General features: G+C 33.1%; 3 protein-coding genes and 1 pseudogene across 22 annotated transcripts; 1 reads left to right on the top strand and 3 right to left on the bottom strand.

Moving 5' to 3' along the window:
• Positions 1-17,850: 17,850 nt before the first annotated feature.
• On the top strand, positions 17,851-23,676 carry LOC145124292 (protein HESO1-like). 9 transcript variants are annotated; one of them, XM_079059569.1, is made up of 13 exons: positions 17,851-18,139; positions 19,039-19,061; positions 19,158-19,184; positions 19,999-20,031; positions 20,185-20,373; positions 20,680-20,865; positions 20,972-21,156; positions 21,281-21,376; positions 21,470-21,515; positions 21,831-21,937; positions 22,611-22,712; positions 22,905-23,524; positions 23,571-23,676. In XM_079059569.1, exons 3-12 carry the CDS (start codon positions 19,166-19,168, stop codon positions 23,481-23,483), a joined length of 1,542 nt encoding a protein of 513 aa, XP_078915695.1. In that variant the 5' UTR covers positions 17,851-18,139; positions 19,039-19,061; positions 19,158-19,165; the 3' UTR covers positions 23,484-23,524; positions 23,571-23,676. The 9 variants fall into 9 exon arrangements, with proteins under 9 accessions (XP_078915695.1, XP_078915694.1, XP_078915701.1 ...); XM_079059574.1 differs by having other exon boundaries at positions 17,854-17,944; positions 18,023-18,139; positions 22,905-23,676; XM_079059568.1 differs by having other exon boundaries at positions 22,905-23,676.
• Positions 23,677-36,121: 12,445 nt separating this feature from the next.
• LOC145125543 (uncharacterized) lies at positions 36,122-40,414 on the bottom strand. The gene is made up of 6 exons (XM_079060987.1): positions 40,304-40,414; positions 40,076-40,195; positions 36,820-36,898; positions 36,647-36,733; positions 36,493-36,552; positions 36,122-36,259 (listed from the first exon to the last, which is right to left on the bottom strand). Exons 1-6 carry the CDS (start codon positions 40,357-40,359, stop codon positions 36,182-36,184), a joined length of 480 nt encoding a protein of 159 aa, XP_078917113.1. The 5' UTR covers positions 40,360-40,414; the 3' UTR covers positions 36,122-36,181.
• A 7,892-nt stretch (positions 40,415-48,306) lies between these two features.
• LOC145127076 (subtilisin-like protease SBT2.6 pseudogene) lies at positions 48,307-48,792 on the bottom strand (annotated as a pseudogene).
• Positions 48,793-49,173: 381 nt separating this feature from the next.
• Positions 49,174-52,436, bottom strand: LOC145124693 (uncharacterized). 12 transcript variants are annotated; one of them, XM_079060131.1, is made up of 11 exons: positions 52,307-52,436; positions 51,980-52,096; positions 51,779-51,873; positions 51,660-51,703; positions 50,650-50,771; positions 50,422-50,541; positions 50,247-50,325; positions 50,073-50,159; positions 49,919-49,978; positions 49,572-49,685; positions 49,174-49,459 (listed from the first exon to the last, which is right to left on the bottom strand). In XM_079060131.1, the coding sequence occupies exons 5-10, from the start codon at positions 50,703-50,705 to the stop codon at positions 49,608-49,610; spliced, it is 480 nt and encodes a 159-aa protein (XP_078916257.1). In that variant the 5' UTR covers positions 50,706-50,771; positions 51,660-51,703; positions 51,779-51,873; positions 51,980-52,096; positions 52,307-52,436; the 3' UTR covers positions 49,174-49,459; positions 49,572-49,607. The 12 variants fall into 12 exon arrangements, with proteins under 12 accessions (XP_078916257.1, XP_078916255.1, XP_078916258.1 ...); XM_079060129.1 differs by lacking the exon at positions 51,660-51,703; XM_079060132.1 differs by lacking the exon at positions 51,660-51,703 and having other exon boundaries at positions 51,779-51,833.
• Between the last annotated feature and the right edge of the window lie 19,653 nt (positions 52,437-72,089).

Raw genomic sequence — 72,089 nt, 5'->3', positions numbered from 1 at the left:
CAAAGTCGTTATACTGTTTAAAGTGGGATTTCAAAACAGCCTCTGATATGATCCTACCTGATTGTTCCTTACTTGATAGATCATGAAGTAGACTCTGAGTTAATGATGAATCTAGACTAATAATTAGTCACAATAAATATTAGACTAAAATCTAGTGGTAATAATACTAGGTTTTGTCGAAGGAAATCATATTGTTAAGAAGCGAAGCGCTGCTCAAATTTTGAGTCGTCACTGTAACAAGTGAGTGCATAGTCACTTTCATCTTATACATAGATATGAAGTATTTTATATTAATTACGTGCTATGTGTGCATATTATCTGTTTACTTAATATGTATGCTGGATGAACATTTTTATACATGTTTTAAATGATTTAAACTGTATATGTATTTTATATCTACAAAAATGTTGGGGGTAAAACATGGGTAGTTGAAATAGACGATGTGCGATAAAATGATGAGATGTCTCGATGTTGATGTTGATCCAGTCATCTAGCAGAGTATAGATGACGACCACATACTTTTCTAAACAGTCCAGTGGAACGCTAACAGGCTCGCAACCTGTAGGTGTTTATTTGAACTTAGTGTTCACCAGCAATACTCCATCCCCCACATGGTTGCCTTATTTGACATAAATTGTTGAGGAACCCCCAAAGCAGTGTTGCCACCCCAATGAAAATCCTTAGGATAGGTCCCTTATGTTAGATGTTTAGGGACGTAAAGTGAGGATAACGGGAACGGGTAATGGGTTTGTTTGGTTTGATGAAGTTAATAAATTTATTTATTGTGGGTTGAAAACCCTATGTGCTCACCAGGCTCCCAAGCCTGACCCACTCGTTTTATTGTATTACATGTAGTGACACAAGAGTATAGTTGGATGACTCGATGATGGATTTTGGATTATAGGCCAGTAGATGTAAATAAATGTTGTAAGGCCTATATTGTTCTGTTTATGCTTTTGATCTGTATCGAACATGACATCCCGAGGTTTTAATATAATGAAATACATTTCATAGGAAATGTTTTGATAAATATTTATCATATCTTCTTTTGGGAACAAATTCCACAATACTTTTCTTTAAAATGTTACTCTGATTTTCAAAACAAAGCATAAACAAATCTGTCTTTTCTGGCCGTGAAAATGGGGATGTCACACATACATCGCAAGTTCGTGAGCGCATGGTAAACCAAAACATATTCGTAGTTGATAGCCACAATTCTCAGGAGTTTGTATAATTCCTTTTAACCGATGAAGCTCTTCTAAGATTTTATCCAAAGCATGCTCTGAAACATGATGTCGCAGTGAATTGAATATCTCATCCTTAAACATGATGTCGCAGTGAATTGAATATCTCCAAATGTTTTTTTAGTTAGTGTGCTGACTCTCAACTCTATTTGTTGTTGAATTTCCAAAATTGGTACTTTTGTCAGTCCAAGGCAAGATTCTAAAAAGCTCGCCATGGCGTGTCATGGCTCCAAGGATTGTGTCTGCCGCCAAGCTTTCCAAAACGCCACCTTAACTAATATATGTGTATAGAATAGAATAATAGTTGAAAATACACATAAAAATATTAATTATATACAAAATTGTCGCCTTAAGTCACACCTTACAAACGACGTGGTTCACCAAGGCTCGGAAAAGCTTGAGGCTTGACATTGCCGCCAAGTCACGCCTTATGTTATTTAGAACCTTGGTCCAAGGTGCCGCCTCATCGGATCGCTGCATATATTATTACTATGCAAACTATTTAATCTATTTAATAAAAAAAATTATATGATTGGCAAGGTGGTCCACAATGGTTTTTTTAACCATAAAACCCATATTAACAAATTAATTTGCAATGTATTTTCTACTTTAAAAAATAAATACAATAAATATATCATTTTCAGAATATATATTTACGAGTAACTTATCTAAGATGATTTTTATATATGTAATTAGAAAATAATTTAAGAAAATAAATAAGGGAATATAGAAAGTCAAAAAGGTTTAAAATTTAGGGTGTTTAAAATGAAATATCTCCAAATTTTGGAATGTTAATATAAAATTATAATATATAAAGGCTTACTTTGTTTAAGCCCTAGCAAACAAATTTCAGCCGCCAAGAGTGGGAATGGGAGATGCCAGATGCGATTTTTCAGGCGATGAAGCTATTTCTGTCGACGACGCGATTTTCAGCTGAGGTTTCGACGTCGGTCTTTCTCACGGTGCAACGTTCATAGCCACTGGTCCGATGCTTCGACGACGGACTTTCTCACGGTGCTATTTCTTTCGTTCTGTCTTTCTGGCGATCTATTGTTTTGTCTCCGACGTAAATGATGATTGTCTCGCATTTCTCGATCTGGTCTAGGTGGTTCACGATGGTTTAAGGTATTCAGAAGATGTTAAACGGTGGTTGGCAATGGTAAATGGTGGTTCCGGTGGTCTTTCTCACGATCTCGCTTTCTCTCGTTTTGTCTCCGGCGTTATTTGGTTACCGCTGGTTAGATGTTGCTGGCGGCAGTTCTTTGGTTGAAGCTGGTTCCGATGGTGATTTTTTTAATGATTATTGTTAATATACTGTTTAAATAGTTTATTTTCTGTTTATATAAAATGTTGTGGTTTATTGGAAGTTTAAATGGATTAATGATTTTTAGTGTTCAATATAACTATATTTTGTATTTTGTTCATATTCTGATAATTTAGTGTTTTTAGAAATAAAATATAGTCTTCAAAACATAAATATTTGCCATATACAATAAAAAGCTGAATAAATCTGAATTGAATGGTTTCTATTTAATACTTGCCGATCATTGGATACAAATCCTTAAAATAAGAAAAAGCTGCCAAAAAAAATCAGATAAAAGTCAAACTACTAGGGATGTCAATGGGGGCAAACGGGACGGGGAGTGGATCCCCCACCCCCGCCCCCAAAATTTCACAGTTCCCCTGTCCCCGCCCCCGCCCCCGAAATGTTTAGCCTTCCTACCCCCGCCCCCAACCCCGAATCCCCATTATTACCCCCGCCCCCGCCCCCGTTCCCCGCCCCCGATTGATTTTGGGCTCTCTTTTTTTGGTCTAAAAGAAGTTGTTATTTAAGCTAAAAGAAACTATTTTTAAGTAACAAATAATTATTTATAGCAGAATTTTACATGTTAAAAATAAAAAAGTTATGGCATCTTAAAAATATTTTACTAACAACTTAAAAACGTATTTTTTGATGAATTTTGGAAGCTCAAAATCATGTTATTGTTTATTATATTTATATAATTAATATATGTAAATATATGTGGAATTTATTAACGGGTTCCCCATGGGGGTTTCGGGACGGGATTGCCTACCCCCTCCCCCGCCCTCGAAATTAAAACTGGGGTTAACCTTGCCCCCGCCCCCGATTTTTTTTTAAAAATTCCCCCAAACGGGACGGGGCCCCCACGGGAGCGGGGTCCCACGGGACTTTTTGACATCCCTACAAACTACCAGAAAAGTAATTATGGAAGGGGTAGGTTCAATTGATGTGTATAAAAAAGTTGCATATATATATATATATATATATATATATATATATATATATATATATATATATATATATATATACACACACACACACACAAGGTGTAAGACCCATTTATTAAATGGGTTAATTAAAAAAATTTAAATATAAAAGTTTAAATATTTAAAAATTTTGGATTTATATGAAAATAAGAAAAATAGTGAATTATTAAAATTGAATTTTTTATTTTTTAAATTTAAATAAATAAACAAAATAAACTAATGAGTTTTAATTTGAAAATTTTGAAATAAGAAGGTAAGTCCATTAATAAAATTGATATTTATTTATTATTACATTTATTGTAATTATAATATTAAAGTATTATGTGAAATTTATCAAAATAGAAAAACCCATAAAATGACATGTGAAAAATAAATTAATTCAAAATAACCACAAAATGACATTTGGCAAATTGAATGAGAGTGTGACATGTGGCAAAAAAATGTTCATTTAGTAGAGTATATATATATATATATATATATATATATATATATATATATATATATATATATATATAGGGCTAGGTTATTTTGTTTCTTACATTTATTGTGTGCTGGATTGCACCAATAGGAATTTAGAAAATTAAATAATTATTTAATTAAATAAATATAGATATTAAATGATTTCCATAATTATATGGATATTAAATAATATTTATAATTATAATTCTCTTTTTATGGAAACTAATTAAATCTGTCATTAATGTCAGCAATAACATTCTTTCAGAATGAATTCGCATCTAGGTTTTTATATATGAGTTCGTATTTTGTTTCAGGACTCACTCACTTAAAATACAATAAATTTGCATGGAATATGAAGAACGAGAGTGTATTCTACTAGAATACACTCTCATTCTGCTAGAATACACTCTCCTTCTTCTAGATAAGAGTTCATTCTGAAAGAATATTATTGTTGACATTAATGACGAATTTAATTAGTTTCCATGAAAATGAGTTATAAGTATAGATAACATTTAATATACATATAATTAATACTAAATTCCTATTGGTGCATTCTAGCACACAATAGATGTGAGAAACATTTGAACCTACCCCTATATATATATATATATATATATATATATATATATATATATACTTAGGTTATTTTGTTTTTTACTAACTATTGTGTGGCAGAATGCACATATCTGGACCAACGGATGAAATTAATCAATGGACATGGTTTGAGGGTGTATGATACTACAATGAGATAACATATACCATATAATCACACAAATTTCAGCAAAAGGGTATTTTGGTCAATTAACCTATTTTAAAAAAGGAAATTTTCAGATTTTAAGGGATCGTTAATTCCCTTATTTTTTAAAAAACTAAATTTTTTAAATTAATTCTAATTAAATTTTAATATTATTTTTAATAATAACCGATTTTATTCTGTCAGAATGACAAAAAGTCAACAATAAACTAGTAAATATATTTGCGGTTTTATTCTTGCAGAATATTGTTTCATTCAAGATACTTTTTATATTAAACATGCTTAAAGAATTATACAACATATTATCAAGAATACCATTTTCTAAAGAATACGGATTACATTTATTCTTAAAAAATAAAACTAAAAATGGTTAAAAAAAGAAAAAAAAACATCAAAATCTAACAAAAACACTAAACCATTCCAAAAGAATATTATTTTTAAGAAACACTTTATACATTTTAGCATAATACATTTGGCAAGAATACATTCTACTTTTGCATGTTTTTTCTCCTTTTCCACATCAATGTCAATCTCTTCAAAACCTAAATCCACAAAAAAATAACATAATCAACTTTCAAATATTAAAAAATCTGGAACATTCTAAAAGAATAACAACTATAAATTCTGATAGAATGTAGTGGACATCAAACAATTGTAGTTTATTCTAACAACATGCATTACTAGTTATTCTGCTAGAATATACTATCACTATTCTAATAACTTATGGGTTTTAAGCAAAACATCAATCCTATGGTAGACATGCAAACCCTAATAGCTTTTGGATCTAGTTTGTCTAATGAACATGCAATTGAATATCCAAAGCTATAAACCCTAGATCTAACATATAATAAACTGAATTAGGGTTTAGAGAATTACCTTTGATTGTTATATAGCAATAACAATCAATTCCTTGCTTTGATTTGCTTCAGAAAGCTTAGTGCCTCAAGTGTTGCACCTCTAATGGAGTCACAAACACCACTAAGCAACTAGGTGAAGAAGGAGAAGAGAGGAGGCACCCAAAACCGTCTAGAAACCCTAAGTATTCAGTTACACATGTTTTTGGGGGGGTCCTTTATATACTTGTGTGGGCTGCTAGGGTTTCAGTCAAAACCCTAATGGACAGCTTAAACTCTAAGCAGCCCATGGAACCTTCTGGATAAGGCCATGGACGAAAATATGATGGGCTCGCATCATAATTTCGTTCACCCCTTGTTCCTTTAGCATTTCTTAGCCCAATAACTCAATTATCCAATAATTGCAGTCTAGTCCCCTACATTTAATTAATCTCTTTTAGCCATAGAATTAATTATCAATTAACTCTTGACTAATATTAATTAAACAATATGATTTCTCCTTTAATATATTATTCTTATAATATATTAATAAATCATAATTAAACCTTTCTCTCCTTAATTCATCCTACATATTGCTATGGTGAAGGCAACCCAAAAGGACCATGCTTATAATCGGGTCAAGTACATACCAAAATAGTGATGGACTTAGACACTAATCCAACAGTCTCCCACTTGGATAAGTCTAATAACTATTTTCCGTATGACTTCAGAACCTGATCAGCAATCGTAGCTTTCAAAAGTCGCTGTCAACTCTGATCTTATCAGATAGCGTGTCCTTTAGATAAGGGATCATATATTCCTCTATTCTCAAGATATCGTATAGACATAAGACATGAATTTCAATCATTCTCTCTATACTGTTTCCCGACTTCCGATTTATGACGACTGACAACAGACTACAATTGAACACATCAACTTAGTCCCGGCTTGGCCAAGCGCTTAGGTGTCATCACTAAATCATCGAGGGGACCACAGATATCGCTTTTATCCCACTTTGGTTAAAAGGAATGGATAAACTTTGACTCATATGCTTGCTTGCATTCACTAATCGAATCACACACAACAATAAGTTTTATAACACCAAGTTACTGGTGCGTTTACTTATTATCAATGTGCAACCGACCAACAAATAACAACTTACACGTCTCGGTTTCAAGAATATACAATATTATCGACTCACAATCATTCGTGATAAAATTCATGAAGTGATTCTTGTGAGCGTGGGTTTAATCTAATACTCTAATCTTATCAAAGCACTCATGAACCCTGCATCAAACTTGTGCTATGTCTAAACTCTTCAGACAATCTACAGACTCTTCATGACAGTCTTCCTTCATACTTACTTCCAACGTATGACCGACTGTGGAGGTTCGAATAACCCAGTTATTCTGGAATTCAAAACATGCAAACTGAAACACAACAATAATACTTAATCCTATATGGCCCCAAACTTGTGGGAGTAAATAAAACACTTTTGTTTAAACACCATATTGATTACTCATTATTCATTGTTTACTGTTTCATAAAATCAACTTATTACTTAAATTACAACAATAGCTGTCCCATGCACAGAGCATGCACACTATGTTTCCTATGGTCCTTACTTTGTGAAATAGATCAATTGAAAAACTTTTCCAATGATGCTCATTTCACAATTCCCAATCCTTGTCATTAGTGTTAGAACACAAGGTTCTTGCCACTATTAGAATATGCTAAATTCTAACATTTTATGCAACGATCCTTTCGCAAAGTCATAGCACAAAAGTCACCAAGACTTGGCCAATGAAATTACAAAGTACTCTTATCAAAAAATTGTTACAAGACAATTCCACAGACGCGAAGTCTCACATTCAAAGTACATTCCTTTGAACATCCTTATTGTATAAAAGTTTCTAATCTAGACATAGACTCTAAATATCCAACTCCCAATATGGAAACATTTCCACATTTGCCATATGACAACTCATTCTTAATAGAATCTTATCTATTCATAATAATGTCGATATGGTCCTTCAAATACCATACTTCCAACTACTCACAAGCGACCAATCCTCAGCGAACTTTTGATCGTCCTTTGATAGTTGTTTAATTATTTTAGTCAAAACCGATTCTAGTCATTTTTTCCTCTTAATGCGCTAGACATTTGGAAAATTTTAGAATGGTCAAATATTATATCATTTGCAATCGATCCTATACCTGAAGCGTATGGGACACGATGCATAATGTCTTACATAAAGATATGATACTTTATCAATCTTCTGCCATAATATTTTATGTGTCACGTTCTCAAATTTCGAACTATGAAGAGGGATGCCGTAATCATAATCGAAATTTGAGAACACACTATGTATCCTTTGACTAAATTTATTAAAATTTCTCAATCTAAGCTTTAGATTTTGAAACGAAGTATAATATTCTCTCCCTTAATTATAGCAAAATAACTTTTCAAACCATGCAACTTTGCAAATTGAATCTTTGTTTTTCTATAATTAATATTGCTAACTTGCAATACTTTCCATAATAATCATACAAGCATAACACTTATGCTCCTACTATCATGATGATTATTATCATATAAGCATAACACTTATGCTCCCACTAGCTTTGACATGTATTCAGAAAACAACTGAACTTCCAGAAAACAATGCTAATTAAATTCCACAAAATTCATATTTCTAATACCAGATGCTTCGATAATCCTTTATCTAAGCTTCTCAAACTTATACACATTTGCCTTAGACAGTTCATATGTGTGTCTAAACAATTCAAAATTTATGTTACTAAGTTCCAAATGTTCAAACTAATTGCCAAATCTCATAATTTTAACTATGGAAAGGGATGCTGTAACCATAATCGAATTTGAGAATACAAATTTCACAATTGCTATCTTCTTAAAATCTCTCTTAGTGAAAGCATTTCCTCACAGTCATTTTCATGAAGGAGTGAATCTTATGACACTTAGATTTTATGGTGTATGAGTTCCTATCCATGTGAATTTGCCAAAACCAAAGTTGGCGACAAATCCAAACTCATATGGACTGAACTTTCTTAATCTTGATTTCTTGCCTTATGGTAACACGAGTGCCCACCATGTCTTCCAAGTAGTTTAGAAACTTATCCTTACATATCAATGTACTTTCCATTGATCAAGGTGCTTTGTCTTTATGTATTCAAATAAGAACTCATAGAACTCACATGCATAATTAACTCAATTGGAATGACACAGAAACAAAATAATGTCAACACGATAGGTTGTAAACCTCAAGTCGTGTGCTAGTGATGATCGATAAGGTTTATTCTTGATTTGTTCTTGAAACCTTTTCAAAAACATTAAAACTCCCACTGACTCCTTGACATATAAGGTTCTCTTATCAAGAAACATTTCTTGACAAACAAATATTCAAGAGTTAGTGTAGCTTTTATCAAGACAAAACACTTCACAAATTGGTCCTAGTTGGTCTTTGTCTTATCCAAGACATCACAACTTACCAATTTCAAATGTGCAAGAATAAGAAAACTTTTCCAAATTCCACATTTGATGAGTGTTATAAACCTTCTTGAGACTTGTCACTCAATTCACAATCTTGGAGTATAACTCTAAGACTTGATGTTGGAACGAAGTATGATTGACTTCTTGATTTTAACCATTTCCACAATTCTCGATTCCTCTTCTAAGACATGCAAATGCACCAAGACTCACTTAGAGGATCAATTGAGATATGGTTCTTAATCAATAAGACTTATCATAAAACACAATAAAAGGTACTCTCCCTTCTTCTTAGAATAGAGAAACTTTTATCTTTCTGCCTACTTGATTCTTCTTATTCGTTCTGCTATTTATTGAAACCTTTTCAATCAACTCAGAATTATACTCAATCTTATAAGTATAATCATATTTACTAAACTTTAGTAAATCATGACGAATATCTTTGTCACTCTTGTGGTGGACTTGATCAACACACTACCTAGCGTACTCGATCTCTTAGTCCTTCACTTGACACTTTGTCAAATAATTAGTCTAATTTCCAAATATGAAGTCTCTCATTCATCACGCAACCAAGTTGTATGATTCCAAGTTTCTGTCCAATTGAAACTTGGGCGATGAGAAACTCTCCCTATTTGGTAAATTCTCGACATTTCCTCAAAGAACATAATTGAGAATCAAATCCTTTATTGCTAATAATAGAAACCTTCAAACATCAATTTTTCATACATGCCATTGCAAGGATAAATAAATAAGATAAAATCAAAATTCATTTTATTGCGGAAAACATTTGTCCTTACAATGCAATTCAATTGAAAAACTATGTTATTACATATTTCTTAACAATCTATTCTAACTCCAAGTAGTAGCTCAAGAATCCAATCTTTAAGTGATGCGATCGAAATCCATTTCTTCATGATTAGATTCAGCTCACTTCTTCCCTTAAGCTTCCTCTCTTTTCTTCGATCCTACAAAACATCAAAATGTAATCTTATCACATCATGTATTAAGAATCTAGAATAGGAACTTAAAATAGTTAGTTAATGGATTTTACCTGAAGCAGAGCCATACGTCTTGACTCTCCCATTTCTTAGATCTGTCAGGTAAACAGGGCAGCTTCGTCTCCAATGCCCCTTCTCTTGGCAGAAGAAGCAAATAGACTCTTTTGGAATGGCACAAGGAACTATCTCAGAATTTACCTTTTCTGGATTTCCAATGTCACCATTTTCAATGTCCATTGAAGTTTGGGAGTTTGATTCACCAGACAAATTTGCTTGATTAGCACGCCAAATCATTTCTGATTCAGCAGCTATAAGCAAATAGGTCAAATCAACGAGGGTCACGTCATGGTCCATCATATAGTACTCTCTAATGAACTCACTATATGATTCAGGAAGTGACTGAAGAACCCAGTCAACAGCCAACTCACCTGAAATCTCGACACCCAACATCCTTAACCTGTTAATGTGTGACTTCATCTCCAAGACGTGTGCACACACAGGTTTCCCATCTTCGTGTTTACTTGCCAATAGGGTTTGAGTGAGCTTGAACTTTTCAAGCCTTTGAACTTGTGGGTTGGGGAGAATAATTGGAGGAGGTGGAGGAAGTGAAGCATGACTCTCATTTCCTTGATCGTATCGTGGAACGTCATCTTCATTTGGAAAGCTTGTTCCAAGGGATTTGGGAAGACCATTGTAAGATTTAGACATCTACAAAACAGGAGAAAATTCAAGTTAAGTTGATTAGACTCCTTGATGTAACACCCAAATGAAACATCGAGGCTAGGATCCAACACAATACTCTACAACCTAGAAGAAGGATGTCGTAATCTAGTTGCAGAATATTTGAAGGTAGGTAAATGACGATCTACCAATTTCCACCATGAAAAACGAAAAGGAAGTTTAAGTTTTAAATGAATTGAAACTCCTAGATCTTTTGAGATTCATTGAACTTTTCAATGGCATGTTTAATCTCGATTATGCCCTACTATTTGTGACTGGGATGCCGAGGATCACAAACAAGGTGTGAATAACCATACGAATCACGTGGTGCACCCAATGCTACTATCACCTAATCAATGTGCCGGTTAGCCACACACGCTCCATTGATCTATGACAAACATCGAGCCACCCTTCGCTACCAATGTCATCCCCAAATTAGTGTGTCAGTTAACCACACACGCTCCACTAACGTTTGACAATGGTATGAAGTGTAATTCCATGGATTAGCATACAATTTCACATTTTTCCTAAAGTAACTATGATTTGGGAATTTCTAAAAGTATTTAGTTACTTTGTACTTCATTATACTTATAATGGAAGGTTTCTGTCCTATCCTACCCGTTCGGCTAACGACCCTTCACTAGTCAAGAGTGCGGTGGGTAAGAGTGGATACCCATTCAATCGCCATTTTATAGGCAATTTCCTTAAACACCCCTTATAGACCAACTTCGTGAATGAGGCCTACTAACGGTAAGACTGACTGTTTACTCATACATACATATATATATATATATATATATATATATATATAATATTAGACTTTTAATGTTATATATAGTATAGGGTGTATTTTACACTTTTAAAATACTAGGTGGTTTAATTTAGTAAATTATACTTTTAATTTAATTAAATGTAAACCAAAACTTTACGGGTTTATTAAATCTCTTTTAATTATACACCTTAATCAATTAATAAAACCATAAGGGTGTGATTTGAACTTTTCAAATTACTAGGGTTTTAGAATTTAAAATTTCAAATTAAGACTTTTAATTAATTTTAAAATCCAAAACTTGAGGGCAAGTTTTGAAACTTTTCAAAACATTATGGTTTAACTTATTTAAATTTTAAAAACAAAACTTTTAAGTTCAAATTTAAACTATAAAACCTAAAGGGGATAATTTGAAACTTTTTCAACCTTTATCAAGAACATTCTAGATCACAAAATTCAAATAAGGCAATTATCTAATTTTGACCTAGTCCAATCTCATGCAAGATAATTCACCAAATAATTTAAATAATTAAATTTTATCACATAAGGAAAAAATTATTTAACTAATATGAAGTTATCTTTTATTTTTGGCAAGGATAATCATCCAATATCATAAAAATCTGATTTATATCAATAAAAAACGTTTTGGAAACTATCTCACAGCCAAAGTAGCACAAAATCCCGAATTTAGCTCTTTCTGACCAGCTGACTCGTCGAGTCAAGCATGGACTCGTCGAGTTCACCATGGACTCGACGAGTTCAGCCGTGGACTCGGCGAGTCCAGCCCCCATAAACCCTAAATTTCGATTTTAAAGCATGAATAAACCATAATAGCATCAAATACATCAAACAAACAGTCCTAGGCTCTGATACCATTGATGGGTTTTAAGCAAAACATCAATCCTATGGTGTACATGCAAACCCTAATAGCTTTTGGATCTAGTTTGTCTAATGAACATGCAATTGAATATCCAAAGCTATAAACCCTAGATCTAACATATAATAAACTGAATTAGGGTTTAGAGAATTACATTTGATTGTTATATAGCAATAACAATCAATTCCTTGCTTTGATTTGCTTCAGAAAGCTTAGTGCCTCAAGTGTTGCACCTCTAATGGAGTCACAAACACCACTAAGCAACTAGGTGAAGAAGGAGAAGAGAGGAGGCACCCAAAACCGTCTAGAAACCCTAAGGATTCAGTTACACACGTTTTTGGGGCCTAAGGGGTCCCTTATATACTTGTATGGGCTGCTAGGGTTTCAGTCAAAACCTTAATGGACAGCTTAAACTCTAAGCAGCCCATGGAACCTTCTGGATAACGCCATGGACGAAAATATGATGGGCTCACATCATAATTTCGTTCACCCCTTGTTCCTTTAGCATTCCTTAGCCCAATAACTCAATTATCCAATAATTGCAGTCTAGTCCCCTATATTTAATTAATCTCTTTTAGCCATAGAATTAATTATCAATTAACTCTTGACTAATATTAATTAAACAATATGATTTCTCCTTTAATATATTATTCTTATAATATATTAATAAATCATAATTAAACCTTTCTCTCCTTAATTCATCCTACATATTGCTATGGTGAAAGCAACCCAAAAGGACCATGCTCATAATCGGGTCAAGTACATACCAAAATAGTTATGGACTTAGACACTAATCCAACAATAACATGCATTACTCGTAATTTTGCTAGAATGCATTACCAGTTAAACAAATATACTTGTTGTTAACAAAACATTCTTAAAGACATTTTGACAGAATGCATTTATATAAATAAATTCTAACAGAATACACACAAGTTTTAACTTATATTCTAATATAATTTATAACATCTTTTTTTTATAAAATAAAAACACCAAAATAACATTACTACACATATTAACATCAATTCTAAAATAATATTTCATTTCTATTTGTTGCTTAAACTTCAATTCCTTAAGAATTCTAACAAAATATTATCTACTTTACTTCTAACAGAATATTTCAACACAAGTATAAACATGTTACCTTAACATATTCTGACAGAATCTTTCCAATAAGTCAACATATCAAACTTGTCTCTTTTACACAAAAACTTTCTCTTTTTGACATTATATCAAGCACTTGGAAGACATGTTTTATTATCAACATTCAAAAAACGCAACAGATACACGACATACATACTAATCCACACTGTATGCGAATTATGCACAATTTATACCTTTATAAACCTAATGTATATATATTTCCAACGTTAGACTAAAACTAATGGACACAAAATCCATCCATGATATTTGTGCTTTTTGTGTTATTTATTAATTTGAATTTTTAATTCATAGATTAAATTTTCAATATTAGCTATGTAAAAATTGATTGATTTTTCTTACAGAGGCTTTTCTTTTGAGCCGTGAATCAATGATGATATTGATACATCTTCCATTTAATTAATATTAACTGATAATATCAAACTTCATATGGATTGCCAAGAATGACTCTTAAATAATAATTTTAATACAAAACTATGTAGATTAAAGAAAATGATTATATACTGTAAACCAAAAAAAAATGATTAAAGATGGAGACATTACTTGTTGATGATCGTTAGAAAAAATCATAAACATGAATGATTTCATGTTGATTTCTAATCTAGATTACACACTTGCTTTAGATTTGAGGCTAAGAAGTGGTGATTAAAATGAAAGACGCAGTGGGGGAATTGAAGGTCGCCATACTTGAAGTTTTGAGAGATGTTGATTGACTCCGACGACAATGTATTGATTGAGGAAGAAAGAACCGTTGGAGGAAGAAGATCTGTAGATGCAAATGAACAACAAGGGTTATTTTTAGGGTTTTAAAATACTGATTTTCTTTCCTTAATTGTAGGATTAAATTAAATGAGCTCATTAATTGTAAATACAAAAAACCGAAAATGCCCTTATTTGATTTAATTAATTATTTAATATTTATTAATTTGTGATTGGTGCATACATGCACACAATAGAAACATTTAAACCTATCTCTCTCTCTCACTCACACACACACACACACACACACACACACACACACTCTCTCTCTCTATATATATATATAATGATTAACTAATAAATATGGTAATATATATATATATATATATATATATATATATATATATATATATATATATATATATATATATATATATATATATATATATATATATATATATATATATATATGAGAGAGAGAGAGAGTGAGAGAGAGAGGAGTTTATTTTAGAAAACAATATAATGATTAACTAATAAATATTGTAATAATAACCTAAAAGATACGACTAATAGTGTATGAAAATGGTAGGTGTCTATAGATTGATGTTATAAATGATTTAATAAGGATACGTAATATTTATAATTAACGGTTTAACTATAAGTAATAAACATTTTCTATAGCTTCTTAGACGTTTTATTATTTTAAAATTATATATTACTAATTAGTTTTATATTTATTATTTCAAATATGAAAATTTTGAGAAATTTACTAAAATAATATAAATTTTTAACGACTTAGCTTAAAATAGTCAAAAATTACTATTTATCTCAAAATAACCAACAGAATTGTAGACGAGGCTAGCAAGCCTGCAGTTTCGTTAACGTTTTGTTTCTTCTTCCACAACTGCGTTTTAACTATAAAAAAATTATTTTTCATCATTTCCTCCCACCGCTAAATCCACCACCTCCCCTCACATCTTCCGTCACCGCCACCACAACCACAATGTTTTTTGAGATTTTTTCTAAGATGAGGCTTCTATATGATTGGATTATCTCATTAAGTCACTTTATATATATATATATATATATATATATATATATATATATATATATATATATATATATATATATATCACGTGGAAAAATTCATGAGTTTCTTTTGGTTTGCAACTAGTCATTTTCAAGATCAAAAATTAAAAATAATTAGAATAATGAAACAAAAATATCAAAAAAAATAAAAAATAGAATAATGAAAAAAAATTATTAATTTTAAAGGTGAGCATGATGCGGTTATTGACTAAAACCGAATTGAAAACTGCAAATGTGGTTATTCCAACCAAGAAACCGAATGGTGCGGTTGTTTTTGCGGTGCAGTTTTTATATGAGTAATGACCCGAACACAATAATTTTTAGTCTTTCACAACAAATTATGCTTTATACAGTTATACAGTACAATCATCTAAAACATAAATTGTTGTGTATGACTAAAAATTATCGTGTACAAATCACTACCCTTTTTATATAATGTTCAATTTTATGCAGGTGCATACGGTTCAGTTTTATGTGGTTGTGGTTCGGTTTTATAACCACATAAATTGAGTGTTTCAATAGATGATTTATTAAAAGATTAAAAAATACCTCAAATAATAACTTTTAATTACATATATAACTGATTTCTACAATATATAATTACACATAAAAGCAACTTAATATGTATGTGTTATAATGGTTGATTTTAAAACGATATAATTAAACATTAAAAAAAGTATTAATCGAATGAGGATATATAACGAAAGATGGATACGTAGGGGTGTTTGACTTTTTTTTTTAGAGACAAAAGTAATTTTTGAAAAAGTTACAAAAAGTCAAGTTTTCCTAACTTTTTCAAAAAGTCAGTTTTTCTTCTATATAAAATCTAAAAGTAATATTTAAAATGTTTTTACAAAACATTTTTTAGGTAGTGTTTGTTTTTTGTCTGCAGATCTGCGTGGCCTCTTCTGTCTGCGCCGCGCAGACCACGCGCAGACATTAGCCTTCGCAGACTGTTTGTTTTTTTGAAGACTGCAGACCTAAAAATGTCTGCACGCCCTCTTCTTGGCGCAGATGTGGACCAGAGTCTTCTAACATCTTCAGACATCTTCTAGCCTAAAAAAACATATATATCTTTATTTTTTTTAAGTTTTTTTTAATTTATTTTTTTTTCCAACTTTATTAATGATAAACAATTTGAAAAAAAAAATTAAAAAACTTTAAAAAAAAACGTTAAACGATACAACATGAAATTTTTGACAAATTTCTAAATAAAGATTTATTAGAATAATAGTCGTTGAATTTGTTTATATAAATATGAAAAAAAATCATAATATATTCTTATATTTTTTTGCCAAATTTTGTAAAACATTATTTAATATAGTATCGTTAATTTCTCAAAAAAAACATTTCAGGTACGTTTTTAATGGATTTAATTGAAAAAATTCAAGTTTATTTCCATCCATTTATGTATTAAATTCTTTGATCACTAATTATAATGTTTAGTTATAACTTTACAACCAAAGTTGTTGGTTTTTATCAAATATATACGTTAATTCATACCATTTTCATTTTTATTTTTATATAATAATACATAAAAGTTGATCTAGATTCGTTAATTATTTATAACAAAGTCATAAAATATTACAAAATCATTTTGAAGTAAAAAAAAAACAGTTTATTTAGATTTCAGTTTATTTATTTAGATTTCAGTTTATTTTAGTAGCCCGCAGATGTTAGAAAAACAAACAGTCTTCTTTTTTCAGACTGCAGACGTTTGGTCCACCTCTTCTACTACAAAGGTCTACAGATGTGGTCCGCAGCCTGCAGACCTCAGAAAAAACAACGAGCACCTGACCTTTATCTTTTCCAAAAAGACTTTTTGCCTAAAAAATACAAGCCAAATACTAGGGGTGTAAACGAGCCGAGTCGAGCCGAATACTACCAAGCTCGAAGCTCGGCTCGACTAAAATACTCGAGCTCGAAACTCGGCTCGAACTCGACTCGAGCATTGATTTTAAGCTCGAGCTCGGGCTCGTGAAATACTCGACAGTCTCGAGCTCGGCTCGGCTCGGCTCGACTAATATTAAAAAAAAATCAAAATCACTAAATTGACTAAGAAATATTAAACATTCCACATGCAAATGTCCAAACTACCAAAAAAATCACTATTAATCACCTAATATCAATATAACATCAACCATATATGTCATAAATGAATAATTATAAAGAAATGACATATATATGCAATAAATGAACAATTATAAAGAAATGACATATATGTAAATTACGCTAAGCTCGACTAAGCTCGCGAGCCTTACAAGCTGAGTATTTTAGTACTCGAGCTCGGCTCGATAAGGTACTCGAGTAGCTCGAGCTCGGCTCGATTAAGGCCGAGTCGATTTCGAGTATTTTCCGAGTCGGTCTCAAGTTTCTTACGAGTTGGTTTGTCTCACTTACACCTACCAAATACCCTGTAGTCTTTTTGTTCTTAAAAAAAAATGCAATCACCTCCCCGATAAAAATTCCCCTAAAATGGTGCCACGATGAATCGTCAGAGCATGCGATGATGTGACCGACGTAAGCGATGGAGAGTGGCTGGAGGTCATTTCCACCTGCTTTTGGTACAATCTCAGCCGTCTCTCACCCTATGACGTCTCGCTGACTCATTCTCTGCTGCAGTCTCTCTCTCCCCTCGACGTCTCAACTAAATCCACGGGAATCACCCTCTCCAATCTCCATTCGATCCTTGTGTAGCAACAGAGGGGCGGATTTTTCTGCGCTTGAGCGTCTTAAGGGGTAAGTATTCATTTCGTACAACTAATCAATACCTCTCTGCAATTGCGTTGTAGTATTGATGGATTAACATGGGTTTAAAACAAAGTTATTATCTGTTATGCTTACGGATTGAAATTAGGTTACAAAACTCATTGACGGATTTAGGGTTTTGCAATTTCTATGATTGATTCTCATTTTGTTTATTCGCTACAGAAATTTGCTAAATTTTATTTCTTTTCGTGTATATAATCGTTTGGAGCGGTTGAATTAGATAAACATGCATAACCTAGAAAAGACCTAACCAACAGAACGACCCATTGTAGAAACTCAATAAACGGAGCTACCTTAAATTTGAATACATAATGCATAACCCTAATGAAAATGACTAATTGATTGTACATTGTTCAAAGGGGCAGATCAAATGGTGTCATTAGGGTTTACATAGATAGAGCAGATGATGACACCAAGGTCATAGAGGTAGTAAACAAAAGCCTGTGACACTGGAGATAAAGTTTTGGGAGTTGAGAAATCGGAAGAAGCTAGGGAAAGAAATATGCATAAAAACTAGTAAAATTATATATAAAATGGAATTATAGGAGGTACATAGTAGATATAGAAAGATTGCATTATGCTTTAACTATGTCATGCAGATTGAACACAATATAGATACTTAAAACAACAACATTTTGTGGATTTTTCATATCATGTTGATTCTTACATTTAAAAAAAGAATTGGTCTGCACCCTACCCAACCCCATCTCTTCCATAGGCACCACAAAATTTGATTTATGTGTAACTACCACATTAAAATCTATCATCCCACTTTCAATTCTCTATTCTTATGTTTGTAGCTTATCCAACTTTTTTTTTATGTTATAGTTTGATTGGCTATAATGTGACTAATTTGCTTTCTATTGCAGCTATTCTTGATCACATCATCAAGGTAGGATGAATTGTTGCTTATCTTTGACATTACATTATTGGAGCTACTTATAATTGTTATTCTGAATCTAAAGGGTTCAATTTGTAACTTTTGTAGGCACAATAATGGCATTGCGAGAAAAGGGTAAGTGATTAAAACCTTTCATCTGTATGCTCATCATCTATTATAATCACAATTGTAATATAATAGATGATGACAACGTGTGTTCATTATGAATGAAGAGTAGGGCCCTACTCACAATTAGGGATCTAGGTAAAGTACCCTTAACAAGTAAATAGATATAATAATTCTTCTTAATCACCATGTTATTTGCAAGTGAATCATATAACAACAAATATCAATAAAAAGTTGATATTGAAATTGACTAAACAAATGTCCTAGCAGCCATTAGATAGCTATTAGCCAAGTTCTTGAATTGTGAAAACTACTGTCATTTCATGTCTTTTCCATCTTTCTTTCTTTCTTTCTTTCTTTCTTTCTTTATGCTACATTTAGATTCAATATTTTGTATAGTTATACTTTGATAGTTGCCTTTTTCCTTCCTTTTTCTTCTTTAATGGCATATTTTGAACTCTATGTTGCCCAAATTATCTTACTTGAATAGTTGACATGCTTTGTTTATTACATATACTGATATACCTTTTTATAACATACTATATTTGTACTCTTTCTAATTTTTATGATACCACAATAAAAAAATCGAAACAAATTGTTACACGTATATGGTAAAAAACGATAATCCTCGCTCACTACAACATCTTGACGATGTTTTCTGACAAGATATTTTTTTCAAAGAAGTCATTACGCCACATGTTTTTTCTTATATTTTATATTTTATCTTTCAAATATATCTCAATATCTACTTGGTTTTCAATCCACTATTGACCAGGGTGTCAAGACAGTTGACCCCATTTTACTCTACTTTGATTTTATGTAGTTTTTACAGGACCTCATGAAGATGATTGGCAGGGTATGTGAGGTTTATAGTAAATGTAGTAATGAGATGCAAGTTTCTATTACTTCTTTAGATATATATTATAATGTGATAAAAATTGTTCTTTTCCTTGTTGGCCTAAATTATCTTTTCTAGTTGATGATTCTTTCACTGATCTTCGATTTTCAGTCCTCAAAAAGAAAGCAGAGAAGTTTGAATTGAAAGAATTAGAGAGGATTATACCAAATCGAGGCAAATTACTTGTCCTTGAAAAACTACTTAATGAAGCCTATTTAATTCGTAGGCCAAAACCAAGTGAATATGAACATCGAAAGCAACTAATTCGAGTTTTTAATGAAATAGCAAGGGAATTATATGGTAAATCCCCACTCACATTCTCTACTATTTACATTTTACATTCAAGATTTCCTATTTCATTTCTTTCTAATACAATATTCTACTTCCTGTTTTTTTCTTTATTAACTATTTTCTTATTATAGCAGTTGTAGTTGCTTAGTATTTGTATGACATTGCTATAATTGGTTATATTTTTCAAAGTAGAATGCTTTAAGATGCTATAAGAAACAAAATGGAAGTAGATTGTTGTTATTTCTTGCAAACCCTTTTTAGATTGAAGTTAAGTTTATGGTTTAACACAGAGTGGATTATTTGTTTCTGATTCAGGTAATTCTTCTGGTTGTCCTGTTGTTGAAGAATTCGGTTCTTTTTCAATGGATCTTTTTACTACTGGAAGTGACTTAGATCTCTCAGTCAACTTCAAAAACAAAAACAGTAGTCAATCAGTGTTCCCTCGAGATCAGAAAATTAAAGCACTTAGGAAGTTTGCAAGAAAGTTTTATGCACTTCAAAGTACACTTTTTACTTATATACCATTTTTTATTTATTAAGTTTTTAGTTTCTATTTACACAATCATGTATATGTCTGATTTTGTTTAATGACCATTTTGCCCTTTAGCTGGAGGTCATGTACGAGGTGTTCAGCCTGTTCTGTCTGCTAAGGTGCCTATCCTTAAAGTTATTGATGCTGGAAGTGGTGTTGAATGTGACCTTTCAGTTGAAAATAGAGATGGAATTTCAAAGTCAGCTATAATTCGATTAATTACTTCAATAGATGAAAGGTTCCAAAAGCTAAGTTTCTTGGTAAGCTTATTTAATCTGCTACATGGATTAAAAATTATTCTAGTAAATAGAAGGTTTTAATACCTTGAAATTGTAGCTTATTAATATGTATTATGGATACTAATGATAAAATGTATCTATGCAGATGAAAGCATGGGCAAAAGCACATGATATTAACAGTTCAAAAGATCGAACTCTTAACTCTTTATCCATAATATTATTGGTTGCTTTTCATCTACAGGTTTGCTTTTATATTGCTTACTGAAAGAAAGTCATCTTTTGTATTTGTTATTTATATTATTTTTCAAGTGTTCATATTATTCTTTGGTTGCAGAATCGAGACCCCCCTATATTACCTCCATTTTCCGAGATATTAAAAGGTAATATCAAGACTTAAATTAATAGTATTAACAACTTGTCTTATACAATGAAACTTTATTGATGTTTGACTACAAGTCAAGCCTTAAATGAAAAGGGAGTAGAGGTTTGCTGATTATTGACAATAAAAAGAAAAAACAATCTACTTTCATTTCTTATTACAGCATTGTACTTTGAAAAATCTATCCATTGCTTTGTATTTGGATGAGATTGTGTAGATTTTTCAAAGTACAATGCTGTAATAAGAAATGAAAGTAGATTGTTGTTGTTTCTTGTATAGAAGTATTTCAGTTTATAATGGGGTGAGAATTTTCTAGATGGAGAAGATGTTGCATCGGTGCAGAAATCAGTTAGAAAATTTCGGAATTACGGTAGTAAAAATACAGAAACATTAGGTCAACTGTTGGTGTCATTTTTACTCAAGGTAAAATCTCCGAGGCCTTGGACAAGACAGAATAGGTTGTACTGCGTTTGGCTTGCATTGGACTGACGAGATTGATGTCAATGGCTATTTTTGTCTCATTGACATCAGTCCCAATCCAATGCACACCAAACACAGGTACTATGTTTTTCTTTCTTGTCAGCACATGTTGTACTGCTTTTGGGGTGCATTGGACTGAGGGGATTGATGTCGATGGGACAAAAGTTGCAATTTTGTCCCATTGACATCAAATCCCATTAGGCAGTCCAGTGCACCCCAAAAGCAGTACAACATGTCCGCTTCGGTTGTCAAAACATGTTTTACTGCTTTTGGGGTGCACTGGATTGCCTGGTGGGATTGATTTATCAACATCAATCCCACCTGGCAGTCCCGTGCACCCCAAAAGCATTACAACCTGTGTCCGGTTGTCAGAACAGGTTGTACTACTTTTGGGGGGCAGCCAGGTTGTACTACTTTTGGGGTTGATGTTGATGAGACAAAAGTTGCAATTTTGTCTCATTGACATCAATCCCCTCAGTCCAGTGCACCCCAAAAGCAGTACAACCTGTACTGTGTTTGGGGTGCACAAGATTGATGTGATTGAAGTCAATGAGACAAATTACAGTTTTTGTCCCATTGACATGTTATGTCTTAAACGCATAAATGGTTGTTGCAGTTGGCATCTGTTGAAAAGCTTTGGCCCAAAGGTCTTTGTGCAAGTACTTATCTAGGACAATGGACTTCTAAAACTTGGGCCACTAAAATAGCAAGCATGAGTGTGAGTTCTTGTAACCTTGTTTATTTTTTATACAATGTTGTATTTTCAACAATCTACCAAATACATAACAATTTTACATGGTTATATTTTTGAAGTAAAAGCTAATAGGATGCTATCTTCAATTAATAAATAATTGAAAGTATGTTGCTATTTAGCTTTTGTATATATTTAAATATTATGAAGAATTTACAGGTGGAGGATTTCACGGATCGAACCCAAAATGTGGCAAGGGCAGTGGGGAAATCAGAGGTGGAAAAAATCTACGCTTGCATCCATTTTTCCATCCAAAGACTTTCTTTATTCATGAATGGTGAAATCCAAGAATCAGTTTTAAACGAATCTTTATTTGGCATCACCAATACATTGCACCACCATCCCCCGCTCACCACCACCACCCCAATGCAACCAAGAGCCGCCCAAAGTTGGCAACCAAGACCACAGCCAGTCGGCGGCCACTGGGGTGGAACGGGAACCCCACATCAAGCCATGGGTTCCGGTCAAGAATGGTCTGACCACCACCCACCCAAAAGAATGCGGGTGGCAGCAGACGGTGCACCCGGCTGGAGTACTTGGGGAGGACACCATCAACCAGCCAAAAGAATGGGGGCGGCAGATGGTGGTGCTCCGACACCACCACCGGGAACACAAGGTTGGGCTACTTGGGGACCACCAGCAGTGGGTGGACATGGGTGGGGTGGTGGTGGTGCTGACGAGGACCATAGGGGAAGAACGGTTCAGCATCCAAATGGTCCACCTTATCGTTTAGGCTAACTAACTAGGGTGTGCAATACAGCTAACTGGGGTTGGGTTGGGTTGGGTTGGGTTGGGTATAATGGGTTAGTTGCTCTTTTGGGTTAGTTTGTTTATAATAGAGTTTTAAATTATGGAAGCTGAAATTGGCATATTGGCACCATGTGTAACAAACCACAAAAATGGCTTTTGAATCAGAAAGTTGCGTTAACCATGTCTCCTTAGCTTTTACTATATGTTGTTTAAAATAGCTTTATTATGTCAAATTATGTTTTGCTTTATTATGTTTAGTTTATCTAAAGGATTAAAAAAAAAAACATACATACATATAAATAAATAGGTCATTTTCGAGCTCGAGTTTTTGATCTTAATCTTATTTGCTTAATTTTCATGTTGTGTTGTGTCAACCCTTTTGATAAGTTGGCTGAAATTAGTACCTGAATCTGCATATTTTGTTTCTGGTTAACGTGATGTGTAAGTTTTAGCCATTTCTATTCTAAATGCCATGTTTCAAACATGGCATGTCATTCTGGTAAAAACTGAGAAGTTAAAAATTATTTTTTTATATTGTAATGTTAATGATAATTTTTGTATATATTCTTATTTTTAGTTTAGAACTTTATATGTTTGTTAGTCGAAAACAAATGAAATTTATATGTTTGTTAAAAAGCTAAAAACAAATAAACGGACTAATTTTTTTTATTGAACATGTGGTTGAAGACATATAACCCACGAAATGAATAAGTATCCTTGTTTCCTTAGCCTTCTGGAGTATTATTTAAGCATTTTATTTCTTTATCATAACTATTTCTAAAAAATAATATCAATTATATTTTGTATATGTATAGTTTAAAAAAGTTGCCCTTCTCATTTTACTAAACATAAAAAAAAAAAAACCGGGTTATGAAAAGATAGGAAGCACTTAGTGGCGACTTGGCTTTTTTACCCATTATGTTTCATGGTTTAGGGTTGTACTCTCCGGTAAAGGTTTCCTCTTATTCTTTTGTAGCCTCCAAAGCCTAATCTTGGATGTTATATGATATGATTCTGATTAAGTTTATGCTTTGACTTGTGACTTGTCTTTATGATATAGTTCCAAGATTCAACATGACTATTAGACAAAACATATTTTAAGTGTCCTGGAGCACAACATGCTCAAGATTTTCATCTGATGTCAATTTGAAAAAAGTTCACTCTTTTGTCACACCGTGGGTCACAGTCTCCACACACTGAAGATAGTACAACAATAGGTTGTACTGGACTGATGGGATTGATGTGAATGGGACAAAAATTCAGATTGACATTAGTCCAATGCACACCAAATGCACTACAACTTGTTGATGCTACAAATGGTTGTTGTACTTATAGGTAGCATCTGTTAAAAAGCTTTGGTCCAGAGGTCTTTGTGCAAGTCTATATTCAGGAAAATATGGATATCTAAAACATGGGACACTAAAATAGCCAACTTGAGTGTGAGTTCTCAACCTTGTTTAAATTTACATTTTATTTTTAATCATGGATGTCCCACTTTTTTGTGATACATAATGATTTTGTCATTTTATCTTGGAGAGAAGTTTGCTTGATATGTTTTTTAAGGTTAAATGCAAGAAATAGCAATGTATGTTCGTTTATTTGTTTATTATAGAATTATACCTTCATTTATTCATATCATAGCATTGTACTTTTAAAAATCCACCTCTAAGTACAATGTATTAAGAAGAAAAAAAAAATACATTTATGATAGATCTTTAACAGTAAAATGCCTTAATAAGATTTGTTTATTTGAAAACACAATGTTGTAATAGATTATAGAAAGAATTATTAGTAGGATGCTATAATGAACAAATTAATAAAAGTATGTTGCTATTTTTATTTAAAATTTATGTCATGATAGAGACAGGTTTGCTTGATTTGTTTAGTATATCTTCTTACTTTCGATTTTTCCTATTACAACATTTTACTTTGTGAAATCTTTCCATGTATAAGAAAATAAAAGTACAATGTTATAACTGGGTAGATTTTTAAAATACACTTTGTTAATAAGATCTTTTTTGAAAGTACAATGCTGTAATAGAAAAAACCAAAGTCAAGGTTGTAAAAATCGCTCGACGTTAGCTAGTCGGTGGACTGGGGTTAAGGGATTAATCGGTTAGACGGAGATTAATCGGGGACCATTAATTGCTAATTTGTTGATTTTTTAAAAATTAAATATGACTAATATCATATAAAAGTTCATAAATACCACTAATATCATAACAAAATAGATTAATATGATTAATACAATACTAATCATATCTTAAATAGTTTCTATTAAGATATAACTTCTTCAAAGTGTTAAAATTTCATCAGTTTCTACTACTTCACTCATTGTATATGCAGGGATTAATCGCTAAGCGCCCTCTAATCGGTCGAGTAGCGCCTAGGGATTAATCGGAGATTAATCGGGACCTAGTCGGGATTTTTACAACACTGACCAAAGTATGATGCTATGATAAACAAATAAATGAAAACACGTTGCTATTAATTTCTTGCATTTAGCCCCTTTTTATTCAATTCTATGTCAACTTAAAGATAAATTTCTTGGTTTGTTTTTTAGGGTCAAATGCGAAAGTACAATGCTGCCACCACCACCACCACCGCCGGTGGGTGGCTACTTTGGTGGGGTGGTGCACCAAGTGGTGGATGGTGGTTGGGGTCAGTGGGGTGGGGTCCCTCCTTGAATTACTTGAATGTTGTTCAAAAGGCGAATGTATATATATGGTTCCTAGGAAGTTTTATAAAGAACATATGAAGATGTTCAAAAATTACCTAACCATTAGCATTTTTTTTATTTAAAGTAAACATAGAGGGATGGATGGATTTATCAATAGAAAAAAATTGTTTTTTCTAGAAAAAAAAAATGAAAAATTAAGTTGTCATCGAAATAATCTCATGAACTACCAAATAATCTATTTTGAACATGTTCTTATCAAAATCATCTATACCGAACAAGTATGTTATCATAAAAATCATATATAATAAAAAATTAAGAATCAAATCAAACTATAATGAACAATTAAGTTCAGAAGCAAGTCAACCAATCAAGTCAATAATCACAAGGTCGATGCATATTATGGACTCGAAGAAATTGTTATCCTAATTCCTCTCATCTGAATCTTGTAATCACAAATTCCCCCACTCTCAATTTTCAGATTCCATCAATCAGCATAAAGCTTGATAGAGACAATTATCAAGCTTTATGCTGATTGATGGAATCTGAAAATTGAGAGTGGAGGAATTTCTGAATGCAAGATTCAGAAGAGATGAATTAGGGTGAGCTATCGAGTAGTATTCGGTGTGGAGAAGAGAAGAGAATTTTTTTTATGTGTCTCATGATACATGTGAAGATTAATAATTGTTGTATTTCACTCCATGAATATAATAAAGAATACATCGGTATTTATACAGAAGAGAGGAGAACTAAAAGTTAGCGACAACATGAAACAAGCAAAACGACCCTCAAGGGTAAAATGGTCACACCAACAAAGCTCCAAAGGAATAGCAACAGCAAATAAACTATTCCCAGATAACAGCAAGGTAAGAATCAGTCCCAAAGGGTAAAATGGTCAAATCTCGTAACAAGATGTTGGGAAGGAAACCCTCAATGACAATGAACTTCTAGATGCAAACAAATAAAGGGAAAAAATAATAATTAATAAAAGCTTATGTTAACAAGATGTGGGAAATATTAATGAAAGAGAAATGAATTATAGAGTATCATGAACTTATTTTTGTAAAATATTATATTAAGAAACAGAATATACGTATCCAAACAAAAGTACGAAAGTATGTTAGGTTTTGATAAGACAACAAGTGGATTTGGTAAGACTGGGGTCAACTTGCCGTCTACAAGACTGCACACCTCGTGGCCCAGATCATGGTAAACATCGGATAGATATAAGATATAACACCACCAAGGCACCAATGCCAATAATACTTTGCTAATGGAATATATTTCTACTTTTATATATTTATAATATAATTAGTTATTAAATAAGTTTTTAAGAGAATAATATTTTTGCATAAAAAAATAGTTATAAAACATGAGAACAAACTTGTGTATAACCTACTGTTTTTATAGTTTCGTAACCCAATAAAAAAATCTCTTGTCGTGAAATATACGCTCAAAGACCTTATAATAATAATGCATACTGCCTTTTTGCTCTCAAAGTACATTCTAGTGAGTGATTGACCAGATTCCTTTCATTCCACACATGCACTATACATATAAGTACAAAGGTCTCCTACACTTGTAAGAGAATGAATCATGTGGATCACCTCATAAATAGAAACTTTTTCTTTTAAGAGAGGGAGAGAGAGAGAAACCGGTCCAACAACACCGAACCATCCGACTCGGGTTCGATCAACATGAGCCATGCGCCTGTGTACCGTTGCGGGTGTCTTCAACCGATGGGCTCTTGTAAGCCTTGCATAAGATCAACCGAACCAACATCAACGACCATCCGAGTGGTCCATTTGGACGGTGTTTTAGAAGAATTTGATGCCCCGATCACTGTCGGACAGATAATCGGAGGTTTTCCCAAACACTTCATGACCACTCCGATACAACTTATGCACGGGTTGGTCTTAATGAAGCTTGATGCCTTACTTGAACCAGGTAGGATCTACTTTGTGCTACCCTACTCAATCCTTCGGTTGAATGAGTCTTCGAAAGACTTGATGTGTCTTGCGCAGAAACTCACAAGCATAGCCAAGGCCCATCGGTCCAAGCCCAAGCCCAAGCCCACCCGTTTGGCTAGCTCACCGGAGAAAGGGTTGAGCCAGGGTTCGAACCCATGCCTTGATGACTCCTCAAGAGACTTAAGTCTTGCAAAGGAGTTCACAAGCATAGTGAGGGACCATCGGTCCAAGCCCAATCGCACCCTGTCGGGTAGCCCACAAGAGACAAGGTCGAGTCGGCGTTCAAACCCACGAAACAATGATCAACGCTCAAGAGACTTGATTCGTCTTGCGAATAAGCTGAGCAGCTTAGCTAAAGCCGCTTGGTCCAAGCCCAAGCCTAGGCCGAGGCCTACGCCTAGGCCCAGGCCGAGGCCTACCAATTTGGCTAACTCACAAGAGAGAGGATCGAGTCAGGGTTCGGAGAACCCTAGCACTACCGAAGAAAATAGTAATATCAATAGGTCGACCAAGATGTTGTCGTGGAAGCCACTTTTAGCTACAATTAGAGAGATATCCTTTAATCGAAGAGAGTCTGATTTATCCTTTAATCGAAGAGATTCTGATTTAAGAGATTAGTAGTTTGAGATTGATGTTTGGTTGGTTTGTAAAAATGTTTGATTGATTGTACGGTTTTTCTTCTATTGAAGAAAATTACAATGTTTTTTTTACTGTAGAATCTGCTTTAATATTTTTCAAGGAATTTTGAAAATCACACATGAAGGGCAACAATATTATTTGATGGTATTGTTACTGTTATCATAAGTAGCTCATATCAATTTAGTCCACAAGTTTCATTAATACTTGAACTATATGATAAATCAAACATGCAACTATAGTTTCTATTAATACTTGAACTAATGTTATCATTTGGGAAACTTTTTATCCCTTTTTCTATTGTCATTCCTCCTGTAATGCATAGGATTCACTAATTTACTACGAGTGAATCTTAACAAATCCAACTAAATAGTTATTTATAAGGCCATTCCAACTCACATCTTGACGTTTTTGTCCGTCAAGGCTTATTTTAACTGTTAACTTATTTAGGATAAACTAATTTTTTTTTTCTTGATAAGACAAAATATGTAATAATAAAAATCATCAATTGGACGTTTGTGAATCATATCATCACATGGGCCATTAAATAATGTGTTAATTTTCTCCTCACATGATTCAAATTGGCTTTAGGGATTTACATTATTTTATTACTTTGATAATTTTTTTGTGTCATTATTTATTTCAACTACGAAATAAATATAAAATTTTGTGTGAGATGTAAAAAATACGACGTCATGTCGTGTTCAAGATTCAACATGAAATAAACATGATATTAATATGTGTTTGTCGTGCTGTCGTTTTGTAAGATTAAATTCGAAATAAATAAATAAATAAATAAATAAATAAATAAATGTTTATTTTATTTTATCATTTTTCGTGTTTGTTGTGTTGGTCGTTTTTATCGTGTTTTTGATAGGGTTGTTTTCGTGTTAGTAAAACAAAACACGACATCATGCCGCGTTATGTTCATGTTATATAAAAATTGTCATGTCGTGTCGTGTCACTAAAAATGACACAGGTGTCTGATTTGCCACCCCTAATCGAACCATGAAGTAGATACAACTTCCTAAAATTTGTTATTGTTGCTATCTCCTCTATCATCAACCTACATTCAACCTCGATTCAACACAACCCGATCATTTAGACTGAGTTTCAACAGTTAGGTATTCCAGAATTATAGATCGGCATTCAGGCATCGCATACAACATGCAGCATGTCATATGCCTGCAACTGCTTCATGGATCTCTCCTTGGTCGGATAGATTCTTCTTTTTGATAATCTCTTTAAAAAGGAATTGGAATGACAATTATGTGTACATTCCAACACATCTCACTCATAAGGTTTTGACGATCACTTAGGTGCAGTGGCGAATCTATAACAAAATATCACGTGGTTCCCAAATTATGTGGAGCCGATAAAAAAAAAATCAACAACACTTGTGAGGGGTCGGGTCGGGTCGGATCGTGTACGATTTAATGAAACATAACTGAAAAAACCCATCAGGCACCACCAATTAAAATTTTAAAAAACCGATTAAAATATAATTGAAAAAACCGAACGATTTAATGAAAAACAAGTTGATTATTAGTGCATTGATACCTTATTGTTTGATAAAAACTATATATTATATTTAATCCTATATATTTAACAGCACAAATGCCCCATGTAACTTATTTTTTTCTTATTTTAAAATGGTTTTTTAAGACATTTAAAAAAAAACAAACTCAATGTAGGTCCTTTATTTTTTCTAAAGTGGTTCCTAATTTTTGTAGTATATATATTATAAATGAAATACAAATCTTAGGTAGGTCCTGGGACATACCTTCATACTTTTTAAATACGCCCCTGCTTAGGTGTTGTTTGTTTTTTCTAAAAAATCACTTCTGACCACTTATGTTGCGCCGCACAACACTTGGTCTTTCACAACTGTTTGTTTTTCAGAAGACTTCTAATTTAAAAACTGTTGCGCATGTGCTGCGTGGCGCAACATTTGACCCTCTGCTTCAAACCTCTTCACACTTTACTTTAACCTATTGCAGCAGTTTGCAGATGTTAAAAAACAAACATACTTTTTATTACATGCTACAACTGTTTGATCCCCTTCTTCGGGTTGCAGAGGTGGTCCGCAGACTTCAGACATTTTCGCTTTGAAAAAAAAAACGGCACCTTAGTGTGCACGGTTGTGACTTATTTTTGGGAGTAGTAATAAAAGTACCCCAACTCCGTGGACTCATGGAGTGTGGTTTCAGAATGGTGCGGGTTAGGTGGATTAACTACCAGAACCTGCTCCTAGTTTCTATCTATGTATGCTTCATAACTTGTACCTATATTGTTTTAATATTTGTATATTAGGAGTAAAAAAGATGAAGGTGAGAAGAGAGAGAAATTGATGTGACAACTATGTGACAAGAAGGTTGGGAGGGAATGACTTCAGAAATATATCATCACACGCACTAAGAACAAGGAAAAAAATTCAAAAATTCTCATCAATTTCGAAATTTTCGAACACTCTTTGCTAAGAATAAAAGCCCTTTGGAAATAATAATTTAGTTTGAAATTACCAAAAAAAAAAAACAATTTACGAAATTGCTTTATGTCAGAAAACAAATTCTTAAAATCTAAGTGACTTTGAAAATGCTAACACGAGTTCGAAAAAAGTTATTTTCAAAATTACTGTACGCCTTGTACTCGATTTCAAAAACCAACGGTCTTGTCTAGATTTTTAATTTCCAAATGTTATTCGAAATTTACAGGTCATCTTCAAAATATCTCATTTATGAAGAACCCTTTTGTCGAATTACGAATAAAGTTTTGGCAAACCATAGTCATATGTTGATATTTCCATAATGCGTCGTTGCAATGTAAGATATGTGTTTCTTTTATGGTTAACGAGGTAAATATCCATAATATCTTTAATGGAGCTAGGTTCAAATGTGTAGCACCTGGTTCCTGGTATGTAAATTTATCTAAGTATTTTGCATTTTTAGCCTTGGACTCGGCGAGTTGTAGGCCCGACTCGCCGAGTAAAGCCGGGACATGGAACACGTTTAAGTTGGCGACTCGGCGAGTCCATATTCTGGACTCGGCGAGTCCCCGCTGTCTGGTGAAACCCTAATTCCAAGGGTTTGCACCCTATTTAAAACCAACCTTATGCGCCCCAAGCTCGCCCCCATTCACCCTCAGAGCCCCCTATATCGTTCTAACATCGTTCCTTGTGAAATTGAAGTGCTTGGTGTGATTTCTTGAAGACTTTGAGAGAGAAAGGAGAGTAGATCAAGAGGAGAGGAAGGAGGCCAGGCATCTTGGTGTTATTTCAGAGATTTCCTTGAGGTATAACTCAGTTTCCCTCTGTTCTCATGCTTATAGTCCCTTAGAGCTCCATTAAAGTCCTTCTTGAGCCATTTCCAAGCTTGGGTATGAACTAGGGTCTGTGATAAGCCGATCAACCTTTAGATCTAGGCATGATTGAGCTCTAGGAGCTCGGATCCACTGCCTTTATGAAGCCATATTGCATGAAAGCCCTAGATCTACTCTTTTAGTGCATTTTGAGCCCTAAAACCTTCATTGGTGTTTATTTACACGTAAAGTTGGAAACTTTACGTGTTAATCAAGCCCTAGGAACCTAGATCTACGTATGGAATGAGCTAGATCCAAGCAAAATCGAGTATATATTAGTGGCATGTGGTCGACTCGGCGAGTCGTTCATCGGACTCGGCGAGTCGAGTCGTGAGTCCTCGAGTTTTCCCTTTTTCGTGTTGCTGAGTGGAGTCTTGAGTCATGGGGGGGTGACTCAGTGAGTCGGAAGCCAGACTCACTCATGGAGGAACTCGGCGAGTCAATGCCCTGACTCGGCGAGCCTCAAGAACAGACTCGACGAGTTGTTCATACGACTCGGCGAGTCTCAGCATAGAATGTTCTTCGGTTGAAGATGAACTCGACGAGTTGTTCATACAACTCGGCGAGTAGGATGAAGGACTAGTGGTCATCGGTTTAGAAGGAAACTCGTCGAGTCAATGCCTAACTCGACGAGTAGAGACGAGATTATGGTCAATCGAGTGGATAGGGACTCGGCGAGTTGGCAAGCCAACTCGGCGAGTCGGGTCAACTGGAAGTTGACTTTGATTTTGACTCTTGGTTTAGTTAGGGGTAAATGGTCATTTTACCCTGAGGGCGGTTAGCAGTATTTGACTGAGTGTTTTTGTGGGAATTATAGCCGGAGGATTTCCGGAGCAGCAGCAGCAGAAGTCAGTCAGTTCCCACGCAGATTAGCAGCCACTTTGAGGTGAGTTACCTTCCAGTAGCGGTGGGTCTACGGCCACAATGCCGGCCCACCAGTAGGAGTTGCATGATAGATGATTGTCTCTGTGATATTCATCTAGGGTTGTTACTACCTGTGATATGTTTATGTGCTAAAATGACATGATGTTATGTACTAGTGACTGTAGGGGGAGATAGTCCCCAGATTACCGGCCAATAGGGTCGAAGGGGCGGTCGTGCCCAGCCATGCTAGATAGATTATGTGATAAATGTGTTATGTGGTAGTAGTAAGGGGGTGAAATAGTCCCCAGTACCCGGTCGAGAGGACCGAAGGGGAGACCAGCACCCAGATATGCTAGTCAGTACCCGGTCGAGAGGACCGAAGGGGAGGCCAGCTCCCAGATATGCTAGACAGTACCCGGTCGAGAGGACCGAAGGGGAGACCAGCACCCAGATATGCTAGTCAGAACCCGGTCGAGAGGACCGAAGGGGAGGCCAGCTCCCAGATATGCTAGACAGTATCCGGTCGGGAGGACCGAAGGGGTAGGTCGGGCACCCAGATATGCCGGACAATATATGTATGTTATGTAACTGTATGGTAGGTGGTATGATGGGGGAACTCACTAAGCTTTGTGCTTACAGTTTATAGTTTTGTTTTCAGGTACCTCTTCGTCGAAGGGGAAAGAGCTGGCGCGGTAGCGGCACATCATACACACACATTGATTTCCGCATCATGAGTTATTCTGGGATTTGTACTCTGACATTATTATGTTTTTATAAAATGGTTTCCGGACACGCGACATTTTTATGAAATGATATGATCAGTGAATGTTTTATTTCTAATGTTTGCTAAGTATATGTTTCAAAAATGAAATTTTTTTTGGCTCGTATTTTTGGATGTTACAAAATGTGGATTGACATCTATTGTGCGGGCGTGTGGACAGTGCTATTCTCTGAGAATGACAAAGAAAATATGTTTTTTGATAATATAAATACGTTCAATCTTACATAACTATTGTCATTATCAAACATTCTCGTTAATTAAATCGTCTATAAGGTTATTATAGACTTTTTATTATTATTTTCATTATGTCAGAATGTTGTCAGAATGTTTATTGAGTCGTATTCAGTAAGAATGAAAATGAGTGAAAAACGATGTGTGAGAACAAAAATGAATAAGAATATGTGAGAATGCATGAAAATTATGATAATTGTGTGAGGTTGAATGTATTCGCATTACTAAACAACTTATTCTTTTAGTAATTCTCATAGAATAGTATTGTCCACACGTCCGCACAATCGTTGTCCATCCATATTATAACCTAGCTCATCTTTAATGAGACCATCTATTCAACACGTGACTCTAATTTATTTATACATCTATAATTTTGACATTTTCTTTGTATCTATCATTTTCTTTACCTTCATCTTCATTGTCAAAAAAAAAAGTACAAAATTAAATTTAAAAATTCCTTATTTGAAAGAAATACTGAGAGGGAAAAGAAATACTTCATTCTTTGTTTTTAACGTATTGTTTTCAGAAATTCATTAATAAGATTCAGATTTAATCCCTTCAATAGTTACGACACGATTCTGATGCTAATTATAAGAAGAAGAAAAAAAAATTAAAATATTGTTAATTTTACCATGTCCTCTTATTATAATAGATTCACATTAATCTAGGCATGAGCAAATGGACCGAACCGGCCGGAACCGGCACGACCCGGACCCGACCCGGGAACCGGCTTCGGCCAAAATCAAGAACCGAACCGGCCTGGCGGTTCTACCGGTTCCGGTTCCGGTTTTTGTCGGGTTTTCGATTTTGGAACCGGTCTGACTTGCGGGACTTGTAACTCATTCAATTTTTATTCAAATCAAACATTTTTATAATCTAAACTTAACTATAAAACCTAAACTACGTGTAGGAAAAAGATTCAGGTAAAAAAAACTTAAATTGAGTGAGTTATGCACATTTGAACAACAAAGTCATATTATGTTTAATTGCTGTAACATAAAAAAAATTTTAATTTGACACCCTTCCTTGCGGGGTTTGTAACTCATTCAATTTTTAACCAAATCAAGCGTTTTTATAGTCTAAACTTAACTACAAATCCTAATCTACATGTAGGAAAAAGATTCAGGTCAAAACAAGTTAAATTGAGTGAGTTATGCACATTTGAACAACAAAGTCAGATTACATTTAATTGCTGAAACTTTTTTTTTTTTTTTGATTTGATACCCTTCCTTTCGGGGGCTTGTAAGTCATTCAATTTTTAACATAATCAAGCGTTTTTATAGTCTAAACTTAACTACAAATCATAATCTACATGTAGGAAAAAGATTCAGGTCAAAAAAAAGTTAAATTGGGTGATTTATGCCACTTTCAAATTTTGAGTGAGTTATCCGGTCCGGTTCCGGGCCGGTTCCAACGACCGGTTCCAAAAATTGACGAAATTATAGTATCGGTCCTGGCCCGACCGGTTCCATCGGGTTCCGGTTCCGGGACCGGTTCCGCCCGGTTCCCCGGTCCATATGCTCATCCCTATATTAATCTATATGTTTATTTTCATAGTTTTTTGTGTATACCAATGGGAAGTTAAGTTAGTGATCAAAGATCATGGCACCTTTTCCTTGACAATTTTTTTTTTCAAGAATTCGAGGTTAGATCAAGAGTCCAGCCATACTACCTATGTATTCTTTTATAATATAAATATATAACGGATACTATAATAAAGTTTAAACTCATAATGTTGATTAAACCTGATTAAAAGAATATCTGTAAAGTGTAAAGTAATTATAACTCGTCGTGTAGTGGCTCTTTGCGTTGATCTTATCTTACGAATAATATTTATAACTTACTTGAAAAATCGAACCACTCTTCTTTAAGAAAATATAAAACTAATAATATTAACTACTCAATTGAGATTTTAATTATATGCCACACAGAGTCATGGACATTTAAGTAATGTCTTAAGAATAAATAAAACAAAAACATAACCAATAAAACATGTTGAGTAAAATCAACCACTAGAGTATGTTAATATGTTATAGTGATTACTAATATATTACATGTAAATATGAATTTTAGTAAATAGAAAAACAGATAATGTTAACATAAATAGAAATTACAATTAAACAAAAAATCCTACCACAAAAAAATCCATAAAGCCAGGTGGCGTGCCAGGTCACTTGTGACTGGACGACTGTATGTTGTGTCGCTTAAAAAACTCTCTAAATCCATATGCGTTCACATCATAGTTGTACTGAAAATAAAAAAATAAAATAAAATCTTATGAATTCAGTATCGCCATATATTAAACATGTGTGTATTTATTTATCTAGACATGTGGGTGTGGGTGTGGGTGTGAGTGTATATATAGGCCATGTGTACATGTAAACAAACACATATAGACATGTGTGTATATTATACACGAGAAAATATATCCATATATAAAATTAAAAATATAATTTAACAAAACAAGTTTAAAGAACTCACGGGTAAAACTTTGACAGAGTACTTTGTAACATTTGGATCAACACCCCTTGTTTGATTTGCCTACACCAAATGTAGGTAAAAATGTGACTTAATGCAAGAACAACAACTTAATATGATTTTTTGAACATCGCTTAATAAAAAATAGAAAACTTACTTGCTTCGGGCTATGAAACATTTCTATAAATGGATAATCCTTCTTTTGTCGTGTCATACAAAATCCAATATATTTTGGACATTCAACCTAATAATATTAATACCCCATCAAAAAACCAGAAAATCAAAAAGGTTATCTTTTTTTTTAAGACAATCTTGAAAGAGCCAACTTACTCGCATAAATTTAATTTCTCGATAAAACTCAGCAGCAGCTTCCTCCAATACCTTGTCAAGATGTTTTGTATAATTACTCCTGAAAATATTAAAAAAAATATTAATACAAACAGAATACAGAAAATAACAATCATAAAAGAAAAAAGAAAAAAAGGATAATATATTATATTAAATTACTTGATTGTGAATGCAACAACCACACGGTGACCTTGATGTAGAAGATGAACAAATTCACGCTCTCAAGTAAAATGAAGAACCCTTGATGGCCCAAGATCCTTTGGGTATCCAGTATAATACCTTTCAACATTATAATGGCAAAATGGTAATTACAATAAACAACTTACTTTTCAAGAAAGAGAGGCAAGAAAATAAAGAAGTTTAATATGATAATAACTGAAGACATACTTGCAGGTGGAACGAAGATTTAGCATCATGTGGTTAAAAATTGAGTGATCCTCCATCTATATCAGTAGCAGGAATTACAAATTACAAAGAAAAGAAAAGGCTTCAAAACAGTTCCTAATAACCTGAAAAATATCAAACACAACAATTGTAATTGTAGTTTAATGTATTACACTATGAGACAGAAAGTCGTAAATTATGAAATTCTTAAAATTTACTAAAACTGTTGAAACTTGAAAGGAAGATTTAAACCTTACTTATTGATAACAAAACTTTTAAAGGTCACCTTACTTATATAGCTGGTTTTATGACTTTATCCCGCTAAATTGATAATGTTCAATTTACATCCCACATTCTATGTATATAATTTAACTAGCATTTTATGTTTATTACATTCCCTTGTTCCTTACTATTTCTAGACTCCCAAACTTTATATCTACAGTGTCACAATTGCAGATTTGCAGGTTCCATTTGGCTTTTGTTTGCTACCTCTATGACCTTGGTGCCATCATCTGCTTTGCTTTCTGCATCTCTATCTCTATGATCCTAATGACACCATTTGAGTTTAAAAATGGCGTTCTATTAGCAATTAAACGTATATGTACTGTTTGTTAATATGTCAATGGTAATTTAACTTCTAATTCGACTTTAAACCGCTCCCAACCATTGTATACGGGCGCATAAAGAAAACCTAGCATCTTTATGTAGCAAATAAACAAAATTAGAATCAATCAGCACTCAGTAGTAAGTGCAAAATCTTAAATCCGCCTTTTATAAACCTAATTTTACTCCGTACACAAAACAAGATGTCGAGGGTCACTTTGTTTTAAACCCAGATTGATCATTCAAGCTGCAATGTAATGCAGAGAATTATTGATTTAAGAGTACACAAAGAGAAATAGAGAAGCATTCAAATATGTTAATCGATTCAGAAAGAGAGAAAAGATGGGTGCAATTAAACCTACCTGCAATCAATTCAAGCCGAAGGGAAGAGGTTGTTCTACGATTTTTATGTATTTTTGTAGCTATCAACGAACGGAGAGAAGGAGGAGCATGTGGGCTGTTTTATCTCCTTGCTTGTGTTTGTGTGATATCTTTTTGGGCTAGCAACAATTTACTTGTTGGGCTAGTATACAATTCCATGTTATGTGAACAAAATATGTAAAGTTATTAGTTTTATTAGGCTTATTTTTGTTCAATTAATTGCCATGGAGTAATTTTCATAGGATTTAGTTGACTTGGGTTAAGTTATAATAAAAATGTTGTTAATTTAATTATATTAGTTAAGTGGTAGTTGTTTGATGTTTAAATGTGTTTTTAGTATTAAATTGTTTAATGAAATTTGATCAATTGACGAATGTTTATTATTCGGCCAATAACAAATGCTCAAGATTAAATTAACTTTCACAAAGTAATTATATGTAACTAATGACTTTGAGGGGAGCTTTAATTGGAAAATCATTTAAACATGAGTATGTGGTTTCATGATTTCACTTATATATATATATATATATATATATATATATATATATATATATATATATATATATATATATATTGCATTTTTAACAAAACCATTGAATATAATATTTTTTAATTGCATGAACTACATAAATGTATGAATGAGTGATTTCAGAATGAATCATGAGACCGAAAGGTAATTGTTGATTTTGGATGTTGTTAGCAAATTTATTATCATTACATTTCTGTTAATTAAATAATTGCATTTGATGAATAATTGAACCCATAAAAATCAACTAAATTCTGTTATTTTATTGTTAAATCACAAATAGTGCTTTTGTTTCTTTAGTCACTTTGGTTTTTAGTTTTGTGTTACCAAATATCATTTTTTTTCTTTTAGAAATATCAATTGTGAAAGACCCTAACTTTCGTACTAAAGACATTGTCACTCCAAAACATGCTACATGCATATTCATAAAAACAATATTTTACATTGATAAAGTAATTACAAACTACTGGATACAAACCGACTATTACAATATGTTATATATTACACAACTACCCAGGTTACTATACTTTTATACACATATGATCCCTAAACACAAAAGTAATATTATAACTATTCTAAACCTTCCAACAGTATACGACTATACTGTTTACTTATCTCATGCAATTGTTAAACATTGAGAGGGGTAAGCGATGACGCTTAGTGAGTTCAATAATAGATACAATATAACGTTATGCCATATATATACTTCAATATGGCAGAAGCAAAGGGAACAATGAACAACAAAGGCATATGTGAATCATGCGACAATCTTTCCATATCAATCAATAAGACATAACAATTTCAATACTTGATATACATCAATAACACTTCGGCCCAAATGGCACAGAAGACATACACTTTCTGATTAAACATTTTGGTAGATTTCAAGATTTCAGCCCTGTCTAACCTTCTGCCAATGCCATAGAATAGAAGTTATTCTCTTACGAGACATGCTCTACATGGCCAGAGGCTACATACCAATATCACTGTGAATCTAAGTCCTTTCACTGATCACATGGCCAAAGGTACAACTTTGCTATCAAAATAGCGGAAATAATAACAAGAGATGATAACACGGAAAAGCACATAACACATATAACACATAATATACAATTGTTCCTATATATTGAACTCACCGTGAAATAACCGAAGGAATAAATGATATTTTGGGCAGCACTTCGGCTCTAAATATGACTTTCTGCGATGAAACCGGAGATTTTAGTTGAAAACCGGCCTTACACGCGCAGAGTTTCGACTTGAAAAAATATTAATACAAACAGAATACAGAAAATAACAACCATAAAAGAAAAAAGAAAAAAAGGATAATATATTATATTAAATTACTTGATTGTGAATGCAACAACCACACGGTGACCTTGATGTAGAAGATGAACAAATTCACGCTCTGAAGTAAAATGAAGAACCCTTGATGGCCCAAGATCCTTTGGGTATCCAGTATAATACCTTTCAACATTATAATGGCAAAATGGTAATTACAATAAACAACTTACTTTTCAAGAAAGAGAGGCAAGAAAATAAAGAAGTTTAATATGATAATATCTGAAGACATACTTGCAGGTGGAACGAAGATTTAGCATCATGTGGTTAAAAATTGAGTGATCCTCCATCTATATCAGTAGCAGGAATTACAAATTACAAATAAAAGAAAAGGCTTCAAAACAGTTTCTAATAACCTGAAAAATATCAAACACAACAATTGTAATTGTAGTTTAATGTATTACACTATGAGACAGAAAGTCGTAAATTATGAAATTCTTAAAATTTACAAAAATTGTTGAAACTTGAAAGGAAGATTTAAACCTTACTTATTGATAACAAAACTGTTAAAGGTCATCTTACTTATATAGCTGGTTTTATGACTTTATCTCGCTAAATTGATAATGTTCAATTTACATCCCACATTCTATGTATATAATTTAACTAGCATTTTATGTTTATTACATTCCCTTGTTCCTTACTATTTCTAGACTCCCAAACTTTATATCTACAGTGTCACAATTGCAGATTTGCAGGTTCCATTTGGCTTTTGTTTGCTACCTCTATGACCTTGGTGCCATCATCTGCTTTCTGCATCTCTATCTCTATGATCCTAATGACACCATTTGAGTTTAAAAATGGCGTTCTATTAGCAATTAAACGTATATGTACTGTTTGTTAATATGTCAATGGTAATTTAACTTCTAATTCGACTTTAAACCGCTCCCAACCATTGTATACGGGCGCATAAAGAAAACCTAGCATCTTTATGTAGCAAATAAACAAAATTAGAATCAATCAGCACTCAGTAGTAAGTGCAAAATCTTAAATCCGCCTTTTATTAACCTAATTTTACTCCGTAAACAAAACAAGATGTCGAGGGTCACTTTGTTTTAAACCCAGATTGATCATTCAAGCTGCAATGTAATGCAAAGAATTATTGATTTAAGAGTACACAAAGAGAAATAGAGAAGCATTCAAATATGTTAATCGATTCAGAAAGAGAGAAAAGATGGGTGCAATTAAACCTACCTGCAATCAATTCAAGCCGAAGGGAAGAGGTTGTTCTACGATTTTTATGTATTTTTGTAGCTATCAACGAACGGAGAGAAGGAGGAGCGTGTGGGCTGTTTTATCTCCTTGCTTGTGTTTGTGTGATATCTTTTTGGGCTAGCAACAATTTACTTGTTGGGCTAGTATACAATTCCCTGTTATGTGAACAAAATATGTAAAGTTATTAGTTTTATTGGACTTATTTTTGTTCAATTAATTGTTTTCATAGGATTTAGTTGACTTGGGTTAAGTTATAATAAAAATGTTTGTTAATTTAATTATATTAGTTAAGTGGTAGTTGTTTGATGTTTAAATGTGTTTTTAGTATTAAATTGTTTAATGAAATTTGATCAATTGACGAATGTTTATTATTCGGCCAATAACAAATGCTTAAGATTATATTAACTTTCAGAGAGTAATTATATGTAACTAATGACTTTGAGGGGAGCTTTAATTGGAAAATCATTTAAACATGAGTATGTGGTTTCATGATTTCACTTATATATATATATATATATATATATATATATATATATATATATATATATTGCATTTTTAACAAAACCATTGAATATAATATTTTTTAATTGCATGAACTACATAAATGTATGAATGAGTGATTTCAGAATGAATCATTAGACCGAAAGATAATTGTTGATTTTCGATGTTGTTAGCAAATTTATTATCATTACATTTCTGTTAATTAAATAATTGCATTTGATGAATAATTGAACCCATAAAAATGAACTAAATTCTGTTTTTTTATTGTTAAATCACAAATAGTGCTTTTGTTTCTTTAGTCACTTTGGTTTTTAGTTTTGTGTTACCAAATATCATTTTTTTTTCTTTTAGAAATATCAATTGTGAAAGACCCTAACTTTCGTACTAAAGACATTGTCACTCCAAAACATGCTACATGCATATTCATAAAAACAATATTTTACATTGATAAAGTGGTTACAAACTACTGGATACAAACCGACTATTACAATGTGTTATATATTACACAACTACCCAGGTTACTATACTTTTATACACATATGATCCCTAAATACAAAAGTAATATTATAACTATTCTAAACCTTCCAACAGTATACGACTATACTGTTTACTTATCTCCTGCAATTGTTAAACATTGAGAGGGGTAAGCGGTGACGCTTAGTGAGTTCAATAATAGATACAATATAACGTTATGCCATATATATACTTCAATATGGCAGAAGCAAAGGGAACAATGAACAACAAAGGCATATGTGAATCATGCGACAATCTTTCCATATCAATCAATAAGACATAACAATTTCAATACTTGATATACATCAATAACACTTCGGCCCAAATGGCACAGAAGACATACACTTTCTGATTAAACGTTTTGGTAGATTTCAGGATTTCAGCCCTGTCTAACCTTCTGCCAATGCCATAGAATAGAAGTCATTCTCTTACGAGACATGCTCTACATGGCCAGAGGCTACATACCAATATCACTGTGAATCTAAGTCCTTTCACTGATCACATGGCCAAAGGTACAGCTTTGCTATCAAAATAGCGGAAATAATAACAAGAGAAGATAACACGGAAAAGCACATAACACATATAACACATAATATACAATTGTTCCTATATATTGAACTCACCGTGAAATAACCGAAGGAATAAATGATATTTTGGGCAGCACTTCGGCTCTAAATATGACTTTCTGCGATGAAACCGGAGATTTTAGTTGAAAACCGGCCTTACACGCGCAGAGTTTCGACTTGAAAATATAATTTTCTTGGGAACTTCGGAGCGTCGGGACTTGCTTCGGATGTCGGGGATGATATCGGGACTTCGGAGGGTGTTAGAGGGGCTTGAGAGAGGCTAGAGAGTGAATGAGAGTGAAAATTTGTAACATAAACCCGGAGGGCTCGATTTCTATTTATAGGCTGAAAAATCGACTCTCACTTCGTGAACCATGTATGTTCATGTTGTGACTTTGATCCTGGTCATCCCCTAGGCTTGCCGTGTGTCTTCTAGGCTCGAAACACATCGTTCACTGAGTTCAGGTCGTGAATGCAGTCAAATTCTCGAAGTTTGTGCTCCGAACTTCAAAAATGCATATTTTTCGCATACGAGCTCCATTTTTGACGTTCTTTATATCCACGCGTAGGTGAGATTATGCTCTACATATTTCATTTTGACTCCGTCGGCTCATTTTGAATTTATTTTTAATATTATATTTTTAACGGGCCGAGACAGGAAAAGTCCGTTAAAATTTCATAACTTCTTCATCCGACGTCCGTTTTCGTCTGTCTTTTTACCGTTGTATTACTATTAACGAGACATTCGATTCTCGTTTAGGTTGTGTCGGCTAAAAATCACTCGATCTTTATTTCGAGTTTTTAGCTGTCTACTGTTATACCGAAACTTAGAAAAATCATAACTACCTCAGACGAAGTCAGATTTAGACGTTCTTTTTATGAAAGTTCTCGGTTTAACGAATACTACAACTTTAATTTAGATTATTAAGGCTAAAAAGTAGTTTATCGAAAACTCACTTTTTACGCTATACGGCGTCGTGCCGGTTCTGTCGCGAAACTTCGATTGGTCATAACTTCTTCGTTATATCTCAGATTTCGATGAGGTTTTCGTTTAAATGTTTCTAACGGGATTCTCTACAACTTTCAATAATAAAATTTTACTTATTTCAAATTTTATATTTTCGTTAAATTTCAATATTAGATTGGAATCTCATAAGACTTCCAATATTTTCCGAGTGATTCTAAACATAGTTTTACTTCATTTCTAATAAAAACTATATGTTAGAACTCAACGCTCAAATTATATATACTATTGTTTTGCTAAAAACTCGGTGAACAGTAACCTTTACCAAATCTCATTTCTGCCACATTTTTTTCATTCATTTGCTACTTTGGCCACACCGGTTCCACTCAACTTTTCCTTTTCATAAAAACGCCCCATTTTTCCTTTCCATCTTATCCTATGACCGCCTTCTTTAACCAATTAGACCGCCACCGCCTTTCACCTACGTTGAATCTTCTATATGCTTCCCCTACCCCTTAATCTCTCATCACCGCGGCAAAACTTGTGACGCCGACGACAACGTCATCGCCACCACCAGTCTCAGCCACCGCCTTCCTCCGACGTTCCCTCTCAGATGTAATCTATCTGATTCAGAAGGGAAGAACTAACCCTAATTTCCTATCTGTTTTTAATGTTGGAGTTGAATTCGATGACGTTGAAATGTCTATTGTTGCTAATCTGTTGGCTTTTCGATCGTTTCAAGGGAACAAAAAATCTATCTTTATTCCCAACAAGCTCTTCGCGTTCATCTCTCTCCATGCTCCCCCTCCTTCCAGTTTCTCCCCTTTCTCTGAGACTGTGCATCATCAGGTAACATTTTTATCAAACCCACTAGCGTTTTTTGTTGTGTTTTTGTGAAGTTTTACCTTGACTGCTGTAAATTAGGGGTTAAAAAGCCTGTCATTTGGAAATCAATCCGTTCAGACTGTTGGTTGCAGGTATTTCGTGATAATCAAGTTTTAGAAGAAAGAATAATGGACTCAAATGATTTGGAACGTGAAAGGGGAAGGGATACCGATTTTCGATTCCTCTATGTTGATGTGTGTTGACGGGAACAAAAAACAGGGAGGTCGGCCGCCGATGCACCACCGGAGAGGCTAATCGGAGGCTACCGGACAAAGGTGTAAGTTAAACTAATTTTCCTATTTCTAATTTTCCTAATTCTTCCTAAACCCACCGCTTCCACAATACCTCTCTTTCTTATCTTGCATCTGCGAATTCACCATGACGCATGCCATGTATCATCAATTTGGGAAACGGAAGACGTGGTGCTGTCGTTTCAATTTATGGGAGAAACATTATGGTATACCATCAACTACACGAATCCTAATTGCTTTTCAATTTCACTCGTATAGATGTGATTTTCTTTCGATTTGGGTTTGATTTAGAATTCCAATTTCACCACTTCTACAATTTGTTTTGGTCTTTGATTTGGTAACTGTTGCAGTATCGTTAGGTTCATGTGAATTCAGGATCAGAAAAAAGATTGTATGATGTGGTGCTGTCGTTGATGGATTTATTCTGCCTCCGTCGATGTTTTCTTCCAAACCTCCAGAAATCGCTTGCCAGCGTTCCACCGGTCCACAACCACATCAATTTATGGGAGAAGCATCAGGTATGCCACCAACTACACGAATCCTAATTGCTTTTCAATTTCACTCGTATAGGTGTGATTTTCTTTCGATTTGGGTTTGATTTAGATTTCCTATTTCACCACTTCTACAATTTGTTTCGGTCTTTGATTTGGTAATTGTTGCAGTATCATTAGGTTCATGTGAATGCAGGATTAGAAAAAAGACTGTATGATTAGAAATGAGAGAGCTTCCACAATACCACCACACTTCTCTCGCCATCGCCCATAACAAACACTAAGCCTTGGTAAGATACTTTAATAAGTTTATTTCTTTAAATTTTTTTCACTTTTGATCATATCTTTCTAACAACATCTGTGTGTAATTTCATAATTTCTCTGCCATTGTGAATTTAATATATGAATCTCCTCTTTGTATAAGCTTTCTTTGCCTAATTGAGACCAAAATACTAATTTCCTTTTAAATTTCTTTGCTTCAGTTATATCTTTATATAACGGTGTTATACACAAATTACATGTAGGTGATTTTTTTATCAGAATTTCTTCTTCGAAGTTTGTCTACGCCCTAACCTTCAAAACTAGTAAAGTATGTTTACTTTCTGTGGAACAAGAAGGATCAGAAGTGAAAAATGTTCCAGCTTCAGACAGTAAAGGTATGATGGAATGGAATCACAAGCAAATGGAATTAAAATGAATGGAATGGAATGGGTCATTACATTCCATTATAATGTTTGGTTGGATTTGCAGGTTTCCAATTTGATACAGAAGATGGAGATAGAATTATTTCTGGTTTTCTTGATGCCATAATTAGAATGCAAGGACGTGAAACAAAATCTTTCCCACTTACATTTCCAGATTCATGGAAACAAAAAGATCTACGTGGCCTTCCTTGTCAACTTACAGTAAGCCCCCTCCTCTTACAAACTTGCAAATGTATCACTAGGTTGAATGTAAAGAACTCTTCTATAGAGAATTACCAGAGATGAATGACTTCATTGCTGATAAGCTTCTTACTGGATGCACCAGTATCGATCAGGTTATAAACTTTGTCTATTAATCATGTTTTGACTTTTTACACAATTTGATTCGTGCTTTTGAGTAAATGTTGTTTACTTATGTTTTTTTGGTTAGGAAGTCATTGTTGGAGAGGTTTGTGGAACTTGAGCAAACAGCTAAAGATCAAGCAACAGATAATGCAATACCTGATCAGCTTCGAAAGGTCTTTAGACAGGGATAAAATGGTAATTTTCCATTGATTTAATGGATGCTCTGTGAAGTTATGCAATAAAGAATCGCTTTAGAGTTTAGATACCGCTTGTGCAACAAATGAAACATCTAGATGAAAATCGTACCTTTTGACAAACCACAGGGACTAAAGTTGTAATTTACCTTTTTTTCTTTTTTGTTTAATCAAAATAATTTATTAAAACTTGTGTCCAGATGATTCAAGTTGAAATCCCACAATCTTTGTTTGAAGAGCAAGGAAGACAGCTTTATGGAGCTAGACTATTACAAATACAGGTTTAGTAACAAATATATGTTACACATTTGATTAAATCTGAGACATTTTTATATAAAGTTTTTAATGAAATATTTAATTTTTTAGGAAAACATGAAACTAAATGAAGAACAGTTGACAATGCGCATCAGTTTTATCCCCTGCTCAACACGAAGGGATAGGGTAAGGGGATAAATTCCAACTCTTAAACCCCTTTTGCTCTTTTCTTGTGTTTAACATATTTTCCTTCATAAGTAATAATATATTTGTTTGTTTATATTCCAAAAAATGTACAGATCAAGGTTTATCATCATGGGGCTGGAATTTGAGTGGTCAACATTCTACATATCATGGATTGTTCTTTTGTTAGTTGGTGAATATTGGGAAGGAAAGGGCACAAGTCAGCCTTCTTTTAACATGGACAGTAAGTTTAGTTCTCCTTCTTCAACTCACTGCTATTTTGAGCATTTTTCCACATCGGTTTCTTGAATATTTATGTGTTTTGTTTTTACTTTTTACTTTACAGAACTCAATTGGAGGTGTTTCACAAAAAATAAAATGACTCAGCGCCAACGGGCGCGCATGATTCCCATCTAGTTCATATAATATTTCATTATATTTTTCACTTTTAAAATTACATAACACGATAAATGAACGTGTATGTTACAAATTGCTTGTTAAAATTTTCTGATTTTAGTTTTAAACACAATTAATTTTCATTAGTTTAATCAACCCAAATCATTTTTAACTAACAACTACCTATTAATTTTCTTTTAGGATAGAATAGTCCATATGGGTATAATATTTGGTTTTACAACTATATTACTTTTATTATGACATCGTATACTTATAAATACAAATTTTCATCAACATCGTCACATCAAAAGGAATTTTGCTTAAAAAAAGGTAATTTGATACATCTACAATGAAGCAAATAACTTTATGTTGGAAATCCGAATCATATAGCTATTATACCAACCCCAAAGCTTTTAGATCAAGAATAATACATAAATTCTACTACATGAAATACAAATCATTACATCTACTAAATGAAATACAAATATTACAACATCACTACACTAAACTTAATCATTATAACTCTAATAAAACACATCAAAATGACACTAGACAAAGTTGAGCTACTCAACCTCTCCTAGAAAATCCGTCAGACTCAACTCGATTACACCACAAATCCCCAAATTTCACAATTACGGTTTCACCTCCACTAATGCACAACCGAAGAAGCATAAAGTACAACCAATGTTGCATTCAAGCCATAATTGCGAGAAATGGCTCCGGCAAAACTTAACAACATCGTAATTCCAACTTTTTTTACAAACAATACAGCACAAACTACCGATCATAACCCATGGCCACAACGGGAATCCGGACCTTATGCCCTCGGTTTCCTTTCAACAAAACCTGCCCGAAACTGTAGGTCTCGGTGACCGACCGGACGGTTAGAGTAACCGTGAACTTACGGGTTGCACCCGGTTTGAGGGTCATGGCTCGAGGGCTTGTTTCAATGGCTACGGCTGGTGACATTCTAGCCGTGATTGTGTATGTCTCTTCTTCATCAACATTTGTGACTGTTCGTGTTACGGATTGAGTTCTTACGAGATGGGAAACAGCAATTGAGGGTGAGTTTAGATTGTACGGGTGGCCGAGTGTGTAGTTGCATGGCTGGTGTGTGTAGTTTTGGATTTCGTGTGAGTCGAGTCCGGGTGTCGTGCATAAGAACCCTAGATAATCTTGATAACCTTCAAGAAACAAAACCTTAACAAAACCTTTTAACATTGGAATATGGAATTCAAGTATTCGAATTTCTGAACTAACCATATTTGTGAAAATGCTAAAAAAACACTATCGTTTTCAATGCCGATCAAATACGCTTTCTAAGGCTATTTTTGCACAGAAGAACGGATATCGAGAGCGACTCCATGTCCTTCCTTGTTCCACCTTTTTGGATGAGACAAAAATTTGCAATTTTTGTCTCATTGACATCTGTCTTAGTCTTAGTCCAAGTCCAATGCAAGCTAAACGCAGTATATAATTGGCATGTCTTATTTTGTGCAAGAAATGGGCCTTAGGCCCATTTGTTATACAGTACAGTATATGACAGAACAAGGTGTACTGCGTTTGACTTACATTGGACTAAGACTAAGACAGATGTCAATGAGACAAAAAATTGCAAATTTAATTATATGCCACACAGAGTCATGGACATTTAAGTAATGTCTTAAGAATAAATAAAACAAAAACATAACCAATAAAACATGTTGAGTAAAATCGACCACTAGAGTATGTTAATATGTTATAGTGATTACTAATATATTACATGTAAATATGAATTTTAGTAAATAGAAAAACAGATAATGTTAATATGTGACTGGACGACTGTATGTTGTGTCGCTTAAAAAATCCATAAAGCCTACCACCCCTTGTTTAACAAAACTTTGACAGAGTACTTTGTAACATTTGGATCAACACCCCTTGTTTGATTTGCCTACACCAAATGTAGGTAAAAATGTGACTTAATGCAAGAACAACAACTTATGTTAACATGTGACTGGACGACACAACATAAATAGAAATTACAATTAAACATAAAATCCTACCACAAAAAAATCCATAAAGCCAGGTGGCGTGCCAGGTCACTTGTGACTGGACGACTGTATGTTGTGTCGCTTAAAAAACTCTCTAAATCCATATGCGCTCACATCATAGTTGTACTGAAAATAAAAAAATAAAATAAAATCTTATGAATTCAGTATCGCCATATATTAAACATGTGTGTATTTATTTATCTAGACATGTGGGTGTGGGTGTGGGTGTGGGTGTATATATAGGCCATGTGTACATGTAAACAAACACATATAGACATGTGTGTATATTATACACGAGAAAATATATCCATATATAAAATTAAAAATATAATTTAACAAAACAAGTTTAAAGAACTCACGGGTAAAACTTTGACAGAGTACTTTGTAACATTTGGATCAACACCCCTTGTTTGATTTGCCTACACCAAATGTAGGTAAAAATGTGACTTAATGCAAGAACAACAACTTAATATGATTTTTTGAACATCGCTTAATAAAAAATAGAAAACTTACTTGCTCCGGGCTATGAAACATTTCTATAAATGGATAATCCTTCTTTTGACGTGTCATACAAAATCCAATATATTTTGGACATTCAACCTAATAATATTAATACCCCATCAAAAAACCAGAAAATCAAAAAGGTTATCTTTTTTTTTTAAGACAATCTTGAAAGAGCCAACTTACTCGCATAAATTTAATTTCTGGATAAAACTCAGCAGCAGCTTCCTCCAATACCTTGTCAAGATGTTTTGTATAATTACTCCTGAAAATATTAAAAAAAATATTAATACAAACAAAATACAGAAAATAACAACCATAAAAGAAAAAAAAAAAAGGATAATATATTATATTAAATTACTTGATTGTGAATGCAACAACCACACGGTGACCTTGATGTAGAAGATGAACAAATTCACGTTCTGAAGTAAAATGAAGAACCCTTGATGGCCCAAGATCCTTTGGGTATCCAGTATAATACCTTTCAACATTATAATGGCAAAATGGTAATTACAATAAACAACTTACTTTTCAAGAAAGAGAGGCAAGAAAATAAAGAAGTTTAATATTATAATAACTGAAGACATACTTGCAGGTGGAACGAAGATTTAGCATCATGTGGTTAAAAATTGAGTGATCCTCCATCTATATCAGTAGCAGGAATTACAAATTACAAAGAAAAGAAAAGGCTTCAAAACAGTTCCTAATAACCTGAAAAATATCAAACACAACAATTGTAATTATAGTTTAATGTATTACACTATGAGACAGAAAGTCGTAAATTATGAAATTCTTAAAATTTACTAAAACTGTTGAAACTTGAAAGGAAGATTTAAACCTTACTTATTGATAACAAAACTGTTAAAGGTCATCTTACTTATATAGCTGGTTTTATGACTTTATCCCGCTAAATTGATAATGTTCAATTTACATCCCACATTCTATGTATATAATTTAACTAGCATTTTATGTTTATTACATTCCCTTGTTCCTTACTATTTCTAGACTCCCAAACTTTATATCTACAGTGTCACAATTGCAGATTTGCAGGTTCCATTTGGCTTTTGTTTGCTACCTCTATGACCTTGGTGCCATCATCTGCTTTGCTTTCTGCATCTCTATCTCTATGATCCTAATGACACCATTTGAGTTTAAAAATGGCGTTCTATTAGCAATTAAACGTATATGTACTGTTTGTTAATATGTCAATGGTAATTTAACTTCTAATTCGACTTTAAACCGCTCCCAACCATTGTATACGGGCGCAGGGCCGGCCCCGAGAATTTGAAGGCCCTGTGCCATTTAATAAAAAATAGGCCCTAAAACTAAAAAAATCTAAAATTTAAACAAAATTGGAAAACCTCCTTCCTGCAAAATATAGAAATAATAGGAATAGTCAACATTGCAATTTAAATAATAGTTTTTGAAAATAAGTAGATCATAGATAGTCTTTATTATCTTCAAATTGGAAAAACTATTTCTACAACTACAAATAAAATAGGAATAGTCACAAAATAGTCGAGATTACTTTACAGGTAACAGATATAAAAGCAAACAACATATATCACTTCTAATTTTCAAAGTCAGAAACTTCTAAACCTCAAAGCTGGATGAAAAGTCAACAGATTGTTGCTTCAACACTTCTAAATTCAAGAAAATATGAATTAGAAAGAATGAAAAAAAAGATTTACTTCTAAATGATATCATATGTATAATACCTTTTGATTTTCAACCCTTCAAGAAAATCTGAAATCATAAACTCTAAAACTCAAACTGGATTAGAATTCAACATGACAACATATTTGCTTCAATGCTTCGAAATTGGAGAAGATATAAACCAGAAAGAATGAAAAAAAAAACTGATTACTTCCAAACAACATCAGATATATAACATATAGATAAAAAAAATTCTATATTACCTTCTGATTTTCGTCCCTATACCCCATCCCGACATCTGACATTCGAAACCTTACTCCTAATTTCAATTTGCTTCAAATTTTCGAAGCCTCACAGCCCCCACTCCTGTTTGTGATTCACTGATTTTTAAAATTCATGAAAAATGAAGTAAGAAGAAAGATGTATGAGTTGAAAGCTTATGATTGAGTGATCAACTTCTGATTTTCGAGGATTATGGGTTTTATTTTGAATGATTTCTTCTAGATTTAAAAAAATAAGAACTAATAAAATGTTTCTGCTACCAATCGTTTGTTTCCCATGCCAAAATCGTAATAACTATCAACACGAACCAGAACGTCGATTCCTTTTCCCAAAGAACTTCTGATTCGCGCTCCTTTGTTTTCTGATTCCAGCGTCGTATCCTTTCTCGGCCGATGCATCATACATTCTGTAACCTAATTGGCGAACAAAAGCAAATAAAAAAATCTGAATAATTTTTGGGCCCTTGATTGCAGTGGGCCCTTGATTGCAGTGGGCCTGTTCATAAGCACCTCTTCAACACCCCTTGGGCCGGCCTGTACGGGCGCATAAAGAAAACCTAGCATCTTTATAATCACTAAAAGTAATTTGTATTGAATATTATCAATAAACGTGATACAAGGGATATATATATATATAAATAGAATAATTACACTCTAAACCCTAAACTAAAGCCAACTGTCTAATATTCCCCCGCAAGCTAAGGCCGGGTAAGGACTTGTAGCTTGGATCGTAACCCCTCAAATCTTTGTGAAGACAATGGCTTAGTGAAGATATCTGCAATCTGATCATCAGTAGAGATAAACTGAACTAAGAGCTTCTTTGCAGCAACTTTTTCTCGGACAAAGTGAAAATCAATTTCAACATGCTTTGTGCGAGCATGGAACACAGGATTAGCTGATAGATAAGTAGCACCTAGATTATCACACCATAAGATTGGTGCTTTAGTGACCGGAATGTGTAACTCTCTTAGCAACTTTTCAAGCCAGGTAACCTCAGCAACAGTATCAGCCAAAGCTTTGTATTCAGCCTCAGTGGAAGACCGGGAGACAATCTTCTGTTTTCTTGCTGACCATGATACTAAATTCGAACCAAGATATATAGCATATCCCGCGGTGGCCCGACGGTCATCCAAGCAACCAGCCCAATCAGCATCAGAGAAGGCAGTAACCAGAGGAGATTTGGCATCTCCATACGCATGAATAGTGGTGTCATGGGAGGGTGTGAGACGTAGACCAAAATTGCTAGTGCCTTTAAGATATCGAAGAATCCGTTTAACAGCATACCAATGGTTGTTAGTTGGAGAGTGCATAAACTGACAGACTTTGTTGACTGCATAGGTAATGTCGGGTCGGGATAGGGTGACATATTGTAGGGCTCCAACAATCTGACGGTATCGAATAGGGTTCTCAAATAGAGGACTATCACCAAGGGATAGAGAGACACCCGTGGGGAGAGGGGTAGGAGTTGGTTTGGATTATGTGAGACCCGCATGATTTAAGATGTCAAGTATATACTGTTGTTGAGATAAAAAAAAGACTATTACCATGATAAGCAACCTTAACACTAAGAAAGTATGAGAGTGTCCCCATGTCTTGAAGAGCAAATGTCTGACGAAGGCTATTGACAATGTGATTAATAACACCGGGATTGTTACCTGTAAGGATGATATCATCAACGTAAACCAACATATAAATGTATGTACCCTTAGCCGAGAGTATAAAGAGAGAGGGGTCGGTGTGGGACCCTTTGAAGCCGAGTGCATGAAGTGCCCGGGATAGATGGTGAAACCAAGCGCGTGGGGCCTGCTTAAGGCCATACAAGGACTTATGAAGTAAGCATACGTGATGAGGTTTCTTAGAATCAACAAAACCAGGAGGTTGGCGCAAGTACACAGTCTCCTTAAGATCGCCATGAAGGAAAGCATTTTTAACATCTAGCTGACGGAGAGGCCATTGGTTAGACACTGCCAGATATAGAACCACTCGAACAGTAGTGAACTTGACAACTGGACTGAAGGTGTCATGATAGTCAATGCCAGGTTGCTGATGAAATCCCTTGGCAACTAAACGAGCCTTGTAGCGTGTGATCGAGCCAGTATGATCACGTTTAATTTTGTACACCCATTTGCAATCAATAATGTTCATATTAGATGTGTGTGGTACAAGTGTCCAGGTACCATTTTGAATTAGGGCAGCATACTCATCAGCCATGGCTTGTTGCCAGTGAGGATTTTTGGCAGCAGCGGAAAAAGTTGTAGGTTCCTGCTCATGATCGGTAGTAGCATGGAAGGCATAAGGGTCAAAGCGGGCTGGCTTCTTGGGGTTGGGACGAAGGTTAGAGGGGCGAGCCCGGGTAGCAGGAGTCTCGGTGGAAGGAGGGTCAGATGATGAATCAGAGACGGGCACATTTGGGCGTCGTCTCTGTCGAGAATAGGTTAAAAATTGAGGGACCTCAGTAGTAGTAGGTTCTGCTGACGTAGTCACGGTGGTAGGGGAGCAAGGGAAACCGTGGATGAAGGTGATAAGGGTGGTGGAGGCGGTGGTGTAGTGGTCGGTGTAGGGTTGTCGGTAATAACTGGGGAGGGATAGGTCGAGATATAGGGGTCAGATGTGGAGGGTGTAGGTGGCACGGGTTTAGGACTTAGAAAAGGGAAGTTAGTCTCGTGAAATCGAACATGACGAGAAATATAAACTTTGTCAGAATTGGGATCAAGGCACCGGTACCCATGGTGAGAGGAGCTGTATCCAAGAAAGACACAAGGAGTGGACCGGAAATCCATTTTATGTTGATTGTAAGCACCAAGATGGGGAAAGCACTGACACCCAAAGACTTTGAGAAAAAAGAAATCAGGTTGACGCTTAAAAAGATGCTCAAAGGGTGAGATGTGAGTAGTAGTACGGGATGACATGCGGTTGATGAGATAAACAGCTGTGTCAAAAGCGAAGTGCCAATAAGTGTTCGGAACACCAGATTGTGCAAGTAGAGTTAAGCTGGTTTCAACCACATGGCGATGACGTCTCTCAACCAAACCATTCTGTTCACTTGTATGAGGGCAAGAGAGTTGAATAATCATGTCTCTCATGCTCTGATACCAAATCAGTAAAAGTAATTTGTATTGAATATTATCAATAAACGTGATACAAGGGATATATATATATATATATATATATATATATATATATAGAATAATTACACTCTAAACCCTAAACTAAAGCCAACTGTCTAATATTTATGTAGCAAATAAACAAAATTAGAATCAATCAGCACTCAGTAGTAAGTGCAAAATCTTAAATCCGCCTTTTATTAACCTAATTTTACTCCGTAAACAAAACAAGATGTCGAGGGTCACTTTGTTTTAAACCCAGATTGATCATTCAAGCTGCAATGTAATGCAGAGAATTATTGATTTAAGAGTACACAAAGAGAAATAGAGAAGCATTCAAATATGTTAATCGATTCAGAAAGAGAGAAAAGATGGGTGCAATTAAACCTACCTGCAATCAATTCAAGCCGAAGGGAAGAGGTTGTTCTACGATTTTTATGTATTTTTGTAGCTATCAACGAACGGAGAGAAGGAGGAGCGTGTGGGCTGTTTTATCTCCTTGCTTGTGTTTGTGTGATATCTTTTTGGGCTAGCAACAATTTACTTGTTGGGCTAGTATACAATTCCATGTTATGTGAACAAAATATGTAAAGTTATTAGTTTTATTAGGCTTATTTTTGTTCAATTAATTGCCACGGAGTAATTTTCATAGGATTTAGTTGACTTGGGTTAAGTTATAATAAAAATGTTGTTAATTTAATTATAATAGTTAAGTGGTAGTTGTTTGATGTTTAAATGTGTTTTTAGTATTAAATTGTTTAATGAAATTTGATCAATTGACGAATGTTTATTATTCGGCCAATAACAAATGCTCAAGATTAAATTAACTTTTACAAAGTAATTATATGTAACTAATGACTTTGAGGGGAGCTTTAATTGGAAAATTATTTAAACATGAGTATGTGGTTTCATGATTTCACTTTTATATATATATATATATATATATATATATATATATATATATATATATATATATATATATATATATATATTGTATTTTTAACAAAACCATTGAATATAATATTTTTTAATTGCATGAACTACATAAATGTATGAATGAGTGATTTCAGAATGAATCATGAGACCGAAAGGTAATTGTTGATTTTGGATGTTGTTAGCAAATTTATTATCATTACATTTCTGTTAATTAAATAATTGCATTTGATGAATAATTGAACCCATAAAAATCAACTAAATTCTGTTTTTTTATTGTTAAATCACAAATAGTGCTTTTGTTTCTTTAGTCACTTTGGTTTTTAGTTTTGTGTTACCAAATATCATTTTTTTTTTCTTTTAGAAATATCAATTGTGAAAGACCCTAACTTTCGTACTAAAGACATTGTCACTCCAAAACATGTAATTGTTTAACTTCTAATTCGACTTTTACCAAAAAAATAAACAAGTTTAATATGATAATAACTGAACACATACTTGCAGGTGGAACGAAGATTTAGCATCATGTTGTTAAAAAACGAGTGATCCTCCATCTATATCCTGAAAAATATCAAACACAACAATTGTAATTGTAGTTTTAAAAGTGTAATGCAATCTTACTATATCCACTGTGTTGTGTACCTCTTTATAAATCCATTATATATATATATATATATATATATATATATATAATTTAACTAGCATTTTATGTTTATTACATTCCCTTACCTCTCTATCTCTATCATCTTAATCAACTAGTCATGTATATTAGGGTTATACATTATGTACTTTAATTAATGGTAGGTTCATCTTTGAGTTTAAGAATGGCGTTCTATTGTTTAGGTCTTTTTCTGGGTTTTGGTTGTTTAGCAATTAAACGTATATGTAATTGTTTAACTTCTAATTCGACTTTAAATCGCTCTCAACCATTTCTAGGGCTATACGTTATGTACTCTAATTAATTGTATCTTTATGTAGCAAATAAACAAAATTAGAATCAATCAGTACTCAGTAGTAAGTGCAAAATCCTAAATCCGCCTTTTTTGTAACCTAATTTTACTCCGTAAACAAAACAAGATGTTGAGGGTCACTTTGCATTACTCCATGACAATTAATTGAACAAAAATAAGCCCAATAAAACTAATACTTTACATATTTTGTTCACATAACAAAAAATTGTATACTAACCCAACAAGTAAATTGTATACTAGCCCAAAAAGATATCACACAACCCACAAAGGAGATAAAATAGCCCACACACTCCTCCTTCTCTCCGTTCGTTCGATAGCAACAAAAATACATAAAAAATCGTAGGACAACCATCTTCCCTTCGGCTTGAATTGTTTGCAGGTAGGTTTAATTGCACTCTCTTTGTGAATCGATTAACATATTTGAATGCTTCTCTATTTCTCTCTGCGTGTGTACTCTTAAATCAATACTTCTCTGCATTACTTCTCTGCGTGTGTCATGGAGTAATTTTCATAGGATTTAGTTGACTTGGGTTAAATTAAAAAAATATATTAATACAAACAGAATACAGAAAATAACAACCATAAAAAAGAAAAAGGATAATATATTATATTAAATTACTTGATTGTGAATGCAACAACCACACGGTGACCTTGATGTAGAAGATGAACAAATTCACGTTCTGAAGTAAAATGAACAACCCTTGATGGCCCAAGATCCTTTGGGTATCCAGTGTAATACCTTTCAACATTATAATGGCAAAATGGTAATTACAATAAACAACTTACTTTTCAAGAAAGAGAACTTATCTGTATTCTGTAGTTGAGACACACCATGTTTCTCGTCTAAACTCTCATATGTAAATTGTTTGTGGAGTTGAGAGAAAAGAATACAGATACAAATTTACTGAAATTGGAGGATACTTTTACCAAAAAAATAAACAAGTTTAATATGATAATAACTGAACACATACTTGCAGGTGGAACGAAGATTTAGCATCATGTTGTTAAAAAACGAGTGATCCTCCATCTATATCCTGAAAAATATCAAACACAACAATTGTAATTGTAGTTTAAAAGTGTAATGCAATCTTACTATATCCACTGTGTTGTGTACCTCTTTATAAATCCATTCTATATATATAATTTAACTAGCATTTTATGTTTATTACATTCCCTTACCTCTCTATCTCTATGATCTTAATCAACTAGTCATGTATATTAGGGCTATACATTATGTACTCTAATTAATGGTAGGTTCATCTTTGAGTTTAAGAATGACGTTCTATTGTTTAGGTCTTTTCTAGGTTTTGGTTGTTTAGCAATTAAACGTATATGTAATTGTTTAACTTCTAATTCGACTTTAAATCGCTCCCAACCATTTCTAGGGCTATACGTTATGTACTCTAATTAATTGTATCTTTCTGTAGCAAATAAACAAAATTAGAATCAATCAGTACTCAGTAGTAAGTGCAAAATCCTAAATCCGCCTTTTTTGTAACCTAATTTTACTCCGTAAACAAAACAAGATGTTGAGGGTCACTTTGCATTACTCCATGACAATTAATTGAACAAAAATAAGCCCAATAAAACTAATACTTTACATATTTTGTTCACATAACAAAAAATTGTATACTAACCCAACAAGTAAATTGTATACTAGCCCAAAAAGATACCACACAACCCACAAAGGAGATAAAACAGCCCACACACTCCTCCTTCTCTCCGTTCGTTCGATAGCAACAAAAATACATAAAAAATCGTAGGTCAACCATCTTCCCTTCGGCTTGAATTGTTTGCAGGTAGGTTTAATTGCACTCTCTTTGTGAATCGATTAACATATTTGAATGCTTCTCTATTTCTCTCTGCGTGTGTACTCTTAAATCAATACTTCTCTGCATTACTTCTCTGCGTGTGTCATGGAGTAATTTTCATAGGATTTAGTTGACTTGGGTTAAATTAAAAAAATATATTAATACAAACAGAATACAGAAAATAACAACCATAAAAAAGAAAAAGGATAATATATTATATTAAATTACTTGATTGTGAATGCAACAACCACACGGTGACCTTGATGTAGAAGATGAACAAATTCACGTTCTGAAGTAAAATGAACAACCCTTGATGGCCCAAGATCCTTTGGGTATCCAGTATAATACCTTTCAACATTATAATGGCAAAATGGTAATTACAATAAACAACTTACTTTTCAAGAAAGAGAGCTTATCTGTATTCTGTAGTTGAGACACACCATGTTTCTCGTCTAAACTCTCATATGTAAATTGTTTGTGGAGTTGAGAGAAAAGAATACAGATACAAATTTACTGAAATTGGAGAATACTTTTACCAAAAAAATAAACAAGTTTAATATGATAATAACTGAACACATACTTGCAGGTGGAACGAAGATTTAGCATCATGTTGTTAAAATACGAGTGATCCTCCATCTATATCCTGAAAAATATCAAACACAACAATTGTAATTGTAGTTTAAAAGTGTAATGCAATCTTACTATATCCACTGTGTTGTGTACCTCTTTATAAATCCATTCTATATATATAATTTAACTAGCATTTTATGTTTATTACATTCCCTTACCTCTCTATCTCTATGATCTTAATCAACTAGTCATGTATATTAGGGCTATACATTATGTACTCTAATTAATGGTAGGTTCATCTTTGAGTTTAAGAATGACGTTCTATTGTTTAGGTCTTTTCTAGATTTTGGTTGTTTAGCAATTAAACGTATATGTAATTGTTTAACTTCTAATTCGACTTTAAATCGCTCCCAACCATTTCTAGGGCTATACGTTATGTACTCTAATTAATTGTATCTTTCTGTAGCAAATAAACAAAATTAGAATCAATCAGTACTCAGTAGTAAGTGCAAAATCCTAAATCCGCCTTTTTTGTAACCTAATTTTACTCCGTAAACAAAACAAGATGTTGAGGGTCACTTTGCATTACTCCATGACAATTAATTGAACAAAAATAAGCCCAATAAAACTAATACTTTACATATTTTGTTCACATAACAAAAAATTGTATACTAACCCAACAAGTAAATTGTATACTAGCCCAAAAAGATATCACACAACCCACAAAGGAGATAAAACAGCCCACACACTCCTCCTTCTCTCTGTTCGTTCGATAGCAACAAAAATACATAAAAAATCGTAGGACAACCATCTTCCCTTCGGCTTGAATTGCTTGCAGGTAGGTTTAATTGCACTCTCTTTGTGAATCGATTAACATATTTGAATGCTTCTCTATTTCTCTCTGCGTGTGTACTCTTAAATCAATACTTCTCTGCATTACTTCTCTGCGTGTGTCATGGAGTAATTTTCATAGGATTTAGTTGACTTGGGTTAAATTAAAAAAATATATTAATACAAACAGAATACAGAAAATAACAACCATAAAAAAGAAAAAGGATAATATATTATATTAAATTACTTGATTGTGAATGCAACAACCACACGGTGACCTTGATGTAGAAGATGAACAAATTCACGTTCTGAAGTAAAATGAACAACCCTTGATGGCCCAAGATCCTTTGGGTATCCAGTATAATACCTTTCAACATTATAATGGCAAAATGGTAATTACAATAAACAACTTACTTTTCAAGAAAGAGAGCTTATCTGTATTCTGTAGTTGAGACACACCATGTTTCTCGTCTAAACTCTCATATGTAAATTGTTTGTGGAGTTGAGAGAAAAGAATACAGATACAAATTTACTGAAATTGGAGAATACTTTTACCAAAAAAATAAACAAGTTTAATATGATAATAACTGAACACATACTTGCAGGTGGAACGAAGATTTAGCATCATGTTGTTAAAATACGAGTGATCCTCCATCTATATCCTGAAAAATATCAAACACAACAATTGTAATTGTAGTTTAAAAGTGTAATGCAATCTTACTATATCCACTGTGTTGTGTACCTCTTTATAAATCCATTATATATATATAATTTAACTAGCATTTTATGTTTATTACATTCCCTTACCTCTCTATCTCTATGATCTTAATCAACTAGTCATGTATATTAGGGCTATACATTATGTACTCTAATTAATGGTAGGTTCATCTTTGAGTTTAAGAATGACGTTCTATTGTTTAGGTCTTTTCTAGATTTTGGTTGTTTAGCAATTAAACGTATATGTAATTGTTTAACTTCTAATTCGACTTTAAATCGCTCCCAACCATTTCTAGGGCTATACGTTATGTACTCTAATTAATTGTATCTTTCTGTAGCAAATAAACAAAATTAGAATCAATCAGTACTCAGTAGTAAGTGCAAAATCCTAAATACGCCTTTTTTGTAACCTAATTTTACTCCGTAAACAAAACAAGATGTTGAGGGTCACTTTGCATTACTCCATGACAATTAATTGAACAAAAATAAGTCCAATAAAACTAATACTTTACATATTTTGTTCACATAACAAAAAATTGTATACTAACCCAACAAGTAAATTGTATACTAGCCCAAAAAGATATCACACAACCCACAAAGGAGATAAAACAGCCCACACACTCCTCCTTCTCTCCGTTCGTTCGATAGCAACAAAAATACATAAAAAATCGTAGGACAACCATCTTCCCTTCGGCTTGAATTGTTTGCATGTAGGTTTAATTGCACTCTCTTTGTGAATCGATTAACATATTTGAATGCTTCTCTATTTCTCTCTGCGTGTGTACTCTTAAATCAATACTTCTCTGCATTACTTCTCTGCGTGTGTCATGGAGTAATTTTCATAGGATTTAGTTGACTTGGGTTAAATTAAAAAAATATATTAATACAAACAGAATACAGAAAATAACAACCATAAAAAAGAAAAAGGATAATATATCATATTAAATTACTTGATTGTGAATGCAACAACCACACGGTGACCTTGATGTAGAAGATGAACAAATTCACGTTCTGAAGTAAAATGAACAACCCTTGATGGCCCAAGATCCTTTGGGTATCCAGTATAATACCTTTCAACATTATAATGGCAAAATGGTAATTACAATAAACAACTTACTTTTCAAGAAAGAGAGCTTATCTGTATTCTGTAGTTGAGACACACCATGTTTCTCGTCTAAACTCTCATATGTAAATTGTTTGTGGAGTTGAGAGAAAAGAATACAGATACAAATTTACTAAAATTGGAGAATACTTTTACCAAAAAAATAAACAAGTTTAATATGATAATAACTGAACACATACTTGCAGGTGGAACGAAGATTTAGCATCATGTTGTTAAAATACGAGTGATCCTCCATCTATATCCTGAAAAATATCAAACACAACAATTGTAATTGTAGTTTAAAAGTGTAATGCAATCTTACTATATCCACTGTGTTGTGTACCTCTTTATAAATCCATTATATATATATAATTTAACTAGCATTTTATGTTTATTACATTCCCTTACCTCTCTATCTCTATGATCTTAATCAACTAGTCATGTATATTAGGGCTATACATTATGTACTCTAATTAATGGTAGGTTCATCTTTGAGTTTAAGAATGACGTTCTATTGTTTAGGTCTTTTCTAGATTTTGGTTGTTTAGCAATTAAACGTATATGTAATTGTTTAACTTCTAATTCGACTTTAAATCGCTCCCAACCATTTCTAGGGCTATACGTTATGTACTCTAATTAATTGTATCTTTCTGTAGCAAATAAACAAAATTAGAATCAATCAGTACTCAGTAGTAAGTGCAAAATCCTAAATACGCCTTTTTTGTAACCTAATTTTACTCCGTAAACAAAACAAGATGTTGAGGGTCACTTTGCATTACTCCATGACAATTAATTGAACAAAAATAAGGCCAATAAAACTAATACTTTACATATTTTGTTCACATAACAAAAAATTGTATACTAACCCAACAAGTAAATTGTATACTAGCCCAAAAAGATATCACACAACCCACAAAGGAGATAAAACAGCCCACACACTCCTCCTTCTCTCCGTTCGTTCGATAGCAACAAAAATACATAAAAAATCGTAGGACAACCATCTTCCCTTCGGCTTGAATTGTTTGCATGTAGGTTTAATTGCACTCTCTTTGTGAATCGATTAACATATTTGAATGCTTCTCTATTTCTCTCTGCGTGTGTACTCTTAAATCAATACTTCTCTGCATTACTTCTCTGCGTGTGTCATGGAGTAATTTTCATAGGATTTAGTTGACTTGGGTTAAATTTAAAAAATATATTAATACAAACAGAATACAGAAAATAACAACCATAAAAAAGAAAAAGGATAATATATTATATTAAATTACTTGATTGTGAATGCAACAACCACACGGTGACCTTGATGTAGAAGATGAACAAATTCACGTTCTGAAGTAAAATGAACAACCCTTGATGGCCCAAGATCCTTTGGGTATCCAGTATAATACATTTCAACATTATAATGGCAAAATGGTAATTACAATAAACAACTTACTTTTCAAGAAAGAGAGCTTATCTGTATTCTGTAGTTGAGACACACCATGTTTCTCGTCTAAACTCTCATATGTAAATTGTTTGTGGAGTTGAGAGAAAAGAATACAGATACAAATTTACTGAAATTGGAGAATACTTTTACCAAAAAAATAAACAAGTTTAATATGATAATAACTGAACACATACTTGCAGGTGGAACGAAGATTTAGCATCATGTTGTTAAAAAACGAGTGATCCTCCATCTATATCCTGAAAAATATCAAACACAACAATTGTAATTGTAGTTTAAAAGTGTAATGCAATCTTACTATATCCACTGTGTTGTGTACCTCTTTATAAATCCATTATATATATATATAATTGAACTAGCATTTTATGTTTATTACATTCCCTTACCTCTCTATCTCTATGATCTTAATCAACTAGTCATGTATATTAGGGCTATACATTATGTACTCTAATTAATGGTAGGTTCCTCTTTGAGTTTAAGAATGACGTTCTATTGTTTAGGTCTTTTCTAGATTTTGGTTGTTTAGCAATTAAACGTATATGTAATTGTTTAACTTCTAATTCGACTTTAAATCGCTTCCAACCATTTCTAGGGCTATACGTTATGTACTCTAATTAATTGTATCTTTCTGTAGCAAATAAACAAAATTAGAATCAATCAGTACTCAGTAGTAAGTGCAAAATCCTAAATCCGCCTTTTTTGTAACCTAATTTTACTCCGTAAACAAAACAAGATGTTGAGGGTCACTTTGCATTACTCCATGACAATTAATTGAACAAAAATAAGCCCAATAAAACTAATACTTTACATATTTTGTTCACATAACAAAAAATTGTATACTAACCCAACAAGTAAATTGTATACTAGCCCAAAAAGATATCACACAACCCACAAAGGAGATAAAACAGCCCACACACTCCTCCTTCTCTCCGTTCGTTCGATAGCAACAAAAATACATAAAAAATCGTAGGACAACCATCTTCCCTTCGGCTTGAATTGTTTGCATGTAGGTTTAATTGCACTCTCTTTGTGAATCGATTAACATATTTGAATGCTTCTCTATTTCTCTCTGCGTGTGTACTCTTAAATCAATACTTCTCTGCATTACTTCTCTGCGTGTGTCATGGAGTAATTTTCATAGGATTTAGTTGACTTGGGTTAAATTAAAAAAATATATTAATACAAACAGAATACAGAAAATAACAACCATAAAAAAGAAAAAGGATAATATATCATATTAAATTACTTGATTGTGAATGCAACAACCACACGGTGACCTTGATGTAGAAGATGAACAAATTCACGTTCTGAAGTAAAATGAACAACCCTTGATGGCCCAAGATCCTTTGGGTATCCAGTATAATACCTTTCAACATTATAATGGCAAAATGGTAATTACAATAAACAACTTACTTTTCAAGAAAGAGAACTTATCTGTATTCTGTAGTTGAGACACACCATGTTTCTCGTCTAAACTCTCATATGTAAATTGTTTGTGGAGTTGAGAGAAAAGAATACAGATACAAATTTACTGAAATTGGAGGATACTTTTACCAAAAAAATAAACAAGTTTAATATGATAATAACTGAACACATACTTGCAGGTGGAACGAAGATTTAGCATCATGTTGTTAAAAAACGAGTGATCCTCCATCTATATCCTGAAAAATATCAAACACAACAATTGTAATTGTAGTTTAAAAGTGTAATGCAATCTTACTATATCCACTGTGTTGTGTACCTCTTTATAAATCCATTCTATATATATAATTTAACTAGCATTTTATGTTTATTACATTCCCTTACCTCTCTATCTCTATGATCTTAATCAACTAGTCATGTATATTAGGGCTATACATTATGTACTCTAATTAATGGTAGGTTCATCTTTGAGTTTAAGAATGACGTTCTATTGTTTAGGTCTTTTCTAGGTTTTGGTTGTTTAGCAATTAAACGTATATGTAATTGTTTAACTTCTAATTCGACTTTAAATCGCTCCCAACCATTTCTAGGGCTATACGTTATGTACTCTAATTAATTGTATCTTTCTGTAGCAAATAAACAAAATTAGAATCAATCAGTACTCAGTAGTAAGTGCAAAATCCTAAATCCGCCTTTTTTGTAACCTAATTTTACTCCGTAAACAAAACAAGATGTTGAGGGTCACTTTGCATTACTCCATGACAATTAATTGAACAAAAATAAGCCCAATAAAACTAATACTTTACATATTTTGTTCACATAACAAAAAATTGTATACTAACCCAACAAGTAAATTGTATACTAGCCCAAAAAGATACCACACAACCCACAAAGGAGATAAAACAGCCCACACACTCCTCCTTCTCTCCGTTCGTTCGATAGCAACAAAAATACATAAAAAATCGTAGGTCAACCATCTTCCCTTCGGCTTGAATTGTTTGCAGGTAGGTTTAATTGCACTCTCTTTGTGAATCGATTAACATATTTGAATGCTTCTCTATTTCTCTCTGCGTGTGTACTCTTAAATCAATACTTCTCTGCATTACTTCTCTGCGTGTGTCATGGAGTAATTTTCATAGGATTTAGTTGACTTGGGTTAAATTAAAAAAATATATTAATACAAACAGAATACAGAAAATAACAACCATAAAAAAGAAAAAGGATAATATATTATATTAAATTACTTGATTGTGAATGCAACAACCACACGGTGACCTTGATGTAGAAGATGAACAAATTCACGTTCTGAAGTAAAATGAACAACCCTTGATGGCCCAAGATCCTTTGGGTATCCAGTATAATACCTTTCAACATTATAATGGCAAAATGGTAATTACAATAAACAACTTACTTTTCAAGAAAGAGAGCTTATCTGTATTCTGTAGTTGAGACACACCATGTTTCTCGTCTAAACTCTCATATGTAAATTGTTTGTGGAGTTGAGAGAAAAGAATACAGATACAAATTTACTGAAATTGGAGAATACTTTTACCAAAAAAATAAACAAGTTTAATATGATAATAACTGAACACATACTTGCAGGTGGAACGAAGATTTAGCATCATGTTGTTAAAATACGAGTGATCCTCCATCTATATCCTGAAAAATATCAAACACAACAATTGTAATTGTAGTTTAAAAGTGTAATGCAATCTTACTATATCCACTGTGTTGTGTACCTCTTTATAAATCCATTCTATATATATAATTTAACTAGCATTTTATGTTTATTACATTCCCTTACCTCTCTATCTCTATGATCTTAATCAACTAGTCATGTATATTAGGGCTATACATTATGTACTCTAATTAATGGTAGGTTCATCTTTGAGTTTAAGAATGACGTTCTATTGTTTAGGTCTTTTCTAGATTTTGGTTGTTTAGCAATTAAACGTATATGTAATTGTTTAACTTCTAATTCGACTTTAAATCGCTCCCAACCATTTCTAGGGCTATACGTTATGTACTCTAATTAATTGTATCTTTCTGTAGCAAATAAACAAAATTAGAATCAATCAGTACTCAGTAGTAAGTGCAAAATCCTAAATCCGCCTTTTTTGTAACCTAATTTTACTCCGTAAACAAAACAAGATGTTGAGGGTCACTTTGCATTACTCCATGACAATTAATTGAACAAAAATAAGCCCAATAAAACTAATACTTTACATATTTTGTTCACATAACAAAAAATTGTATACTAACCCAACAAGTAAATTGTATACTAGCCCAAAAAGATATCACACAACCCACAAAGGAGATAAAACAGCCCACACACTCCTCCTTCTCTCTGTTCGTTCGATAGCAACAAAAATACATAAAAAATCGTAGGACAACCATCTTCCCTTCGGCTTGAATTGTTTGCAGGTAGGTTTAATTGCACTCTCTTTGTGAATCGATTAACATATTTGAATGCTTCTCTATTTCTCTCTGCGTGTGTACTCTTAAATCAATACTTCTCTGCATTACTTCTCTGCGTGTGTCATGGAGTAATTTTCATAGGATTTAGTTGACTTGGGTTAAATTAAAAAAATATATTAATACAAACAGAATACAGAAAATAACAACCATAAAAAAGAAAAAGGATAATATATCATATTAAATTACTTGATTGTGAATGGAACAACCACACGGTGACCTTGATGTAGAAGATGAACAAATTCACGTTCTGAAGTAAAGTGAACAACCCTTGATGGCCCAAGATCCTTTGGGTATCCAGTATAATACCTTTCAACATTATAATGGCAAAATGGTAATTACAATAAACAACTTACTTTTCAAGAAAGAGAGCTTATCTGTATTCTGTAGTTGAGACACACCATGTTTCTCGTCTAAACTCTCATATGTAAATTGTTTGTGGAGTTGAGAGAAAAGAATACAGATACAAATTTATTGAAATTGGAGAATACTTTTACCAAAAAAATAAACAAGTTTAATATGATAATAACTGAACACATACTTGCAGGTGGAACGAAGATTTAGCATCATGTTGTTAAAATACGAGTGATCCTCCATCTATATCCTGAAAAATATCAAACACAACAATTGTAATTGTAGTTTAAAAGTGTAATGCAATCTTACTATATCCACTGTGTTGTGTACCTCTTTATAAATCCATTATATATATATAATTTAACTAGCATTTTATGTTTATTACATTCCCTTACCTCTCTATCTCTATGATCTTAATCAACTAGTCATGTATATTAGGGCTATACATTATGTACTCTAATTAATGGTAGGTTCATCTTTGAGTTTAAGAATGACGTTCTATTGTTTAGGTCTTTTCTAGATTTTGGTTGTTTAGCAATTAAACGTATATGTAATTGTTTAACTTCTAATTCGACTTTAAATCGCTCCCAACCATTTCTAGGGCTATACGTTATGTACTCTAATTAATTGTATCTTTCTGTAGCAAATAAACAAAATTAGAATCAATCAGTACTCAGTAGTAAGTGCAAAATCCTAAATACGCCTTTTTTGTAACCTAATTTTACTCCGTAAACAAAACAAGATGTTGAGGGTCACTTTGCATTACTCCATGACAATTAATTGAACAAAAATAAGTCCAATAAAACTAATACTTTACATATTTTGTTCACATAACAAAAAATTGTATACTAACCCAACAAGTAAATTGTATACTAGCCCAAAAAGATATCACACAACCCACAAAGGAGATAAAACAGCCCACACACTCCTCCTTCTCTCCGTTCGTTCGATAGCAACAAAAATACATCAAAAATCGTAGGACAACCATCTTCCCTTCGGCTTGAATTGTTTGCATGTAGGTTTAATTGCACTCTCTTTGTGAATCGATTAACATATTTGAATGCTTCTCTATTTCTCTCTGCGTGTGTACTCTTAAATCAATACTTCTCTGCATTACTTCTCTGCGTGTGTCATGGAGTAATTTTCATAGGATTTAGTTGACTTGGGTTAAATTAAAAAAATATATTAATACAAACAGAATACAGAAAATAACAACCATAAAAAAGAAAAAGGATAATATATCATATTAAATTACTTGATTGTGAATGCAACAACCACACGGTGACCTTGATGTAGAAGATGAACAAATTCACGTTCTGAAGTAAAATGAACAACCCTTGATGGCCCAAGATCCTTTGGGTATCCAGTATAATACCTTTCAACATTATAATGGCAAAATGGTAATTACAATAAACAACTTACTTTTCAAGAAAGAGAGCTTATCTGTATTCTGTAGTTGAGACACACCATGTTTCTCGTCTAAACTCTCATATGTAAATTGTTTGTGGAGTTGAGAGAAAAGAATACAGATACAAATTTACTGAAATTGGAGAATACTTTTACCAAAAAAATAAACAAGTTTAATATGATAATAACTGAACACATACTTGCAGGTGGAACGAAGATTTAGCATCATGTTGTTAAAATACGAGTGATCCTCCATCTATATCCTGAAAAATATCAAACACAACAATTGTAATTGTAGTTTAAAAGTGTAATGCAATCTTACTATATCCACTGTGTTGTGTACCTCTTTATAAATCCATTATATATATATAATTTAACTAGCATTTTATGTTTATTACATTCCCTTACCTCTCTATCTCTATGATCTTAATCAACTAGTCATGTATATTAGGGCTATACATTATGTACTCTAATTAATGGTAGGTTCATCTTTGAGTTTAAGAATGACGTTCTATTGTTTAGGTCTTTTCTAGATTTTGGTTGTTTAGCAATTAAACGTATATGTAATTGTTTAACTTCTAATTCGACTTTAAATCGCTCCCAACCATTTCTAGGGCTATACGTTATGTACTCTAATTAATTGTATCTTTCTGTAGCAAATAAACAAAATTAGAATCAATCAGTACTCAGTAGTAAGTGCAAAATCCTAAATACGCCTTTTTTGTAACCTAATTTTACTCCGTAAACAAAACAAGATGTTGAGGGTCACTTTGCATTACTCCATGACAATTAATTGAACAAAAATAAGTCCAATAAAACTAATACTTTACATATTTTGTTCACATAACAAAAAATTGTATACTAACCCAACAAGTAAATTGTATACTAGCCCAAAAAGATATCACACAACCCACAAAGGAGATAAAACAGCCCACACACTCCTCCTTCTCTCCGTTCGTTCGATAGCAACAAAAATACATAAAAAATCGTAGGACAACCATCTTCCCTTCGGCTTGAATTGTTTGCATGTAGGTTTAATTGCACTCTCTTTGTGAATCGATTAACATATTTGAATGCTTCTCTATTTCTCTCTGCGTGTGTACTCTTAAATCAATACTTCTCTGCATTACTTCTCTGCGTGTGTCATGGAGTAATTTTCATAGGATTTAGTTGACTTGGGTTAAATTAAAAAAATATATTAATACAAACAGAATACAGAAAATAACAACCATAAAAAAGAAAAAGGATAATATATTATATTAAATTACTTGATTGTGAATGCAACAACCACACGGTGACCTTGATGTAGAAGATGAACAAATTCACGTTCTGAAGTAAAATGAACAACCCTTGATGGCCCAAGATCCTTTGGGTATCCAGTATAATACATTTCAACATTATAATGGCAAAATGGTAATTACAATAAACAACTTACTTTTCAAGAAAGAGAGCTTATCTGTATTCTGTAGTTGAGACACACCATGTTTCTCGTCTAAACTCTCATATGTAAATTGTTTGTGGAGTTGAGAGAAAAGAATACAGATACAAATTTACTGAAATTGGAGAATACTTTTACCAAAAAAATAAACAAGTTTAATATGATAATAACTGAACACATACTTGCAGGTGGAACGAAGATTTAGCATCATGTTGTTAAAAAACGAGTGATCCTCCATCTATATCCTGAAAAATATCAAACACAACAATTGTAATTGTAGTTTAAAAGTGTAATGCAATCTTACTATATCCACTGTGTTGTGTACCTCTTTATAAATCCATTATATATATATAATTTAACTAGCATTTTATGTTTATTACATTCCCTTACCTCTCTATCTCTATGATCTTAATCAACTAGTCATGTATATTAGGGCTATACATTATGTACTCTAATTAATGGTAGGTTCCTCTTTGAGTTTAAGAATGACGTTCTATTGTTTAGGTCTTTTCTAGATTTTGGTTGTTTAGCAATTAAACGTATATGTAATTGTTTAACTTCTAATTCGACTTTAAATCGCTTCCAACCATTTCTAGGGCTATACGTTATGTACTCTAATTAATTGTATCTTTCTGTAGCAAATAAACAAAATTAGAATCAATCAGTACTCAGTAGTAAGTGCAAAATCCTAAATCCGCTTTTTTTGTAACCTAATTTTACTCCGTAAACAAAACAAGATGTTGAGGGTCACTTTGCATTACTCCATGACAATTAATTGAACAAAAATAAGCCCAATAAAACTAATACTTTACATATTTTGTTCACATAACAAAAAATTGTATACTAACCCAACAAGTAAATTGTATACTAGCCCAAAAAGATATCACACAACCCACAAAGGAGATAAAACAGCCCACACACTCCTCCTTCTCTCCGTTCGTTCGATAGCAACAAAAATACATAAAAAATCTTAGGACAACCATCTTCCCTTCGGCTTGAATTGTTTGCATGTAGGTTTAATTGCACTCTCTTTGTGAATCGATTAACATATTTGAATGCTTCTCTATTTCTCTCTGCGTGTGTACTCTTAAATCAATACTTCTCTGCATTACTTCTCTGCGTGTGTCATGGAGTAATTTTCATAAGATTTAGTTGACTTGGGTTAAATTAAAAAAATATATTAATACAAACAGAATACAGAAAATAACAACCATAAAAAAGAAAAAGGATAATATATCATATTAAATTACTTGATTGTGAATGCAACAACCACACGGTGACCTTGATGTAGAAGATGAACAAATTCACGTTCTGAAGTAAAATGAACAACCCTTGATGGCCCAAGATCCTTTGGGTATCCAGTATAATACATTTCAACATTATAATGGCAAAATGGTAATTACAATAAACAACTTACTTTTCAAGAAAGAGAGCTTATCTGTATTCTGTAGTTGAGACACACCATGTTTCTCGTCTAAACTCTCATATGTAAATTGTTTGTGGAGTTGAGAGA

Source organism: Lactuca virosa, chromosome 7, assembly GCF_052849685.1.
Source record: "Lactuca virosa cultivar CGN04683 chromosome 7, Lactuca_virosa_CGN04683_v6, whole genome shotgun sequence".
NCBI classification, from domain to species: Eukaryota; Viridiplantae; Streptophyta; class Magnoliopsida; order Asterales; family Asteraceae; genus Lactuca; species Lactuca virosa.
This window is presented reverse-complemented; position numbering and strand designations above follow the sequence as displayed.

What these genes read in the sequence shown, in the direction of transcription:
- LOC145125543 (XM_079060987.1), bottom strand. Translation starts at nt 40,359, where the DNA reads ATGGAGGATCACTCAATTTTTAACCACATGATGCTAAATCTTCGTTCC. An exon ending in GAGAAATTAAATTTATGCGA is followed by an intron (nt 36,734 to 36,819) that starts GTAAGTTGGCTC and finishes TAATATTATTAG; the next exon opens with GTTGAATGTCCAAAATATAT. An exon ending in TGTTTCATAGCCCGAAGCAA is followed by an intron (nt 36,553 to 36,646) that starts GTAAGTTTTCTA and finishes CATTTGGTGTAG; the next exon opens with GCAAATCAAACAAGGGGTGT.
- LOC145124292 (XM_079059571.1), top strand. An exon ending in TCCAAAAGCTAAGTTTCTTG is followed by an intron (nt 21,157 to 21,280) that starts GTAAGCTTATTT and finishes GTATCTATGCAG; the next exon opens with ATGAAAGCATGGGCAAAAGC. An exon ending in TGGTTGCTTTTCATCTACAG is followed by an intron (nt 21,377 to 21,469) that starts GTTTGCTTTTAT and finishes CTTTGGTTGCAG; the next exon opens with AATCGAGACCCCCCTATATT.
- LOC145124693 (XM_079060124.1), bottom strand. Translation starts at nt 52,021, where the DNA reads ATGTCAGATGTCGGGATGGGGTATAGGGACGAAAATCAGAAG. An exon ending in ATAGGGACGAAAATCAGAAG is followed by an intron (nt 50,706 to 51,979) that starts GTAATATAGAAT and finishes CTACTGATATAG; the next exon opens with ATGGAGGATCACTCAATTTT. An exon ending in AATCTTCGTTCCACCTGCAA is followed by an intron (nt 50,542 to 50,649) that starts GTATGTCTTCAG and finishes TAATGTTGAAAG; the next exon opens with GTATTATACTGGATACCCAA.